Genomic DNA, 72,089 nt, shown 5'->3' with positions numbered 1-72,089 from the left:
GGTTGTCGACAGATTCTCGAAGATGGCCATTATGGTGGCCTGTAAGAAGAATATCATAGCAGAAACCACTTCTAAACTCTTTTTTGAAAGAGTGTGGGTTCACTTTGGGATCCAATAGTCTATCATCTCAGATCGGGAAAGTAGGTTCCTTAGTACATTTTGGTCCAGTCTCTAGTCGATGCTGGACACCAAGCTCACTAAGTCCACAACTTTCCATCCCCAAACTGATGGCCAAACAGAGGTCATCAACAGGATGATCGTACACATTCTGCACATGTACAACTCAAAGCATCCACGCACATGGGATGAGAGCCTCCCCTATATTGAGCACAACAATAACCAGGCTCTTCACAACTCGACTGAACACAACCCTTTTTAGGTGGGCTTGGGATTCTAACCATTATGTCCCATTGATGTGGCCATACCATTTTCAACTACTAAGGCATATTTGGCTCATGTCCAGTTAGAAGCCGATAAGGCAAACAACTTCATTGAGCACATCCAACATATCCGGCAGCAGGTCCATGACATTCTAGAGAAATTGAATTCCAAGTACAAGCAACGACATGATCAACATCGGGTGCCACACAAGTTTAGGTGGGAGACAAAGTCTGGTTGCATTTGCAGAAGGAACGCCTTACCAGAGCCTATCAGAAACTCAGACCACTCTGATATGGTCCTTACACCATTACCAAGGATGTGGGAGTCAATTCATTTGAGCTCAACATTCCTCCATTCCTTGGCCTGCACCCAGTTTTCAATGTGGACCGCCTTCGACCATACTTCCCACCATTGCTAGACACATCAGACGTTGCAGAACAACTCACAACTACAGAGTTAAATCCAGATTGCAGGGAACAAGCCACCATTGATCGGATCATGGAAACACAGATCAAGAACACCTGAAAATAAAGGATCCAACTATATCGAGTTGTCAAAGTGGGCCAACTCCTTCACTAGGGCAAGTGGCTCACCAGGGACCAAGTTCAACATAAGTTTCCTCATCTCATGGAGGAAATCAACGCAATGGGGACCATTGCTTCCTAAGGAGGGAGGAATGATCCAAGTGGATATTGGTGGCCACTTGCCTATTCCACTTGGACCCTCACAACTGTTTCTTTCAGTTTTTCAGTTTCCTTATTTGTAGCACAATTTACTAATTTTGGCAGTTTTTCGGGTCTTGAACTTCCAGAGCCATTTTTAGGCCCTAAATGATGTTTTTGGGAAAAATGGGACCAAAATGGCATGTGGACTGATGTTGGTCATTCAAAAGTTTTATTTCTTGGATATATTTTTCTAACGAGGTATTGTGCGCATCAAATGAAGATCATATGCCAAAGTTACGACCCCGGGAAGTTGATGTACCAATTTACCCAAACGGGGCCCATAATTTGGTGCTTCATCTCATAGGGTTAGGTTTTTGGATGTTTAGGGTTTTCCATTGTTTCTCAATAATAAATAGGCCTTTGAGCCTCATTGTAACACAATTTAGAGGCATGTAGCCTCCACATCTCTTCTTAGAGATAAGCTACCATCGCCCAAGCTAGTCTTATTTCCATTCTGTTTGTAAGCGATTTCAATATTTGATATTAATGAAATGAAGTGTTATTTCTAATGCATCTTTGTATCTATGGTTGTATATGTAATTTGTTGCGTTACTATTTAAATTCGGATCATTCTCTCTATATAATTTCTTATGATGATATGTGGTGAATGGATTGTGAAAAATGTTGAAAAAGTTAAAAAATGCATATATACAACATATAACTATCTAGCCCTAAAATTAACATGGTATCAGAGTTGGGCTGAGGAAAAATCATTGAGATCACACGTGTAGACACCTATGATGGATTTCATGATCAAGCAGAGTGAAAGAGATGAATATGTTGGAGACCTAAAAGAATGTTAGGGTTTGGAGGACACCCTAGGGAGTCCTTATCCTTATAAATAAAGGTTAGGGTTTGAGAGAAAACCCTAGGAGTGGCCTTGTATATTGAAAAGGACTAGGTTCTATAACATTGGAACCCTAGTGTGATTCAAAATTTCTTTATGATATGATATGATCAGTGAGAATCCATTGAGTTATTTAAGTACCAATGAAAAATTCAGAGTAACCCTAGATGGGATGGTCTCCCAATAAGAGATGGTATGATGCAAATCAGATGATCATCATGTACATTGATAGTCAAGCTTGGAAGGATTTGGAATGAGAATGCTGGGGGTGCTCAAGAGGACACATTTCATCTTAAAACGACATCGACATATGGTTGATGAACAATGGTGACGCATGGAGGCTGGATCAAGAGGGAGTTGATAGCTTCCTACAATCCTCATTAAAGATAAGTACTTTCAAGACTTATGTTATTTCTTTGTGACATTGTTATTGCTTAATTATTTCTTCTTCTTAGACTACTATTTATTCTTCTTGCATGAGTAATTGGCTAACCAAATGTTTCTTTCCCTAACTTCTTGATTGAGAATGTGATTAGGGAAAGCAAATCCATCTTGAGTGCCATCAAGATGAGGAGTAATGAAAGAAGATTTATCTGCAAGAGGGAGATGGTGCAGGAAAATGAAGGAACCCCTCTCATATCTAAAGAATAAAGGAAATAGTGTCTTTTGAATGAAGCTTGCAACACGAAGAAGCTCCAAATATAGAGGATTATCTCGATTGGGTTCTTGGACTGTGCAGAGTTCCGCTTCATCATCAGGTACACTTTAATTATGTTTATTTAAGTTTCTATTATTTTTCTTTCTCTTGTTATGGGGTCTAAAGGTACATTAGATGGATGTAAGGACCTATTTCTCAATATGAGGAAGATGTAGAGCCATCCCATGATTAGAGCGGTGCTTGAAAATGGACAAGAGCTCAAACCTTGAAGGAAGGATTCTAGTTTCCGAGGTTGATATCTATGATTGATGAGGTTTCCTATTCAGAGGGAGTAGCCTGTCAAATTAAATACTGTTGGCTTGTGATGCCGTTTGGTTTGTGCAATGCACCTGCAACTTTCATGCGGGTAATGGATGATGTCTTGCATCCTTTTCTTGATGATTTCGTTATTGTCTACTTAGATGACATCTTAATTTTCAGCAAGTCTAGAGAAGATCATGTCATGCATGTTAGAAAAGTACTTGATGTTTTGAAGAAGAATCAATTATTTCTTAAATTGTCAAAGTGTGAATTTGGAAAGACTTCTTTGGTTTATTTGGGACACATAGTAGGAGGAGGTGCTTTGAGAATTGATCCTGCTAAGATTGAGGCTATTGTGAAGTGGCCTACTCCCAAATCCATAATAGAGGTAAGAAATTTTTTGGGTGCAACTCAATATTGGAGGAAGTTTATCTCTAACTTCTCTTCTATAGCAGCTCCTATGCATGCAGTGACAAGTGTGAAGCATGCTTTCCAATGGGGAGGCAAGCAGCAAAAAGCTTTCGAATCTTTGAAAGAGAATATTAGTTCAGCTTCAGTCCTTGCATTACCGGATTTGAGACAGCCATTTGAGATACAAACTGATGCTAGTGATTATGCTATGGGTGCAGTTCTTATACAACATGGTAAGCCTATTGCTTTTCATTCTGAAACTTTTAATGGTGCTGTTGTAAATTATCCTACATATGATAAGGAGTTGTATGCGTTGGTACAAAGCGTCAAAAAGTGGAAACACTACTTGATGGGCAAAGAAACTGTTATACATACCGACCATCAGCCCTTACAGTACTTGCAATCACAAAGCAAGTTACAACAGTCACGACACTTAAGATGGATGGGCTTCTTGCAACAGTTCCATTTGGTAATAAGGTATAAGAAAGGTACTTTGAATAAGGTTGCTGATATGCTTTCAAGGCCTATTATTGGTGCTGTTACTTTACTTAAGAATGATTCCATTGTACATGATAGTTACATAGAACAATATGCATCTGATGATGACTTTAAAGATGTGTATGCTAACTTGAGTAAAGGAAATCATGTAGAGGAAAATGACTATCACATGCATAACAATTTGCTGTTTCATTTAGGCAAGTTGTGTATACTACAGGGGGAGAGGATAAATGCATAAGAGAAGCTCATTCTTCTCTTATTGCTGGCCATTTTGGTGTGAGCAAAACAGTTGCACATCTACAGAGGTATTGCTATTGGCCTCGCATGGTAGATTCTGTTTCAAGGTTCATAAGAGGTTGTTCATTATGTGCTACAAGCAAGCCTAGCAACAAGAAACTTGGTTTGTATACTCCTTTACCGGTACCTTCTAGACCATGGGAGAGCATCTCTATGGATTTTGTAGGAGGTTTGCCAAAATCTCGAAAGCAGCATGATTATTTATATGTAGTAGTTGATCGTTTCAACAAAATGTGTATACTTATGCCTTGTAAGAAAACTATAACTGCTAAACAAACTGCTGAATTATTTTTTCATCATGTATGGATTCACTTTGGTTTGCCTACTTCCATTATTAGTGACAGGGATTCCAGATTTGTGGGGAATTTTTGGTCCAACCTATGGGAGATGATGGACACAAAGTTGAAGAAAAGTACTGCTTTCCATCCGCAAACAGATGGATAAACCGAAGTTGTGAACAGAACCATTGTGCACCTCTTGAGAGGTTATTGCAACAAGCATCCCAAGCTTTGGGATGAACATTTGCACTACATATAACATGCTTACAATCGTGCCAAGCACTCTTCCACAAACACCTCACCGTTTCAAGCTTGTTTTGGTTACTTGCCAAAATCACCTCTTGATTTCATTCTTGAGAAAGATGTTGCCATTGAGGGACATAGTGACATTGACAAAGCTCGTTCATTCATTGAAAGAATTCAGCAAATACATCAGCAAATTCAAGAACAACTTGAGAAGAGTCAAGGCAAGTACAAGGAAAGACACGACAAGCATAGAGTCGATCACAAGTTTCAAGAAGGAGATGAGGTATGGCTGTACATTAGTGAGGAAAGGATGCAAGGAGAAGGTAAAAAGCTGAAGCCTATTCGTTATGGTCCATTCAAAATCCTCAAGAAGGTTGGAAATAATGCTTTTCAATTAGATTTGCCTTCCTACATGCAAATGTATTCTGTTGTCAATGTGGAGAACTTACGTTTGTATGAACCTCCTTTGATTGCTGATCATGAAAATGCTATTCAGCTGCCATCTATAGAAGATTTCTCGCCAGAATTCTTAGATGAGCTGAAAGAAGATACAATCCTTGACAGAAGGACACGCACTTCAAGGAGGGGCAGTGTAGATTATGTTTGGGTTGGTTTCAAAGGCAGCAAACCGAACAAGGAAAAGTGGATGGAGGTGGACAGAGTGAGGGAGTTGTACCCTCACCTTTTTAACAGGTAGTTGAAGGCTTTTGGGGTCCAAAAGCTTCCCAATGGGGAGGCATGATCAGGTGCTCATGTCCTAAGTGTCGTAAAATGCTCAAATTTTAAAGTACTTAGAACTGGTTCAAATTTAAATGAATGGAAAGTTCTCGTCTTTCTGATTCCGGCGCCGCAAACGGTTCGAAAAACGGTCGCCGTATGAGGAAGTTATGGCAAAAAGAAGAATTTGTCCATAACATTAGAAATTTTAATTTTTCAAAAAAAAAATAAAAAAGGAATATTCCGCCGGGCACGAAATCCGAGGCAACCACCAAACATTAAATGTAACTGCAATTAAGTTGGCGGAATTTTTGCAGGAGCGCCAAATTTGGCGGACCTGCCATAATTGGCGGAGCTAACTGGAGTTAACTAAAGTTAGCTGGAGTTTTTCTATTGGCAAACTGGAGAAACTTTAAATGGCCATAACTTTGGCTAGGAAAGTGGGTTTTGGACGAATTTTTTTTTTTATTTTGGGTATTTTCGACCTTATGAAGCCATTGGTGTAGGTATTACAGCCATCTGAGGTCATTTGCAGAGGTTTTGGAGCCGTGAATGTTCTAGGAGCCACCAGGGCCCAGTTTTGTGAAGACTGTATAGGGTTGCAGGTATCCATTGGAGGTGATCCAATAGTCAATCCTGAAGGATTCAAGTGTTCTGAATCCATTTTTACCATCTATTTCTCCTATATATGCTTCTATTCAGCTGCATTTTCAATTTGAGCATTTAATAAAAACAAGGACAAGCACGGTTGGGAGCTTTGGACCCAGCAGACGTAGCCCTGGAGGGGGTGAACTGCTTTATCAACTTCTTTTTCATTTGTGGTTGATTTATTTTGCAGATCAAATTCATTTTAATGTGTTAAACAATAAAAGGAAATAACTCTGCTATGCTTAAATGGGTCATGAACAGCTGCAAATTTCATGTGTTTTCTTTCTGCAAGACATGGAAATCTTTTAAACATGTTTAATTCTGAATTGAATACCTTGCAAACAAATTTCAAGTAGTTTCAAATTCAGATCAATAATAGGGGGCTACACTAACACTAAAAATAAGGGGGATACACTAGTATTATAAGGACCCAACATGCCCCTTTCCTTCAAAAACGTGCTTTCCTCAATGCTTGAGTAGTACCAAATGATTTTATATAAAATTCGCATCCTCCTATGTGGAATATTTAATGGGTAAGTTCTTCCACTTAATGAAAAACTCTGGAATTAATCGATTCTGTAGCTATCAGGTCCTTGTTTCCTTGCCTACTTAAGCTCAAATAGGGTTTTCCTTCTTCGTCAAGTTCTGGAGACATTGTTTGAACTGGGAGATTGTCACCGATAACCTTCTTTAAGCATGAAACATGGAAAAATAGGTGTACTCAGGAAGATGCAAGCAACTCCAATTTGTATGCCATAGTACTAATCTTTTGCAATACCTTGTAAGGACCATAGTACTTGGATGATAATTTATTATCCTTCTTATCTTGCTTGAGGGACATTTGTTTGTATGGTTATATCCATAAAAATACCCATTCACATACATAAAAAATTCTTTCACTATGATGTTGATCTTCCTGTTGTTTCATTCGATTATGTGCCAGAGTGAGGTTAGCCTTTAAGAGTTGGAGAACTTGTTTTTGATATTCGATGTGATCTTCCTTTGCTTGAAACGTATAATTTTCTCTCAAAGATGATGTGATGGATGGTGGATGGTATCCATAAAGTGCCATAAATGGAGTCATTTTTTTCTGCAATATGGAAGGAAGTGTTATACCACCATTCAACTAGAGGTAACCGCTTGACCCATCGTGTTTGTTTATCAGATACAAAGCAAAAGAGATATCCCTCCAAAAATTTATTCACTATATTAGTTTTCCGGTTAGATTGAGGATGATAAGATGAGCTATGAGCTAATTGAGTACCAAGACAAGAAAATAATTCCGTCCAAAAATTTTCAGTGAAAATTGGTTCTCTGTTACTTACAATAATCTTTGGGTTTCTATGTAGATTTTGAATTGTTTCCATAAATGCAGTGTTAACTGTACGGACTTTAAAAGGATGAGATAATGCACAAAAGTGTGCATACTTGGCAAGTCTATCAACTACCACCATGGTAACACTCTTTCCTTTAGACTTGGGTAAATCTGTGATAAAATCCATTGAGACCTCCTCCCAACGCTGACTTGGAATGGTTGAAGGTTGTAACAGACCCAGGGTCTTAATTGTCTCAACTTTATTGTGTTGGAAAACCAAACATTATGTCACAAACTCCTGAATATCAAATTTAAGGCCATCATTGAAAAATACCATGTCCCTTTTTATACCATCTATCTTAACATTCATCATGGCTTCAATTCATTTTTTTTTTTTACTTTTTGCGAGAGCAAAATTTATTGCACTTGGTCTTGTAATTTTGATAGATCATGTTGCATTTCTTTCTCTTCTTCATGCATCATAGAGGAGCTTTATGGTTTCTTAGTAGGTGTGTCCATTTTTTTTGTTTCGAGGCATTTTGGAATCAAACAATGATATATATGCTTCACTATGACATTTGAATCACTTCAAATTGATTTTTCAAACAAAAGTTATGCAAAATTAAAAAAAACACACCTTTTTCTTGATTTTTAGGAGCTCGATATTGAAACTGCTGTAACTCTGTAATTTAGGATCTCCAAGGTCTAAAATTTCGCCCCATGGTAACCCTATTAGTCTTCTTTCCAACTCCACAAGTCATTCCAAAATTGGATTTTTCAAGAAATGTTATGTCCAATCTCCCATGCTGACTGGATTATGGACTGGTTCACTGGAGTGAACTTGCAAGGAATTTCACATGTCACTATTTCAATCTTCAGCCTTGAAAATGATACAAGAAAAACTACATTCCATGCACTTTTATTGAAATTTTATGAAATTCAAATCCGATGAGGAAGTTATGATGATTTTCCCAAGGTCACCTGTTGGAGACTGAACTCTGGAGCATACAAAAGCCCTAACTTCCTTGCACCATATCTCATAAAATATAGTGAAACAAGATTTGGATTTTTTATAAGAAGTTCATCAATATTTTGGCTCCGTGTGGTCGCAATTTCACCTTTTGAACCTTCGTAGAGATTTTTTTATAGCCAAAATTCCAAGATGACCTGTTTGCAGCAGCAAAACTCTAGAATCCAAAGTTTTGATACCAAATGTTATGCAACCAACTCAAAAAGTAGAAGAAAAGATAGATTAACAACTTAAAAATTATCCACTTCTAGGGGGAACCTCACTTACATTACATAAATGAACCATTCTTGTATGATACAAATGATAAGACCTCCTTGGTATATATAGGAGTCTAAGGGGCCACAATATAATCAGAGCCTACATAACAATAACAATGCAAGGGCGCAATGATTATAATAGTGGGCTTCTATGGGGAAAAAAAATAACAACATAGGGGATACACAGGCATAACAATAACACTAGGGGTCTACACTAACAATAACAATAAGGGGCATACACTAGTATTATATGGACCTACCATTATGTATGTGGTCTTTATAGCCTATTCTTATGAGGCCTTAATGATGTTTATTATTGGATACTTGAGAAACCCTTTGATAAGGGTTTATGTTCCCAATATCCTATGCCCTATGGAAGTGACATATGGTAGGGATATCTATGCTCTTGATAATGATTTATAGCAGGGATATCTATGCTCACGATAATAACATATGGTTGTTTTACCTATAATGTATGACAATGATTTGATGTATAGCTGTGATATGACAATGATGTGTTGTATGACAATGTGATATGGCAATGATATATGGTCATGATATACCAATGTAGTATGGTAGTGATGTATGGAAAAAATAATTATGATTGTGATGTCCATAATACTTAACAATGATATGACCTTGACACATTATAGTGACATGTGCTTCTATGGCATCGACATATATGCTACTTATGACAGTAATATGGAGATATCTCTTATCCTTGATAGTCTTCAGGATCTTGTATGATCCAGGGTTGGCCTAAGGAGGCCTAATGTGTTTTATATTGAAATACTTGTGTCTCATAATTATTGTACTTTATATCTCAGTTGAAAATTTGATGAATACATAAGAAGAAGAAGAATTGATTTTTGGGTTTTCCCCCTTGTGGTGTTTTGCCTTGGTCTCTGACCCAAATCATGTTGTCTCTATTTTGTATGTTTTTTCTTCTACTGTTCCTTACTATTCCGCTGCATTGTTTATGTTGATGTTCTCTCTATATAATTGCTTATGATGATATGGGGTGAATGAAATGTGAAAAATGCTGAAATTTAAAAAAATTAAATTATCTACAATAGAGAACTATCTAGCCCTAAAATTAACATGGTATCAGAACTGGGCTGAAGACAAGTCATTGAGATAGCCCTTGTGTAGACAACTATGATGGATTTCATGATCAATAAAAGTTAAAGAGATGAATGTATTGGAGACATAAAAGAAATCTAGGGTTTTAAGGAAACCCTAGGGAGCCCTTATTCTTACAAATAAAAGTTAGGGTTTAAGAGAAAACTCCAGGAGTGGCCTTGGATATTGACAAGGCCTAGGTTCTATAGAATTGGAACCGTAGTGTTATTCATAATATATTTATATATGATATGATCAATGAGAAGCCATTGAGTTATTTAAGTACCTGTGGCAAATTCAGAGTAACCCTAAATGGGTTGGTCTCCCAATAGGAGATGGTATGATTGATATCCAATGTTCATCTTGTACATTGATAGCTAGGCTTGGAAGGATCTGGAATGATAATACAATTCGTGCTCAAGATGATGCATTTCTTTTGAAGACGACGTTGACATATGGTTGATGGAAAATTCAGACTGGGTGATGTTGGAAACTCAGACATTTTTAATCTTATTATCATATTTCCATTACATGATAATTACTTGTGAATTTGATAGAATTATTATTTTTATGTTTTATTTCTTCATCAAGCAATTACCATAAAACATGAATATCACATAAGACAATAGAAAACAAGATATAGGCTCCAAGGCAAGGAAAAATCCTTTAAGGGGAAAACCCAGAAAAATATTTTCTTATATAATTAGATCAAATGAGAAAACCAAGACCCATAACCACAAAAAATCCACCTCTAGATGCCAAGCAAAAATTTCTCCCTTCCAACAAATTCACTAGCAAGAAACCAAAGATAAGAGATGTATCAAGGCATATCTTCTTCCATAATTCGACCTTCTTTATTTTCTCCATCTTCTCTATGATATTTCAAACCAAAACCATGAAGTGCATTTGTCCAAATGATATCCATCCACCCTCTGCTATTTATACAATTCAAAGGGGTGTGAATATACATGTTCATTGGGGCAAGACCAACTTGACATCTAGAGGGGTTTCTATCCCAAAAATTTATATTTAAAATTTCCTTTTCTTTTTCTTTTACAATAGGTCCAACATAGGACTTTGACTCTGACTCAAAAACCTAGAATCATGAAGAACATGCTTATCTAGAAATAAATAATATTAATTTTCTTTTATTTTTAATTTTACATAAAATGGTATAAATTATGAAGACTTAAACTATTTACATTCTCCAACACTCCCTCTTAACTAGGGATGTATTCATAATTGTACACCTAGTACGAGGATATTCTTAAATTGAAATATTCTCATAAGAAGAGTCAGATTGATAAGCCATCTATAAGCATCAACATTATAACCAACAATGTCTTTTGAGGCCTAAATATACAATCTTACTTCATTCAAGAGCATTAATCTTGGAGGCTTTACGTGTAACCCCTCACTACATCTACAAGGCACATACCCCATCCAAATGTTCACAAGGTATGTTCTTTTAGGACTATTCTCATCTTGGATTTCCAAACCTAAATCCTTAAAGAATATCGGTCCTCTTCGACCACTCTTATCCTGGACACTTGTCCCGTCCTCAAAGAGTGTTAGTCCCTTTCCTTTATTGGATACTTTATCCTCAAGGAAAACACAGATGCTTATCGAATCCACCACCATTCTCTCTCCAACGCCTTCACTTACACTTACGACTGTTAGTCCTAGTCAAGTGCATGACACATGAAGAAGATAATGCACGTGATGTTCAACATCACTTCCTCTTAGTCAGAGAGGATATCCCTATTCCCTTTTGATTGGGGAATAGATCCTTTCTCCTATTCAAGGAGACTCTTTTATTCCCTCTCAAATCAAGAGGATATTCTTGACTTCCTTTTCTTCTTGAGAAGTCATAACCACAAGTTGTCTAGTTTGTTTCCATGAGAGTATTAGCTACCAATTCTTCATATCTGCATGGATCCTTATTTCCTTTGCATCTCATTGTATTGAGCCTGATTCCTTTCTGGGTATCATGGAGCCATCTTCTTCCTTCAATACTGGGACAAGGTTCAGGTCATCAATCTTGCACATCACTTTCATATTGTCATCATCAATGAAGGCATTATATGTAGCATTTCCATAGTTTTCTCATGAAAGTGATCTTCTTTGTTGTTGTACGAACTTGACCTTTAGGTTATTTTCTCGCACAGTTTCCTTTTAATCCCAATATGAACATATCTTAACTTCATAATTTCCAAAATCATATATTGATCTCACCTCAAAATTCATTATATATTCCCGCAATATTCTTCCAGGTAGAAAAAAAATATGTTAACTAGATAACCAATAACAATTGTTAATATTAGACGTACCCCATCTTGATGACCTTCTTATAAAAGCATCAACATCTTAATGGTCCATCTCCACACGAATCTTCCTTCATGCATCAAAGTTCCCAAGGATTGAACTTGATTACCAAGTTACAATTTTCTTCGAGAGGATATACTATAATTTTGATCAACGTTGTTGTATTTATGCCATGCAATATTGTGAGAGAGCCTTGATCTCTATACCAAAGCATGTCACATTTCTTCTTTCAAACATCATTCATCCATTGGGAAAAATTTACCGAGCACATTTTTTTATTCAACTCTTTCTACAAGATTCTTATAGATATGAACCTTTTCCCAAAGAGTTACCTAAAATATGCATACCTTTGCTTTTCATACAATCATCTAGCCATCCTTTTTGAATGAGCTTGCTTCTTGTACTAGAACTTTGACCATTTGCATCCCTTCATCCTTCAAGATTATTGTTTCCATACTAGATGGAATATATACCAGTCATTATGCTACTTCCAAGAATCTTTCAAAATGATGATTCTTAAAGGATATTTATGATCCCTTTTTACGAAATGACTCCTTCTAACATGATGTTGGAAAATTCTTGGATATTGAACAATAATGTGAAATATGTTTCCAATTTTTTGATTTTTTAAACTAGATGATCTTTCCCAAAGCAAATCAAATAAGTAGATTCTATTTTTTTTGCTACTATCATGTGCTTATATCTATGATTACATGCTTTATAATAGCAAAGACTCTAAAATAATGCATGCTTAATCATTTAATCATCACTTATCTTGTTAGCACTAATTCCTTCAGGGTCTTTACAATTCCCTCCTTCCATCATGCTCATTATTTTCCAGAAGGCATTAACAAGCACAATAAACGCTTTTAGCGATCTTTTCATCTTGCTTCCTTCATTAATTACCTGCAATATTCATCAACAAGTATAACCAAGCGAAATATACAAAGAAAAGAGCATGATGTCAATTCTGTCAATCTGGGGTTTCCATCTAAAAGGGTGAATTCCTAGGGTTTTTAAATATAAACCCTAAATACCTTATAATACCTAGGGTTTTGATGTAAAATCCAATTCCACCCTTGTTAGGTTTTATTATATACCCTTGATTATCTGTAAACCCTAGATGTTAAGAGCTAGGGTTTTTTCTATAGAGAGAATAACCAAGATAAGGTTAAAGTTTTTCATCTTTTCTAGGGTTTTCTAATCCAAATTCCATCTAGGGTTTACAAACCCTAGTTATAAAAACATAAGATTCATGAACCCTAGAATTCTGTCATATGCTTGCAAGAACCCTAACAACTATTCAAACCCTCAAATACCGCATACTTCTGTCTTTAAAGAATTTTTTCCTTCACTTCTTTACAAGGATTAAATTATTCCTTAATTGTTAAGAGCCACTCAATATTCAACAAAGGTGATATGTCTTTGGGTTCCCCCCTTTTGTCCTAGCATGGTGACTCAAAACTTTTTCCTTGCAACAATCACGTCAATCAAAGTCACTTATGATTTTGTAGATTATCATCATAGACATTACGATAGCCATGAATTTTTTTTTTCTCTTCTAGCAATCTCCAACGTCATAGTGCCATCATTCTGAATGAGCATCAGTCTGTCGAATTTTTATACTATTGTTGTCCATATATATATATATATCTGTATTGTTACTAAGGAATTTCCTTTGTTGTTATAATTTCTGATGGTTAACTATGACCTTCCGGCCAAGGTATATATAGACAATGACAAATAGCTACATGATATTCAACGAAAACTTGTGCCATGCCATATAACCACTATTTCATTGTAAAAATTTGTAGCAAGCTACAAAACCATTGTATAGAATCCTCGAGCCATACATGCCTTAGACCATATAATATTTTAGCGAAGTATAATTACGAACAACATGTCATTAGATTCATGATTCATGAAGCTTTTCAAATATATGATTCATTAAGACCGATTCACCATCAATCTCCACAAAGTGTGATCATAATAGATTGAGCCATCGATTCAGATCCATTGAGCTTGAGATTCCTTTCTCATAATGTGATGTCTTACAAGGCATGTGGCCTTCCAAATTATGGTAATTTCCTCATTATATGATTGTGATGCCCTCAGATTGAGTCAATTCGAACCTCATATTTGAACATGTCGATCACCTATGAATTATTCAAGCTACAGATCTTGAGACTTAGACTCTGTAAAATGGTACCACTCATTAGAGCTCTGAGATCATAATTTAATGCAAGAACAAAGAGTCACAATTACGTGGGCTTTTATAGAGGTTCCTGATAGTGAGAACCAAAGATCCTATGCCCCAGAAGATAGATGTGACAAAGAGTGAAAATAATATGTTATAGAGATAAATGATCCATTGAACCACTATAGTTTTGTGCTACAAATATTGTGATCCGATTCAAACAAGGGTGCAATCCAAATAGGGGTGCGAAGATGGAGAAAACAAAGAAGGTCAAAGTCTATAAGAAGATATGCCTTAATTCATCTCTTGTATCTTGTTTCTTGGATTTCTCATTTGATCTGATTCTATAAGAAGAGATTTTTCTTCGTTTTCCCCTTAGAGGGGTTTTCCCCTAGCTTGGATCCTATATCTTGTGTTTTATTGTCTTATGTGATCATCATGTTTTATGGTAATTACCTGATGAAGAAAAAAAAACAATAATAATTCTATCAAATTCACAGGTAATTATCATTTAATGGAAATATGATAATAAGATAAAAAAACCTTTGAATTTCCAACATGGTATCAGAGAAAGGAGGATGGAGATCACTCTCTCTTGAGGAAGAATTAGAACAATGACATGAATTTTGTGGAAAACATAACATTCTCTATAAAAGAAGTGACACCATGTCTAAACATATCTAAGCTTGAATATAACATCATTTGCTAGAAAAGAAGCTCACATGATCTGGAATCTATGTTTTGAGGCATATTATTATAGATCACATGATTTGGGATCTACGTCATAATCATTTTTTGGTCGTATCTGTGTCCTGTTTTCATAGTTCTTGTGACATTATGGGTTTTTTTCTAGAAACTATTGGCATAAATTCATTATAATGATTTGATTATTCACTGTGATTATGTGGCATATCTCTCTATAAATTATTGTGGGGATCACACCCCTATTTGGATCATATCACAATATTTGTAGCACAAAACTACAGTGGTTCAATGGAACGTTTATTTATAATAACATGTTATTTTCACTCTCTGTCAAATCTATCTTCTGGGGCAACATCCGAATCACATGGAATCTATGGTTCTCACTATTGGGAATCTCTTTAAAATCCCACGTAACTGTGATTCTCTGTGCTTGCATTAAATCCTAACCTCAGAGCTCTAATGAGTGGTATCATTTTTAAAGAGTCTCATTCTCAAGATCTGTGGCTTGGATAAAGTCATATGCAATTGACATGTTAAAATATGAGGTTCTAATTGAATCAATATAAGGGCATCACAATCGTATAATGAGGATATTACCATAATTTGAAATGACCACATGCCATGTAAGACATCGCATTATGAGAAGGGAAGCTCGAGCTCAATGGCTCTGAATCGATGGCTCAACTGATTATGATCACACTTTGTGGAGATTCATGGTGAATGCACCTTAATGAATCAGGTATGGAGTTAAGAAGCACAAGGGAGTTGACTTTGAGCTCAAGGTGAATCACTTCTTGAGAATATAAGTGTAATAATGATATGATTAGGCCTTCCTTGTCAAGGGAAGTATGCTATTAGAGACTTGGCATGATGGATTACACTGAAGTAGATTGAGAGAAACTTGTACCCTGTGCCAGATAGACCTTGGACTTGTATATTGGGATGCCACAAATATGGTATTGATGTACCTTCATCATACAATCGGACATGGATTAAAAAATATTGTGACTGTAGAGATATGTCAATGCCAAGTGAACCAGGAGTGCTGTGAACAAGAAGAACATATTTAGGTGTTGCTTCAGTATGGGACTTGCTTTGAGTTCCTAGATGAGTAGGTAGTAGAGTTCCATTTCACTCAGTCCAAAAATAGTCGATCTTATTGCGTGTGATGTGGCTTCTAATGGAGCATTGAGGCTCCAACATTGAGGGAGTGATGAGGCTCTTGCGCAGAGGGAGCAGTGAGGCTCCAACATTGACTTATTACAAAATTGAAGTAATGAGGCTTCACCAGATGAGAATATTAGAGACATTCTCACCAAGCCTTTGTAGAGAGGGAAGTTCATATTCTTCCAAGAGTAGCTCGGGGTGTAGGAGAATGTATCCCTCCCCAAGAGGGAACACTATTGGTCAAGAACAATAAGCATATGACTTTCCCCATCTTTATTACTAGCCATGGAATTGGTGAGGGTGGAAGAGAAACAACTCCTAGGTGTGAGGGTACTTCTTGAAGCCATGGACTTGGCTAAGTACATGCCCTAGTATGCGTCCTACCCACAAGTAACCTTCATGTATTTATTGTCCAAGGGACACGGTGAGGTGTTTAAGCTTGTCGGGATTAACTCCCATCTTGGTCACATGGGAGAGGAGACTTAGGTGTGTGGGACATTTACCTAATGGTGGATGTTCGTACCATGGACTTGGGTATGGTAATTGATCTCCATAAGTATTGGATGCAGGTGTTCTACCACTTGATTGCTGAGGATCAAGTTGGGCGAGGTTCATTCAATGGACATAGCGTGTGTGTGATCTTTACCAAGTTCATTTATGATTGCGATGGACTTGGTTGTGGTAATTTTATCTCCCCTATTGTCATGTGGATAATTCTTTTTATTCTATGGATTGAGTCATCCTTGTTTAGCTGAGATGAGGTCATGGAACTTGACCCAAAGACCGTAGGGTACGGGTGATCTTTACCAAGGTCATTTGTGACTACCATGGACTTAGTTGTGGTAAATCGATCTACCCTACCATTGGTTGTGGATTATTATTCTTCTATGAGACAAGATGAGATGAGATGAGATTTTATTATGTTGAGACATGTACATTCGAGATGAGACACATGATGCAATCGGAAATTACTCCATAACTGAGAGGGAGTGTTGAAATTTGGGGCAACTTTGGGATGAATTTCCATAATAGAAATCCAATTACCCCAAATGAAGCCCAACTAACATAAGAAGAAACCATCTTTCCCCAAGGAAGAATTCAAATTAGTTAAAGGAAAAATATTATTATTTGATGTGACAAATTTATTTAGGCAAACATTATCAAGGTTTTTGGTAAATACGTTTAAGTATTATTAAGGGAAAATCGAAAAGGGATTTTATTCAAGTTGGCCTCAAAATGTTAAAGGACACCTTGGCACCCCTTGGATCCTCCACCATTTGGTGTATAGAGAAGGCCTTGTGGCTCATTCAAAGATACATCAAGTTCTTTCCTCAAATGAAATCTACTCTGAGGTAGCCGCAGTCTTAAGGTGACCTACCTAAGTTGGATAGAAGGTTAAATTTGATGCCTTTTCTTATGTTTTGGTCCAAGATGTGAAGGGAGCTATAAGCTGAGTTTGCAAGGAGTGCTTCTAGGCATATTTTGTGACAAAAATCTATGTGAACAAGCCACATCCTTTTTGTGTCTTGGAGGTAGGGCCGAGACCCTGTGAAACCTTGTTTGTAGGACCCCATGTCTTCTTTTGAAGGACAAAACAACCTTTCATATAAAGGAAGAGAGGTTGAGTATCCTAATTCATGTATTATGGTGCTAAATTTATGTGATCAGGCTTCAGGGATATGAATCTTATTGGATAGTTGAGGCACCTTGAATATGGATAATTTGATATGACATGAGGTTTACTGAATAATTGATACTAAGCCACATCCTTTGAGGAACCAAAACAACAAATTCATAGACTAGAAGAAGTTTAATGCATGGTGTAGAAAGTCTGGTGTTTGACAGCGGAAACCTTAGCTGCAATGACTATAACTTGTTGGAAAATGGATAGTGGTAGATATTATACTTATTTTCCTTAACCTTGATATTTTCTTGTGAATATTTTTTACCTTCTTTATGTTCTTTAGTTAGATATTTTCATCAAACAATATTAAGAACAATAATAGAAACAATAGAGGACACAAATATTAGGCTCTCAGCTAGGGAAAAACCCCTCCAAGGGAAAACCTGGAAACTCTTCTCTTCTTAGAATTTGCTTCAAATGAGATATAAAGACCCAAACTCTAGACCAAGTCCTTATCCTATTGCCAAGTCAACCCTACCTCAAGCCCTTATCCTAGTACCAAGTCAGCCCTTCCTCAAGTCCTTCCTTGATCTTGCACCAATCAACTTCAATACTATAACCTTGACCTGCCAAATTCAATGCTGGAACTCGTCCTACAACTTTGATCCTGCAATTGCTGCCTTGCAGCTTTTATGGAAACCTTAGTCATTCTTCCTTTTGAGACCTTCCTAGAGAAAGATAGCTCTCCCAATGTTGATGAGGTCAATATAGGGTTTTCTCCCTTCCAAATAAAATATTCTGCACTTCATCCTACTGCAACTCAGACTTGCAATTTTTGCCTCCTTCTGCAACACCAAAAACCCTAGATCTTCACACGTGTGAGAGAGATAGAGCAAAAAAAAAAAAAGAAACTTCGTCCTTCTTCCTTCTCCAAGACCTCCACTCTTCTTTTCTTCTTCTCCTAGCTTTAGATCGAACCTTTTCTTGATAGATCAAACTTTTGTGAGTGAGTGAGTACATATGAGGTCAAACTGCTTCTTTACATAGCTTTCTCAAGGGGCCAAATTCCATCCTTTAGGCTGACTTGATGATCCCAGGGACGACTTGTACTTTTGGAGCTTCCAGGACTTACTAGACTAAAAAAGTACTTTTTTACAAAAATATTTTTCCCGAAAGGGTCTTATAAACATGGTGTTGACTCCTTTGACTCATGACAATAAACCCTAAGGTCTAACAAATCCTAGAAGCATGAAGACCACCTTTTACCTAGAAGACCATCAATAATGAGCATGAAACCCATGCTTTAATTAATTATATATATATATATATTTTGTTACATAGGATACATATTGAAATGAGTACAACAATTATGAAGACTGAAACTAGTTACATTTCCGACATAACCTAGGCCAAAGTTTAGAGATGCTCAAAAGGTGACGTCTTGTTGAGGTTGAAATAAGTCCTTTTATGTTGGGTTTTTATGTTTACTGTGTGTTGTATATGTGGCCTTTATAGCCGCAGTCTTAAGGTGACCTACCTAAGTTGGATAGAAGGTTAAATTGATGCCTTTTCTTATGTTTTGGTCCAAGATGTGAAGGGAGCTATAAGCTGAGTTTGCAAGGAGTGCTTCTAGGCATATTTTGTGACAAAAATCTATGTGAACAAGCCACATCCTTTTTGTGTCTTGGAGGTAGGGCCGAGACCCTGTGAAACCTTGTTTGTAGACCCCATGTCTTCTTTTGAAGGACAAAACAACCTTTCATATAAAGGAAGAGAGGTTGAGTATCCTAATTCATGTATTATGGTGCTAAATTTATGTGATCAGGCTTCAGGGATATGAATCTTATTGATAGTTGAGGCACCTTGAATATGGATAATTTGATATGACATGAGGTTTACTGAATAATTGATACTAAGCCACATCCTTTGAGGAACCAAAACAACAAATTCATAGACTAGAAGAAGTTTAATGCATGGTGTAGAAAGTCTGGTGTTTGACAGCGGAAACCTTAGCCGCAATGACTATAACTTGTTGGAAAATGGATAGTGGTAGATATTATACTTATTTTCCTTAACCTTGATATTTTCTTGTGAATATTTTTTACCTTCTTTATGTTCTTTAGTTAGATATTTTCATCAAACAATATTAAGAACAATAATAGAAACAATAGAGGACACAAATATTAGGCTCTCAGCTAGGGAAAAACCCTTCCAAGGGGAAAACCTGGAAACTCTTCTCTTCTTAGAATTTGCTTCAAATGAGATATAAAGACCCAAACTCTAGACCAAGTCCTTATCCTATTGCCAAGTCAACCCTACCTCAAGCCCTTATCCTAGTACCAAGTCAGCCCTTCCTCAAGTCCTTCCTTGATCTTGCACCAATCAACTTCAATACTATAACCTTGACCTGCCAAATTCAATGCTGGAACTCGTCCTACAACTTTGATCCTGCAATTGCTGCCTTGCAGCTTTTATGGAAACCTTAGTCATTCTTCCTTTTGAGACCTTCCTAGAGAAAGATAGCTCTCCCAATGTTGATGAGGTCAATATAGGGTTTTCTCCCTTCCAAATAAAATATTCTGCACTTCATCCTACTGCAACTCAGACTTGCAATTTTTGCCTCCTTCTGCAACACCAAAAACCCTAGATCTTCACACGTGTGAGAGAGATAGAGCAAAAAAAAAAAAGAAACTTCGTCCTTCTTCCTTCTCCAAGACCTCCACTCTTCTTTTCTTCTTCTCCTAGCTTTAGATCGAACCTTTTCTTGATAGATCAAACTTTTGTGAGTGAGTGAGTACATATGAGGTCAAACTGCTTCTTTACATAGCTTTCTCAAGGGGCCAAATTCCATCCTTTAGGCTGACTTGATGATCCCAGGGACGACTTGTACTTTTGGAGCTTCCAGGACTTACTAGACTAAAAAAGTACTTTTTTACAAAAATATTTTTCCCGAAAGGGTCTTATAAACATGGTGTTGACTCCTTTGACTCATGACAATAAACCCTAAGGTCTAACAAATCCTAGAAGCATGAAGACCACCTTTTACCTAGAAGACCATCAATAATGAGCATGAAACCCATGCTTTAATTAATTATATATATATATATATTTTGTTACATAGGATACATATTGAAATGAGTACAACAATTATGAAGACTGAAACTAGTTACATTTCCGACATAACCTAGGCCAAAGTTTAGAGATGCTCAAAAGGTGACGTCTTGTTGAGGTTGAAATAAGTCCTTTTATGTTGGGTTTTTTATGTTTACTGTGTGTTGTATATGTGGCCTTTATAGCCGCAGTCTTAAGGTGACCTACCTAAGTTGGATAGAAGGTTAAATTTGATGCCTTTTCTTATGTTTTGGTCCAAGATGTGAAGGGAGCTATAAGCTGAGTTTGCAAGGAGTGCTTCTAGGCATATTTTGTGACAAAAATCTATGTGAACAAGCCACATCCTTTTTGTGTCTTGGAGGTAGGGCCGAGACCCTGTGAAACCTTGTTTGTAGGACCCCATGTCTTCTTTTGAAGGACAAAACAACCTTTCATATAAAGGAAGAGAGGTTGAGTATCCTAATTCATGTATTATGGTGCTAAATTTATGTGATCAGGCTTCAGGGATATGAATCTTATTGGATAGTTGAGGCACCTTGAATATGGATAATTTGATATGACATGAGGTTTACTGAATAATTGATACTAAGCCACATCCTTTGAGGAACCAAAACAACAAATTCATAGACTAGAAGAAGTTTAATGCATGGTGTAGAAAGTCTGGTGTTTGACAGCGGAAACCTTAGCCGCAATGACTATAACTTGTTGGAAAATGGATAGTGGTAGATATTATACTTATTTTCCTTAACCTTGATATTTTCTTGTGAATATTTTTTACCTTCTTTATGTTCTTTAGTTAGATATTTTCATCAAACAATATCAAGAACAATAATAGAAACAATAGAGGACACAAATATTAGGCTCTTAGCTAGGAAAAACCCCTCCAAGGGGAAAACCTGGAAACTCTTCTCTTCTTAGAATTTGCTTCAAATGAGATATAAAGACCCAAACCCTAGACCAAGTCCTTCTCCTAGTACCAAGTCAACCCTACCTCAAGCCCTTATCCTAGTACCAAGTCAGCCCTTCCTCAAGTCCTTCCTTGATCTTGCACCAATCAACTTCAATACTATAACCTTGACCTGCCAAATTCAATGCTGGAACTCGTCCTACAACTTTGATCCTGCAATTGCTGCCTTGCAGCTTTTATGGAAACCTTAGTCATTCTTCCTTTTGAGACCTTCCTAGAGAAAGATAGCTCTCCCAATGTTGATGAGGTCAATATAGGGTTTTCTCCCTTCCAATTACAATATTCTGCACTTCATCCTACTGCAACTCAGACTTGCAATTTTAGCCTCCTTCTGCAACACCAAAAACCCTAGATCTTCACACGTGTGAGAGAGATAGAGCAAAAAAAAAAAAAGAAACTTCGTCCTTCTTCCTTCTCCAAGACCTCCACTCTTCTTTTCTTCTTCTCCTAGCTTTAGATCGAACCTTTTCTTGATAGATCAAACTTTTGTGAGTGAGTGAGTACATATGAGGTCAAACTGCTTCTTTACATAGCTTTCTCAAGGGGCCAAATTCCATCCTTTAGGCTGACTTGATGATCCCAGGGACGACTTGTACTTTTGGAGCTTCCAGGACTTACTAGACTAAAAAAGTACTTTTTTACAAAAATATTTTTCCCGAAAGGGTCTTATAAACATGGTGTTGACTCCTTTGACTCATGACAATAAACCCTAAGGTCTAACAAATCCTAGAAGCATGAAGACCACCTTTTACCTAGAAGACCATCAATAATGAGCATGAAACCCATGCTTTAATTAATTATATATATATATATATTTTGTTACATAGGATACATATTGAAATGAGTACAACAATTATGAAGACTGAAACTAGTTACATTTCCGACATAACCTAGGCCAAAGTTTAGAGATGCTCAAAAGGTGACGTCTTGTTGAGGTTGAAATAAGTCCTTTTATGTTGGGTTTTTTATGTTTACTGTGTGTTGTATATGTGGCCTTTATAACCTATTATTATGAGGCCTTAATGAGGTCTGTTGTTGGATACTTGAGTAGCCCTTTGATAAGGGTTTATGTGCCCAATCTCCTATGCTCTATGGTAGTGATATATGGTAGGGATATCTATGCTCTTGACAATGATTTATATTGGGGATATCTAGGCTCATGATAGTGACATATGGTTGTGTTACCTATAATGTATGACAATGATGTGATGTATGGAAGTGATATGATAGTGATGTGTTGTATGGCAGTGTGATATGACAATGATATATGGTCATGATACAACAATGTAGTATGGTAGTGATGTATGGAAAAAATACTTATGATTTTGATTACCATAATACTTAACAATGATATGACCTTGACACATTACAATGACATGTGCTTCTATGGTAGTGACATATATGCTACTTGTGGAAGTAGTATGGAGACAACCCTTATAATTGATAGCCTTGAGGATCATGTATAATCTAGGGTTGGCTCAAGGAGGTCTAATGTGTTTAATATTGAAAGACATGTGTCTCATAATTATTTTACTTTGTATCTCAGCTAAACATATGATGAATACATAAGAAGAAGAAGAATTGATTTTTGGGTTTTCCCCCTTGTGGAGTTTTTCCTTGGTATTTTACCTAAACCTAGATGTCTCTATTGTGTATGATTTTATTCTAATATTCCCTACTATTCCATTACATTGTTTATTTTGATGTTCTCTTTATAGAATTTCTTATGATGATATGAGGTGAATGAGATGTGAAAAAAGTTGAAAAACTAAAAAAATGCAATTATCTATAGTAGAGAACCATCTAGCCCTAAAATTAACAAAGCTTCTATCCCAAGATGAAGTCTATATAATTCAAGGAAAAGCTTGCAGTGTTTGAGGATGTCTCTCTCATCAAGAGTGGATGGTGAAATTATAGCATCAAGGATAGTCATTCTCCCTGGGTTAGGTTGACTAGGATTAGGGAAAATGATCTCGAGTGTTGATGATATAGCATCAATGAAAAAAATTATCCTTGTGTCAAGAACGTTGAATGAAATTAGGGAGAATGGCCTGAAAAAGGAAAAGCATTCTTCCTGACTCATGTATATTGACCATGATTAGGAAGAATGGTTCTAGAGGCCCATAATTACTCAACCATAGAGTTGACTAGTTTCTTTTCAACATCAGGATTAGTGTACTTTCTTGATAGGTTGTGTGAGACTATTTAGCATCATTGAATAGAGTGAGACCTTTGGATTTGGGACTAGAGAACTGAAATGGATTGAGCGTGTACCTAGGGTTTCACCACGAGTCAAAGAGATTGACCAGGATGATGGTGAACCGAGACTAGTCCATATACCATGGGTTAGAGGGGTCGAGCAGAATCATGGTGACTAGTTGATGCTAATGATGTACCATGTGTCACAAGTACAAACCAATATTATGGTGATGATGCACCATAGGTTAGAGGTATCGACAAAAATTATGGTAACTTGATGATGCTGATGATTTACCATGTGTCACAATCGTTGACCAGGACTAAGTAATCTTAGAGAATTTTTTAAACATGAGAACATCTAGATAGTCATTATGAATACCTCCCTAGCTAAGAGGGAGTGTTGAATTTTGTAGCTATGGTAGATATTCATAATTAATATTTTTATCCCTTGATGTATTTTTAATGATAAATATAAAGCATGTTCTTGATGCTATTGTCAAAAGAGAAATTTTATGGCATGTTCTTCATGTCCTTTTCAAAAGAGAAAATTTGAATTTTGAAAATTGAATTCTTGCCTCCAAACAAACCAAGTCGACCCTCCTAGTTAGGTTGGCCTAGTCAAAGAGTCACCTATTCAACCAACCAAAAGACTATATACAAACACTCGTCCTCCATCATTTGGACACACTATTCAGATCACACAAGCAAGTATATTTATATTTGTCAAGCAAAGTAGACAAAGATAAGGAAGGTTAAAGTTGATCAACAGAAGGTCGAGCTTTATCTCTCTCCATTAGCCCTTGGGTGGATCTGATCTCCTTTTGTGAACTTGCACGTGTGACAGAAAGGAAAAAATATCTGAGGCATAACAAAGTTTCAGGTTTGATATTTTTGTGTTTAGAAGAAGGCTGAAATTCATCACTAATAGAGAAAACCATACTGAGTCTCTTGGGCATATATTTGATTTGACTAGGAGAGAGTTAGACCAAGTTAGACCAAATATAATTTTCTGGTCATGACCTTATGATTGACTAAAAGATCTGGGTATGTCTCTTTTTGAGATGAAGAATTTCTCTAAGGGAAAGGTTATTGGATTTCCCCCCATGTGGGTCTTCCTAGGGTGAATTCTTGTGTTCTTGTTTGATTATCTCTTTATTAGTTTATATTGTTGAGATCTTCTATGTAATTTCTTTATGATAAATATGAATGCAAAGAAAATGGGTAACTAATGAAATCATGAGAAGTAATTATAATTTTATAAGATCTTATGAAAAATCAACATCATACACCCTAAATCCTATAGTTTTCGGACCAAAATGTTCTTCTTAGGCCCATAGTCTTTCAATAGTTTCTCATAATAAGAGTTTGGGGATTGTAGAGCAACAAAAAATACCCATTGCATAGGGGTTGATGTTGCAAAGTTCATATATGAATGCACTTTCTTCTCTCCTCACAATAGGTGATAAAATGCGATAGCATAACCAATATTCCAACTTGTTAAAGAATGTATTTCCTTATGAATTGATTGTGGTAGTTTTCTCATACATCCCCAAAAGGGAAGACATGGAAATGTGCTCTTCCTCAAGATATACTCCTCTTTAATTTCAACCTTTAATGAACCATGTCATATGATTGTTAGTACATCTGACATAACAATTCCCCTCCTTGAAATATAACTAAAACAAATTAATGCCCAAATTAGTCTCAAAATAATTTGGACCCTTGAAAAAAAATTGTGCCGAGGACATGAAAGAATAAGTTTTTCATTGTAAGCATGAATACACTTCTTCTTAGCAACACTCAAATGAAGATCTTCTGAATTTACCACTCGACCTATAAGTTTGAATCTTTCTCTAAAATGCACTAGAAAATATAGGGAAAACCCTTTTTTTTTCAACTTCATCATTAATAAATCGTTGGATGTTATCGTGGAAATGAGAAGTGGTCTATTTAGCATAGATTTTAGAGAGCTTATGATATAATACAACACTCATACTTTCCCCATCACTTTCTCCCATGAAAATTGCAACTGTATATAATGGAATTTGAATATTTACAATCAATATAGGTGGAAATTTGTCATTTGAGTCAAAAGTAGGAAGTTCCACGTATTGAGAAATATGATTTTTTTTTGAAATACAAAAAAATGTACACCAAATGGGGAAAATGAAACATGATTAGGTGTGAAATACTTTTTCTTGTCCCTAAAATAAGTTTCACTGCAAATATTGAACGTAGAAGTTTCAATAAAATACCAACATCCTTCCATTGATTCTTTAGATGGACAATATTGTACCCGAGGCGTTGCTTTAGGTCTCTCTAGAAATTGTGTCGAAGAAAAGGAATTAGCATTCTCATGTCCATCTGTTGATTTGTGCTTGAAAGATACTTGAGAAATGCTGTCTTTTTTTCTTAAGGATGTTGAACCATGACTTGTTGGTCTTTTATTTCCAATGAAGCTGACATTGGGAATCATTAATCAAGGTAAACAAGATTTGTTCAAATTCTTCCCACAATGGTCAAATACCCTTTCTTCCTCACATTATGAATCACTTGTTTCTTTTGCCAAAACATTGGAGTTGCTTTGAGGGGCTTCTGACACCTTTGTTTTCCCATTTTTGTTTTCATTTGATGAAACAAGGACATTATTAGTCCTTCTTGTTTCATGAATATTCCTTTCTCATGAAGTCCATTTTCTTCACAGCCAACATTATTGCCTTGATTTTGAAACTTTCACACAAAAGCTCACCCAATTCACTTGTTTTTTTTTTCACTAGGTGGGTTTTAATCCAACAACACATAATATCCTAGATAATATGCAATGGAGCATCCGTCTATAGAACAAGTGGATTTACATGAGTTCCTAAAATATTGTATCATGCATGTGTAATTAATGATTGAAACACAACTACCACTGGAGAAGTACACTTTAACGTTACACATAAAGTATGGGGACTTACTTAAAGAGGATCATCATGTAACCCCTCAGATATCAACATCAAGAAAACATATATTTTTATATGTTGGATATTGATATTTGAGGGCAACAACATTTGCTAATATGGATGAAACTCGGTTAGGATCATGAATCAAGGTAGTCCATATGGGCCCAACCATATTGAATTTCTTGCCACGATCACTGCATTCTTAAGCAACAAATGGGCTATAACCAAGTGCATATCATACACTATTATTCTTGATGACAACTCGTGTTGGAGGTTGCAAATGAAATGAATCACATCTAACACATTGGTACACATAAGAGTATTTCAGAGGCGTGCTTTCCATTGCATTTGCATATGTGAATATCCATAAAAATATAGTGAAGTAGACATAACTAGAACAATGTAGCCTTTATGATGGTTGGCATGACTCTCAATACAAGTGAAGAATACTTGAAGCCATACCATGACAATACTTTGCATGACTAGAGTATGAACCATATTTTGAATAACAAACCTCCCCATTATTCCACAAAGCATTGCCATATCAGTTATTGTGCATATTAACATCCCCTCATTCTCAACTCACGGTATTTCAAGTCCATAAAAATAGAAGGTGATCAATCATTTGGGGAATTTTGAGGTCTAAAATAGGCCTCCTAAGGAAAACAATAAAACAATAGTTTTTTTTTTAATGTGATTTTTTAAAGAAAAACAAAAACTACTTTTTTAATTGTATTTTCGGCTTATCTCCTTATATTTTTACTCAAATTTCAAGTGTATACACCTTTTGGATGCATAATTCAATTCCACATCCAACAAGTACTCATTCTTCATACTTCTGAGTAGACTCGCATCGAAAACAAATGAAAATCCATGAAAAAAGTGTGTTGAAGTATTTTCAAGTATTTTCGACGTGGGCCTACTCAGAAGTGTGTAGAGAGGATACTCGTTGGATGTGGAATTGAATTCTACATCCAACATGTGTCTACACTTGACATTTGAGTAAACCTATAAAGAGATAATTCAAAAATACAATAAAAAACAATTTTATTCTTTTCTCTCCAAAATATTTTCCCTTGGGGATGACATCATCAACTTGAATACTATTGGTTCTTTTAAAGTTAATTTGGTTAGTACATTTTTTTGTTTTTAGGCCCATTTCTTACCTCAAATTTCTCTAATGAATGATAAAGGTCAACCACATCAAATTCTTTCTCATGCATAAACATATAAGCTTGAGTATCAACAAGTTGGGTTTCAACCTTTGAAGAGACAACATAGCCATTTAATTTAATATTCCGCTTCCAAGCCTCCACATGAACTATATCATTGTCAAGATATACATATAAACCTATAGGTCATCACATGATTGGACATTCCCTCTCTTAGGGGCTAGCCTTCCTGACCCAAAAATATTCTCCCTTATGGAATGGATGGGGGTCACCATACTTTGAACCATCAATGAAGTTGATAATTGGGGAATCCTCACCCCTAGTGGAAAATAGGTTGGATTCTGTGGAGGTAACACCATATATGTCATCATTATAGGCCTTTGGCCACCAAATGACCTCTCCTCCATCACTAACACCATTAATGAAAGCTTGCAATAGAATCCTCTGAAACTCCATTTTTCCGACTCAAAAAAAAAACTTGGACATTTAAATCTCAATTGGCTGAAATTAACATGAAACAAACCAAAGAGAATGCAACAAATGGCCATATTTTTCTAGGTCATCACTTGGATAACATGGAAGAAGAAAATGTTGATTAAATCGTTCTAAGATATTGCATAAATTCATTGGACCATATCTCATAATGTATGATGTTGTTGTTGTACCTGATTTATTGGTAATAATGAGATAATGATGAAGAAATTGAAAATGAAGATGATGCCTTAAGAGGAATTAATTTCCATAATTCACCAATTGAAACTTCATCAGGGAATTCTAGAGATGAGGAATTTGGGGTATAAGTTAAATAGAGTGATAGGTAGGAAGCAATTGAAATTATAGGCATGGTATTAGCATAATGATGGGAAATAAATGAAATTAGGTAGAAAAAGTGAAATAACAAGCATAAACTTCCTTTATCCCTAATAAACCAAAGGAATTAAAAATGTTTTACATTGATATTTTTTAGTTTCCAACACTTAATAAGATGATTGTCGAATCTAAGCTTGTTGAGGATCAAATCTGAACTGTTTAAGGCAAAAAAAGTTGACAACTAGGCTGCGATCAAAGAGGGTTGAAGCTGATGGAATAAATGCTAATGTTGATAAATATTTGCTGAAGTTTAACATAGAAAGAAATCACTGGATTACTGACCAATGGTGGATGTCGTTAACTAGTGCGAGACAACTCACCATTAATGTCAATGAGTGTAAAGGTGCAAGAGTGCATTCCAATAGGCATGAATGGATGTGATGAAGTCGAGTCACCTATAAGATCTTAAATAAAGAGACAATGAGGTATTCCCTTGTTGTCAATAAGAAAGTCTTCCATTGATGTATGCAGTTCCAAGGTACCCAAAAATACCTTTTATCTTGGTCCTAGATAAAGTGCTGAAGTCAATGGGACAAGATCTATTGGAAGGTGGGCCTTAAGAAGTCCCACATCAACCAACTCGAGCATAAAAACAAGAATATTTTGAAGAACCATTGGAACTAATATGAACTGATAGAGTTTATTGTGAACCTTTCCTACCAGGAGGTCTGGTTTTCAAGCAAGATCCATGTCTAGTTAGGCCAATTGCCTGGTTTTCACCACTAGACTTATTTTTATATTTACTGTTTTATTCATTTATTTATTGTACTATCCTACTCTAATTTGAGAAAGAACATTCTCCTTCGAGTATAAGAGTAGTTCTACTGAAGCCATGTTCATAACAAGATAACAAATATACTCATACTTAGGTTTGAAAAGTGGGCTTCAATGCATACCGGAGCATGAGAGACTAGTTGCTTTGGATAATACGATGATAGTCGTTATTGAAGAAAAAAGTGGTGCTTGTATTTGATGGTCATCTGGAACCAAAAATCAATATAATCATGATTTTCTTGACTCTTTTTCTCATTTGGTCCACTCTCTATGTCCTCCTCTATCATTCCATGCAAATCTTCCATTGTGGAATTGTTTATCTCTTGGATGCATGATGGATCCGACGATAAGCATGTCAAGAACTTTTCAATTCCAATGGTTGCTCTCCATCATGATGGCCTCCTTGACAGATTAGAAAGGATTTCCAGAGAAGGCTTCTTAATCATCTTGTGGAGGTGGCTCATGGATATTTTGTTCTCTTATTTATTCTTGGATTATAGGTATATTCTTGATTGTTGCGAAGATATACTCTTCCTGTGATCCAGAGAGTCTTCCAGTTGTTTCTAGAATTTGTAAAAATTATTGGAGTAACATTATTCAAACTCTCAATAAATTATGAGTTCTTATCGATGGTTATTGATCCCCATCTAGCACATGGATCAACACGTGGGGTGGGGGAGGTGTTCTTACAACACCTAAATAAAAAATTATTAAATAAATAAATGAAATATACTGAAAGAAAATATTTTCAAAGCAAATTTTTTTCATGTAATTGGATACTGTCATGCTACTTAGACTTACTGTCACTAGTTATCTGTTCATCATGATTTGGCTTCTTCCTTTCCATGAATCAAACTAAAAAGAAAACATACTTGCATAAAAAACACCAAACCAACATGACGAGGTGTTGGAGAAACCTACTAAAGTCAATGTGGCAGGCTAACACCTTTTTCAGATATTTTGAAACAAGGGCATCTTTCCTTAGATCAACTCTGATTTTACAAGTGGGAAGAACACATGCTGCTGCCACAAAATGAAACTCCTATCAGCTACCTATGCCAAGCCTATTACAAAGAACGAATGAAAAAAACCTAAATTTGTTCTATTCCTGAATATTTGTACAAGAGGAATAATGGGGTGGATCAAAGCCAATCTGCTAATCTCAAATTTATATAACTGTAGAATACATTGAGGATAAAAAAATAATTATAATATTCAAGATAAGATTGGGTTATTTTCTCCCCAAAATACAAATACATCTCAACAAATAATTTATATACACTATAAATATATAAGATTTGTTCCCTGTTCCATTTAGATGGCTAGTATGATATCTTATTCATATTTGTGTAGTTGTATTTGTGGAGGTGGCTCATGGATATTGTGTTCTCTTATTTATTCTTGGATTATAGGTATATTCTTGATTGTTGCCAAGATATACTCTTCCTGAGATGCAGAGAGTTTTCTAGTTGTTTCTAGAATTTCTAAAAATTCTTGGAGTAACATTCTTCAAACTCTCGATAAATTATGAGTTCTTATCACTGGTTATTGATCCTCGTCTAGCACATGGATCAACACATGGGGTGGGGGAGGTGTTCTTACAACACCTAAATAAAAAATTATTAAATAAATAAATGAAATATACTGAAAGAAAATATTTTCAAAGAATTTTTTTCATGTAATTGGATACTCTCACGCTACTTAGACTTACTATCACTAGTTATCTGTTCATCGTGAGTTGGATTCTTCCTTTCCATGAATCAAACTAAAAAGAAAACATACTTCCATAAAAAACACCAAACCAACATGACGAGGTGTTGGAGAAACCCACTAAAGTCAATGTGGCAGGCTAGCACCCTTTTCAAATATTTTGAAACAAGGGCATCTTTGTGTCCTACAATTTCTCCTCCCCAAGTCACAAGTGTTGGAAAAACAAGAACACTACCAATAATTTAATCCCTTTTAGCACCTTCCCGACAACAATGCCAAAAATGTTGGAGAAAATATATGTATTATATTTACCAACATTTAGTGACCGAATCAGAATCATAATACTTGGAGATGATAGAAAAATATATACAGGATCAAAGCCCTAATCTATCTAATGCCGAAAACTACTAAGCAATCAAGTTCAACAACTAGATAACAATGTTGATAACCACATTGAACTAAAATCCATATGGCCATTCCTTGTCTCAAACCCAATGGCAAAGCCCCAAAATGCAATATTTCACTCTATAAAGCAACATTGATTCATTCAATAGCAGGTTGGGTTCGAAAGGAAAAGGATTCTAGTTTTGGTTTCTAGTCTCTCAAAACCAAATGCAAATAATTACATGTATAAAGAAATGTAAAGGAAACAGATCAGACTTAACTAAAATATCAAAGTAGCACGAAGTAAATGATGAAAATTAAAGGAAAGTGAAGTAACTTAATACATGATAAGATTCTAGCTAAGAAAATTGATATACTAAAAACATAGATTTAAGACATTGCAAATCAAACACTCTTGCAATATAAGCTAACAAAATAAAAGGGAAGGATGTTACTTAGGGTTGTGGACACCTTCCCAACATAACTAATGTTGCCAAAAAATTCAGATAAAAATGGAGTGAAGCATTGAATCTTGAGAACAAGAAAAATTCATTAGATCAACTCTGATTTTACAAGAGGGAAGCATACAAGCCACTGCCACAAAATGAAACTCCTATCAGCTACCTATCACAAACCTATTACAAAGAACGAATGAAAAAGACCCAAATTTTCTCTAATCTTGAATATTTGTACAAGAGAAATAATGGGGTGGATCAAAGCCAATCCCCTAATCTCAAATTTATATAACTGTAGAATACATTGAAGATAGCAAAATAATTATAATATTCAAGATAAGATTGGGTTATTTTCTCCCCAAAATACAAACATGTCTCAACCAATAATTTAATTTACACTAGAAATATATAAGATTTGTTCCCCGTTCCGTTTAGATGGCTAATATGATATCTTATTCAAATTTGTGTAGCTATATTTGTCTCTGAAACCTAATTGCCTAGCTTCTTTCGATTTTCAAATTGGATAAATAATGCTCACAGAAATAAAAAATACCTATAGTAAACCATGTAGAAATTAATGTTCTACATATTGCATATTTCCGAGTGCCTTGAAAGTGTCTCACCAAACTTTGGCACCAATCACCGGATAATGTTAATCTCTCAACAAATTTACAGTTTTACAGAAAATAAAAATACAATTAACATTTACCCGCTGGACAATCGAACATGTAACCATACACATACCATACATCTACCTCACCAACCCGCTATGAACTATTGATTGTCATAGTATCCTTTCAAGTTACTCTTATAATGTGAACTAACCTAAATTCGATGATGAGTCACTTATTTGTACATGGCTAAGCCAACCTTTTGATGTGTCTGAATTCTATCCTCAGTTCAATGTGTAGATAATACACATTCAACGTAGTTATCACACTGCACCTACATGGCTTGGTCCACGGGTTAGCCAGGTCATCATTATGTCAATTCATGACCTTCCAACATTTGACTACACATATGACTTTCCATGTAAAAATACACTTCAATCCAGATCTCGGCTCATGTAATGAAGGACATCAAAGCCAATGATACTATGATTATTTTCGTCGCTGAAAGACCACCATGTCAATTAATCAAACCTTATAGGAGCCAACAAAGTTATTCGTCAGACTCTACCTAACCAATCAAGGGACCTGTTCTACTACCTTGCTATTGTGACACGGTTGATGTAGCCACCACATTGTATCCACATGCCTCAATCCACGAATTATAAAACCTCCATTTGTTGTGTGTCTATGTGGGGTTTATTAGTTATATACAACATCATTTCACTATAATAATAATAATAATAATAATAATAATAATAATAATAATAATAATAATAATACACTTCAATCCAGATCTCGGCTCATGTAATGAAGGACATCAAAGCCAATGATACTATGATTATTTTCGTCGCTGAAAGACCACCATGTCAATTAATCAAACCTTATAGGAGCCAACAAAGTTATTCGTCAGACTCTACCTAACCAATCAAGGGACCTGTTCTACTACCTTGCTATTGTGACACGGTTGATGTAGCCACCACATTGTATCCACATGCCTCAATCCACGAATTATAAAACCTCCATTTGTTGTGTGTCTATGTGGGGTTTATTAGTTATATACAACATCATTTCACTATGTATTATAATAATAATAATAATAATAATAATAATAATATAAGACCAAAATCAACCATAATTCTTCCACCAAATGAACTTCAGACAAAACTAGATCAAAACAGACTTCATCACATCAGGACTGCACAAGGAAATGAAACTAGATGTAACTAGGACTGCTAATAGGAACCATAGGAGAGAAACCAACTAGAACCAAAATAGGTTGTTATGAAATGCACCTTTGCTCACAATTAAACACAGAACCTTTGTTTGCATCCAGTCTCAACATTTTTGTAACATAAAAAAGTCTCTGAACAAAGGCTAGATAGATTTCTTTGTTTTGAACCAAAACATATTGTAGTCACTGTCGCAGAACATTCATTTCGGTGCTTCAGACTTCCAGATATTGGTTACGACCTTTTAATTGAGCATATAAAAGCTATGTTATTCGAACCTTCGACCAATTCTTCCACTGCAACTGAGCATCAAACAATTGTTATGGCAAGATTGCAGAATTAACTAATAGAGAGACCTCATAGCTATGCCACCGACATCCTTCCATTTAACTATCCTTCATAATGAATTCAAGAACATGATGTTCATATGTCTATTCATGGAAAATTCAATGCATATTGAGTGGAGACATGCCCTGGTATTTATATTGACAATGTGGTCCTTGGGATGACCATATAGCCTGCTTCAAGGATGGATCATGCCTTCAAACAAGGTTTTCACTTTTTATTTTGTTTAAAAAATTAATCAAATGCATATGACCTTTGTCCACACCCAATGGGATTTCCATTTTTTATTTTTATTTTATTTAAAGAATAACTGACTGCACATATTGATATGACCAATTCATTAAGAATTTGTGTCTTTATTGTTTTATTGATTTTGGGTGAATTGGTCCATATACTATCTTCAAATGAGCATATCTTCTCAACCGAGAGGACCCACGTGGCATGCCACCTACCATTGGAAATGTTGTGACGAATATTATAAAATGGTGATGGTATAACATACAATTTCATAATCAACTACATCAACAAGTGTGGGAAGTGCGAGGTTTCTTGATTGGTACTTCCCATTATTGCAATCTAACATATATTGAAAGTGTTCATCTCAAAGCTTATTCAAGGCATTGTCAAGACTTTCCTTCTCTTCTTTGTTGCTCCCAAAAAGGATGCACTCTTCATGTTGCTTACCAAAAACTAAATTTGAAATCAATGAAAACACCATTCAACAATATCCCCCTTTGTTATTGATGTCAACACTCATACTCCCAATGCGATTACTGCTTCCCCTATCTCCATGCTTCTAATCTTTCTCTCTTGATTTCTCTCCCCCTTTGACATCGATGTAAAAGGGTAACTCCCGTTAACAATATAACCCCCCTGACAACTTATCTACCCCTGCCTTGTAGTGCCTCTCACAACTTTCCTTTTTGTGACTAGTTGGTACCTCATGTTACTAAGATTTACTTGAACATTCATCTTGACAATAATGAAAACTAGTCTTTCTGAAATTTTCCCTGATCTCAATCTTCAGATGTCTCATAAATTCAACTATGTCCATCTTTTCTTTTCAGGTATACTATTCAACTATACAAAATGTCGACTAAGCCACCCATAATGTTGATCATTGTTCTGATGACTTCTTCACGTATAATACAATTCATCACCACATACACCTGCTTGAATACATGTAATCCTATGTAAAAACATGAACCATTGAATTGCACCTCCCATATGGCAGGAGACATTCCACAGGTTTGCCTTCCCAAATATGACTACTAAAAGCACAACCCTTCAATTATGTAATCGTTGTCTTAGGAGGGAAACTTCTTCTTTGAGTATATTATTTTTTTCCCTGTTCTTAAGGCACTACTTAATTCTCCCTCCATTTCCACTTCTACTTATTCTTCATCATCATCATTAGGTTCTTTGTTTTGAGTATTTGATCCCATGAATAGCTCTCTATCTGAATCATGATCATTATCATCATCTTCATATTAATATACATTCTTCCTTAAGTAATTTTTTTTAAGTTTCTCCCAAATCGTTTTGGCTGATGAGCATTGACCCACTTTCGTTGTCACATAATTTGACAAGGAACTTAGAATGCCATTATTTTCTTTTGTATTTTACCTTCTTGATTCATCTATAGATTTGTTTCAAAAAATAACTAAATCCCATACATCATATCCAAGAGCTCCCAAATATGCTTCCATCCCATAATTCATAGTTTGTTCCATTAAACAAAGGAAATGGAACAACTTGTTTCTTTTCATCAGTTGTAACATATAATGAAATTAGTGCAATGCCTGAAGACTTCCTTTGATTATTTGGAGGTGTTATTCCTTGAATTTCCCATATGTGTCCTTGAGATCTACCTTCCAGCTATTAAGCTGTGACTAAAGGAACCTACTCTATTACCAATTGTTGGAATACTCACCAATATTGAGAGGGGGTTGAATCAATATTGGGAACTTTTTACCATTTCAATTATCTCGTGCAAATATTAAAATTTAACAATACCATCCAACAATACTCAATATCACACACAATACACACAATTTTTTTTATGTGGAAACCTAAACGGGAGAAAACCACATAACACTTTAATATATATCTTAAGGATTACATAAATAAGAAACACTAACTTCCAAGATTATCCAACACCAACTAGAAGGAGGAACCATCCCCCTGATTTACAGGAACTAACCTAAAGGAAGCTCCAACTCCCTGATTTACCAGCATGGATTGGAAGGAGGCACTGACCCCCTGATTTTATTACCTTTCACTGAAAGGATGAACCAACACCCTACAAGCACCAACTTGTTGCATAGGAACCTGTCCTAGTACCACCCTGCCGCCCTGAAGTGTTCTCAGGCACCAACTTGAAGGATACTTCAATATTTTCCTTGCACCACCCTGCCACCTTGAAGTGTTCTCAAGCACCAACTTGAAAGATGCTTCAATATTTGCCTTGCACCACCCTGCCACATTTAAGAAAAAAAGATAAATGAATAAATTAGATCACACTAGTCACCCTGCTCAGTCACTACACCTGATCACTACCCTTCATAACCACTTCTCTGATCACTATCCAACCATTTTTTTCAATAGTCTTGATGCCACTGAACTGCCTCTACTTTTGTCCAATAACCAATTATGTTACACATGCACACTGCTGTCCCAAAAACTCTGTTCTAATCAGATCTACAATATGGTCATTCAAACCCTTCCTTGGAACCAGTTTACATCATGTGTTTGATACACCTACAATAATCTCATACACAATAGCAAAAACATTATCAAACATGTCTAGTTGCATCCATCTCTAAAACCTGATCGCCTAACATCTTTCAGTTTTCAAATTGGATAAATAATGCTCCCAAAAATAAAAAATAACTATAATAAAGCATGTACCAAATGAAATGTTCTACATATTGAACGTTTCCGGGCACCTTAAAAGTGACTTGCCAGATTCTAGCATTGGTCACCGGATAATGTTAATAATTTGAAAAATTTGTAGTTTGAATGGAAATAGAAATACAATTAACCTTTGCCCATCGAAGAATCAAACTTGTAACCATGCATATACAATACACCTACCTCACCAATATGCTATGCACTATCGCTTGTCACAATATCCTTCCAAGTTACTCTTATAATGTGAACTAAATAAAACTCAACATCAAGTCACTTCTTTCTATGTGGCTAAGTTAACCTTCCGACGTGTTTCAATTTTGTCCTCAATTCAACATGCATACAATGCATTTTGATGTAGGTATCACAGTACACCTACATGGATTTGTCCACAAGTTAGCCATGTCGTCATTGTGTCAATTCATGAGCCTCCAATGTTTAAGTATGTATATGATTTGCCACGTAAAAATATGCTTCAGTCCAGAGCTTGGGTCATGTAATCAAGGCCAACATATCTAGTGCTACTCAGATTATTTCCCTGGCCGAAAGATCACCATGTCGATCAATAAAACATTGTATGAGCCAACGAATTTATGCATAAAAATATGCGTAGCCAATCAAGGCACGAGTTCTATTGCCTTTATATTGGGACATTGTCGACGTAGCCACCACACTATATCCACGTGGCTCGGTCAACCAATTATAAAACCCTCCATATCCTGTGTGTCTACATGGTGTTCATTAGTTATATACAACATTGTTACTCTTTATATATATCACCGGAACGAACCATAGTCCTTCCACCAAATGAACTTCGGCCAAAATAGATCAAACCAGACTTCATCACATCAGGACTGCATAAGCAAATGAAACCATATGTAACCAAGACTGCTAACCGGAACCATAGGAGCGAAACCAACCATAACCAAAACAGGTTGTTACGAACTGCATCTATGCTCGTAATTAAACACGAAACCTCCATTCGCAATCAGGCTCAACATCTTCGTAACAAAAACAAAAGTAAGAGCAAAACATATTGTAATCACCTTGGCAAATCATTCATTTTGGTGCTTTAGACTTCTAGTTATCGGTTACGACCTTTAATTGAGCATATAAAAGCTACGTTATTCGAACCCTCTACCGGTGCTTCCACTGCAACCAAGTTTTATACTATTGTTATGATGAGTTTGTAGACTTAACCAAAAGAGATACCTTGTAGCTATGCTGCAACCATCCTTCATAGTGAATTTGAGAACAGGAGCTTCATATGTCTATTCGTGGAAGTTTGAGTGCATATTGGGTGGAGACATGCCATGGTATTTATATTGATTATGTGGTCCTTCGGCCGACCATATAGCTTGTTTCATGGATGGATCATGCCGTTGAACAAGGTTTTCACCTTTCATTTTATTTAAAAATTTAACCGACCGCATATCGCCTTTGTCCACACCCAATGGGGTTTTCAATTTATTTTTACTTTATTTAAACAATAACCGACCACACATATTGATATGAAGAAGTCATTAAGATTTTGTGTCTTCATGTTTTAGTGGATTTGGGTGAATTGGTCCATATACTATCTTCAAATGAGCATATTTCCTCAACCAAGAGGACCCATGTTGTGTGCCACTTAATGATGAATATTATCAATGGTGATGGTCTAACATGCAATTTCATATTCAACTACCTCAATAATTTTTGGTTTGGGAAGTGCACGGTTGATTGGATAATACTTCCCATTATTATAATCTGACGTATATTAAAAGTGTTCATGTCAAAGCTTCTTCAAGGCATCATCAAGACTTGTCTTCTCTTCTTTGCTACTTCCAAAGAGGATGTGCTCTTGATGCTACTTACCAACAATTGACTTTGACATCAATGAAAACACCATTCAAAAAACAGTTTGAGACTTAACCAATTTTCCATATTGGGAAAAAGATCCACGTTTCATAATTTTCAGATTCACCTTCATTGCCTCGATAATTATGCCCAAAGTTGCATGTCTGGAAAATTTGACCTATAACGTTCTTTTGGAGCTGGAGCTTCACATGTGCGACCTCAGTGCAATCTGATCGGTCTGGAATTATTTTAATACATTTGCTTTTAAAACCCATGTGTTAAAATTTCTTCAAGAAGGGTGCAAATATGCTAACCACGTTCGGGTATTGAAACTGAACAATTGGTACAAAAACTAGACTAAATAATTTGTCATGAGAAAAATAAACTTAAAATTCATTTAATCTATTGAAGACTTAGGAATTAAGGATTATAAACAACTTTCACCTCGAAACATGTGCCAAAGGGTTTTTTGGTCAAAGGGATAAAAAAGTATGGCTAATATGTAGTTATGAGGGTAGGTTATAAATGGTAAAAGGACAAACAAATCGGTTGAAAAAGGTGACCAAATGGGAGCACAACATTAATTACAATGTTGGGCATGATTATATAGAGTGTTGTGATATAGTAGCTGCGAGATAGAGTAGCTTGCGCTTTTGTGGGTGTTGTTTTAGTTTCCACAAGCAAGAAAACCAAGTAATAGTAAGATACACCATTTATTCTAGTTAAAGAGCAATGAACCACATTTCATGACATAGAATCAATTTTTATTTTAGTAGAAGATCAATGTTGATGAAACTTATGGGATAATCCCTCATTTACAGATCAACGCCGGCATCCAATGCACACCAAAAAATATGGGTTAGAAAGCCTTTGGGCTTCTTGAACACTTCTTTATACGCTTGCAAAAGTTCCTCTAATTAATGTTGATTATTTCTTAAGAAGAAGAATACAAATTTTCTACTTGAATTGAACAATTTCTTGGTTTGATTAGCACTTACTAGACATATTTTGGATTTACCTTTTTGTGCATTCATGATGAAGGACTTTCCATATCTTCACATGAAAATCACATCCTTCATATCAATGTAAGGGCTTATAGAAACTACAAACACATTTATTGGAAAATTTGTTCTTACACTACTTAGTAATCCTAAGCAAGTTTTTTGCTATAATGTTGGTCTATGAACTAGAATTAGATACATCATCAACCTTTGTCTTCTTGACTTGGATCTTAATGTGGAAGAGTTTAGTCATTTCCTTTTCTTCCTTGGGATGGAGAATATTTAGATTCATCTCCTTATGCATTGTAGTGTAGACAATCTTTTCATTTACATCTTAGCTAATATTTATAAAAAATTACCAACTTAATGAGAACTTTAACGAGTTTCATTTTTTTGGAGGTTGCATCAAATCATGATTTCCATGCCGATTTTGAAAGTTGTGATATAACATTACCATTTTTTATTTCAGAGTTAAAATTCCAACATTTTTTAATCGGTGCATTAAAAACTGAATATCATGATTAAGAAAGACATGAAAAACCATGTTGAAATACAAGAGTGGTGATGCAATATCATCCTTTTTTTATTGCAGGGTTGAAATTCAAACATTTTTCAATCATGACATTAAAGACCAAATATCACGACTATGTAATATATGAAAAAACACGTTGAAACGTAAAATTGGTGATGCAACGTCACTCCATGTTTTCAGGGTTAAAATTGAAACATTTTTCAACCGTGGCAATTAAAACTAAATACCATGACTCGAAAACGCTAAAACTCATCACTTAAAATTTTTCTACCTTTTTTTCTTCTAAATGCTTTGTTTTTAAGTGTTTTTCAAATGTTTATAACTTTTATTTTATTTTTGGGGTGATAATTACAAATTAATTGACATTACAACCTTGACTATTAGTACTATAAAAAATAAAAAAACATAAAGTCGATTATGAATCTAAAAGTAGCGTTACATAATTTTTGTTTAATTATTATTATTTTTAATAATTTACATTAAAAAATCAAGAAAAAAATTATATATATATATTATTAAAAACAATTAGTCAACTATTTGGGTTAGTTGAATCAATCATAAGTGCAGCGAAGGAAAAGGTGGGGGGGACTCTGCTGCATTATATATATATATATGTGGAAAAATAGTTAGTCCACTATTTGGGTTAGTTGAATCAATCATAAGTGCAGCAAAGGAAAAGGGGGGGGGGACTCTACTGCATCACATTCTCTTTTACCCTAATCTATTCAGCGCATAGCCGAGACCTTATCACATCTTTATGATGAAGGAATTTCCATCTCTCCACATGAAATCACATCCTTCATATCAATGTAAGGGCTTATAGAAACCACACACACATCTATTGGAAAATTTGATCTCACTACTTAGTAACCCTAAGAAAGTCTTTTGCTATAAGGTTGGTTTATGAACTTGAATTAGATACATCATCGCCCTTTGTCTTCTTGACTTGGATCTTAATGTGGAAGAGTTTACTCATTTCCTTTTCTTCCTTGGGATGGAGACTATTTAGATTCACCTCCTTATGCATTGTAGTGTAGACAATCTTTTCATCTACATCTTAGCTAATATTTATAAAAAATTTACCAAATTAATGAGAACTTTAACGAGTTTCCTTTTTTTGGAGGTTGCATCAAATCATGATTTCCATGCCGATTTTGAAAGTTGTGATATAACATTACCATTTTTTTATTTCAGAGTTAAAATTCCAACATTTTTTAACCAGTGCATTAAAAACCAAATATCATGATTAAGAAAGACATGAAAAACCATTTTGAAATATAAAAGTGGTGATGGAATATCATCCTTTTTTTATTGCAGGGTTGAAATACAAACATTTTTCAATCATGACATTAAAGACTAAATATCATGACTACGTAAGATATGAAAAAACAAGTTGAAATGCAAAATTGGTGATGCAACATCACTCCAATTTTTCAGGGTTAAAATTGATAGTGGCAATTAAAACTAAATACCATGACTCGAAAATTCTAAAACTCATTACTTAAAATTTGTCTACCTTTTTATTTATTTATTATTATCTAAATTCTTTGTTTTTAAGTGTTTTTCAAATGTTTATAACTTTTATTTTATTTTTGGGGTGATAATTACCAATTAATTGACATTACAACCTCGACCATTGGTACAAAAAAAAAACATAAATTGGACTATGAATCTAAAAGTAACATTACATAATTTTTGTTTAATCGTTACAATTTTTAATAATATACATTAAAAAATCAAGAAAAAATTGTATATATATATGTATATATATATGTATATATATATATATATCTATATCTATATATAGGCCACAATTTGTCCACAATTTGGCTAGTTGAATCAATCTTAAGTGTAGCAAAGGAAAAAGGACGGGGAGACACTACTGCATCAGGTTCTCTTTTACCCTAATCTATTCGACGCATAACCGAGACCTTATCACATGGATTAACTGTTATATATATATATATATATATATATATAGGGAAACAATTACAAAAAAAATAAATATTGAAAAGTGCTATTATAAATAAAAAGGGAAAAAAAAATTCTTTTAAAAAGTACTTTAAAATTCAAAAAATAAAATAAAATAGAAAACTAATAAAACATTTAAAAAAAACAGTTTAAAAAAAAATTTATTACCATAGTTTAAAAAAAATATGAAATAAATCCTCGATGGGGGCGCGGTTTGAGATAGGTAAAGGTGTGGGTAATTGTGTTTGCGACCTCACATTTGATTGAATGAGGCAAATTAAAGGTAGGGGGTGGTGTGGCAAACCTCGAGCATGTAAACACATGCATGTATTTAATTTGAAATATCTGAGGACTGATAATGTTAACTTGGAAGGGGTGCAGAGATATCGACATAGCCTTTGTTTGAGGGAGCTTTTGAGCCTCACCATCCCTAGAAGGTCTGAGCTGGGAGCTTGGAAAGTAGGCAATTTCATAAGGAAGGTGTATTGTAGTTGCTTCAGAGGGCATTCGTTCTCTCATTTTGAAGCTTCGAGATTTATCGCCATGGGGATGTGAAGGAAATATGGAGTGTAAGCCTGTTAAGAAGGGAAGAGAGTTTCTATCGACCATCATGCCTACAACTTCTTGGATAGTTGACACACCCTACATGTGGAAATTAAGGTATGTATCTCTCTGAGTAACTCTGAACTCACCCAGATATTATTACATTGTAGTTGCTTTGTGGCTTAAAGTCTGGCTTGTAGATAGTTAGTCGTTTCCAGTGATGACAACATCAATTGACTTATTGCATGGGTTTATTGTTCTTATTGTGGCAATTGGGGTAAATTAGTGCTCTCATTTAGGTTTGGGGGATGGCTTACAACTTTATTAATTGGACCTTGGGAGAACTTATGTCTCTATGGTTCAAGCCTCTATTTTACTTGTGGTCTCAATAGGGACAATTTTCCTGAGGCGTCAGGGCTCATAGATTTTCCGTGGGGCCATTTCATTATGTGGGCTCATTGGATTTTCCATGGCAATTGTTGTCATTTAGTGTTTCATTCTGGGTATGGGGGAGGGCTCTTGATTGCTTTAAATTGACTCTAGGAGAGTTTCTTTCTATCTATTGCACGCTTCTACTTTATTTTTGGTCTCGGCTATGTTGATTTTCCTATGGTTATAGTGCTCAGAGCCTTGATATGGATTGCTCTTTGGTGTTTCTTAAATCGTATCTTGTGTTTTGTTATAAGTTAGGTTATACCTCGATGGCTTGACACCATGAAATGACAACACATGAGAAGTTGGAGAGGTGGGGGGGAGGGGTGGCCAAGGCCCTCAAGGCCGTAATCTCAATCAACAAGCCCATGAGGCTATTGAAGCCTTCCACGTGACCATCCCGAATGATATTTGTAGTGAAATGCAAACTCTTAAAAACAGGGTTGCCAAAGATTGTCATGTTGTTTCAGACTCAGATTTATCAAGGAGTTTGGGCAGTTGATTTCAGACCCTGGTCACACCAGGGGCTGAAGGAAGTAGTATATACATGATATTTTTCTTTACTGGAAAATGAAGACTTTGATGGGTAGGATCCTAACGGAAAGGAATGTGGACCAGTGCAATATATTTTCCCACCTTGCGGACATGAAAAGAGAGCAATACAACATGAAATTCTATATGGAGGGGATGGATGCTCATCTGGCTTAAATTGAGCGTCACATCCCATGCAACACCACTTCATTAGCCCCTCTAGGATTGAGTGCAAGAGACCTTGCACAAATGAATTCATCTCACTCACAATTGATAAATGTTTTTTGTTGGACTTTTATGGTATGGAGTCCTTATAGACTATTTAGTGATGCTGCAAATGTTACTTCTTTTGCAGTTCTGGACTTACTTCTCAATCAACAAGCGGTAAAAAATACCCAGTTTCCTATTGGGCAAGTTGAAACCATCTACCATAAAGTTTGATGGAAATGATTAACTGAAACCTGTAATGTATTTTTCATTCATGTGAGGAAATAGAATGCCCATCTGCCATGGGATGACCAAGTAGCCAACCGCATCACCCGCCCCCACACACAAGGAAAAATAACCATTTTATTTTATTATTTTATGTTTTTTTCTTAAAATTTTCTAATTAGTATATATATATATGTGTGTGTGTTAAAATTTTAATTTTTAATTCTGGTTGTTTATATATATATATATTTTCCTTATTTTAATTTTTAAAAATAATATATATTTTGTAAAGAACATAGGTATATTTTTAGGTTTTTATTTTTTCTCCTGTACATATTTTTTAATTATTTTTTAAATAATTTTTTACATTTTGTTTTTTTAATTATGTTAAATTTTTTGTTTTAGTCCATGGGGCATAAAATAGACGATGATGTGGTGTATTGTTATGTTACTCCATGATGTGAATGTCGCTAGTTCGAAACTCTGTGGGCCAAATTCTTGTCATGTTAAGGGTTGGTGTGACCCAGATATAATGCAATCTCTGAGTGATTTTGATGGTTTAGATGCCCCTGGGTTGTGGTCATTCAAGGCAAAGGTTAATCCTGTAGTCATATTTGGAGAAAATGACAACTTGACAAACAAAAAAATAATGTTTTTTTTAATTATTTTTTTTTCATAATTTTAGTTTAAAAAATAAAAAAGTTGCATTACATCATTTTTTTAAGGGTATTTTTCATGATTTTATGTACACTAATGATAATTTTATAAACCATACTTAAAAATATTGCAATTTTAATGTCACATTGAAAATAGATCATGTTGTCTTAGGCTAAAATATCAAAAGAGCTATATTTTTAGTCTTTAAATTTTTTTCTCTTGGTAGAGTTACTCATTAATTTAAATGTTGATTTTAAAGATTTTTCTAGTAATTATATTTGGTTTATAATGCCATGGTTGAAAAATATTGAAATTTTAAGGTTTATAATTCCATTGTTGAAAAATGTCAGAATGATCTAGGTGGATATTGGTGGCCACCCACCTATTCCACTTGGACCCCAACCATTGTTTTTTTTAGTTTCCTTAATTGTAGCACATTTTACTATTATTGGCAGTTTTTTGGGTCCTAAACTTTGGGGTTGTTTTGAGGCCCTAAATGACATTTTTTTTGGAAAACAGGAAAACCGATGGTTTGTGGTAGGAATTTGCAGTCAAAAGGTGTAGTCCTCAGATATATCTTTCTAATGAGGTATCGTACACATCAAATGAAGATTGCATGCCAAAGTTACGACCCCAGGAAGTTGATGTACCAATTTACCCCAACGAGGCCCACAAACTTTTGGCACTTCATCTCTTAGGGTTAGGTTTTTGGATGTTTAGGATTTTCTAATGTTTCTCAATAATAAATAGACCTTCGAGCCTCATTGTAACATAATTCAGCAAACATGTAGCCACACATCTCTTCTTATAGGTAAGCTACCATTGCTCGAGCTAGTCTATTTCCATTCTACATTTAAACAATTTTCAGTACTTTGTTAATCAATGAATTGAAGTTCTATTTTCGTTGTAACTCTATGTTTATGTTTATATCTGTATTTCATTTCGTTCCTTCATAAATTTGGATTGCATAATTTTAAGTTTTTTCATAGTCATACTTTTTGATCTTTAATGAAATTGTTGGAATTTTAAGGTTTTCCATGATCATGATTTGGTTTCTAATGCCATGGCTGAAATGTGTTGGAATTTTAATCCTAAAAAAATGGGGCGATGCAACATCACCACTTTTTTTATTTCAGAGTGTTTTTCATGTTTTTTGGGCTAGTGTTCTTGTTAAGTTGGTAACATTTTTCTACTTGGTTATGTGAATCTACAATGAGCATGATCTTCTTCTTGGCAATTTTCTTGCAATTATTTTGATTCAGGTTTGGATTTACCTTATAACACTGAATTTTGGTGTGTCATCTATACCACAATGGTTAAAATGGTTGTTAAGACCCTTGCAATGATGTGTAGTGGCTATTTTTTTCTTTTCCTTTCCTTTCCACTTCTTTTTTTTTCCCTCTTGGAAAGCATCTGGATGATTTTTTTTTCTTAGAACCATTCAATTGTCCTCTCTTCTTTCCCACATCCTCCAAATTCTATGCTTACACACAAGCTTGATCAACTATTCTTGGTTTAAAGAGCGCCACTTGCCTCCGTAAATGACTACGTAGACCACCCAAATACTTGAGGAGTACATCTAAGTTCTTGGGAGATATACCTAACATAATGGCCATTTTTTGGACTTTGTGATACAAACTTACATATTCCAGCCATGCAAATAAAATATTTTTCTCCTCTTCTATATTGTGAACATTGAAATGAAATTCAAACTATTGCAACCATTGATTCAACTTAACAACACAATCTCACCTTGATAGGGCTCAATGTCCACTTTCACGTCCACTTTAAACATAGATTGAGAAGAAGTGATGGCATTGGAACTTGGTCTCTCCTTTTTAGCTAATTTTTAGGGCTTTGTTATGTCTAGATTTTCGATCTATGCCAACTTCTAAATTAGAGCTACAAAACTCCCCAAAAGGTCGAAACTTGTTCTCTAAAGTTTCCATGAGGATAGTCATGTTGCAAATAATGTCAACAACTTGTACTTCCAACTTTGAAAAAATCTCCTGTAATTTATCTCATGGATTTTTATTACTATATACTCATTCGTCATGACTAGTATTTTAATACTTATTTTTTACACCACTTCCTAGATTCTACAACTTCCCACAAAAATCCCAAAGCCTAAATACCATTATGCTCTATAAGCTACTATGGATATTTCATTGGAATAGTTTGTGACAACATATCTATAAGTTTATGCAATCTATTGTTATGTAGTGCTTTACTTAAGATTCATATTTTAAAATTTTACTAACTTAATGCATCAAAATACTAAAATAATTGAAATTGAAATGGAAAAAAATTAAGCAAATAACACACCATCCACACAATGAACACATTAGATACCCTAGGAACATCTAATATGAGAAAAGCCCAACGCATAGGTGATATCTATGCTCTACTCTTTTATTCTTAGTTATGAAATTCAAATACGAAGAAATTGGCAATCATTATGGAGTTGCCAAAAACATTGTGGCTTGTATGGCTACTGATGAGCCCCAATTTTGGTACAATTTGGGCTCATTTTGGCCTATTCTACTTGCTCAAACCATTCATATTTTATTGCTTATGCATGCATTTCTTAGTTTGTTCGTGTTGTTTGTAGGAAGAAGGGTAGACATATTATCTACGTGACTAATGCATGATGCTTTCAGGTTTTTTGCATTTAAAGGGAGAAAAGACACGAAAAAGGAGATAAGGAGACAATGAGGTGGCACTGCTGGTTGTAAGGAGAGGATGTCCACAGTCTTGGGGACCTTCCTCGTGATTCCCACCGTAGCTTCGAGCTCCAACCAATCTCCCCAACGAGCAGAGAGCACCGAGCATAGAGGCAGCCAACTGTTCTACAGGAACAACAGTCATAACTGTTCTATAGGATCACCAAGTTAAACTTCAGTTGGACAGTCGAGTTCCTAAAATCAAGGAGACCTCTTGGATGATCGTTTTTGCATAAGTATAGAGGCCGTAGCCTTTGATAGGTTGTTGAAACTTTCGCATTACTATTGTAATTTTTGAGCACAGCTTGGTGTTAGTTCTTGTTGTAAGCCAGTTTTGGCATAACATCAGATTATGAATAAAGAAGACAGATTTTGATCTAGCTCTGAGTTTTCTTAAGGAGACTATAGCTCTCAGGTTAGGGCCCAACCTGAGAGCCATAGATCCCCTCTGCTGTAGTGTTGTTTGCATCTCGTTTCAGCACTCTGAGTTTTCATTTTCACATGCAATTTGAATTACAGGTTGTTGAATTAGTCTTTTTCATGAGCATAGATAAGACTAGTTTATGGTTGAATTGCTTTCGATTGTTTAGTTAGATTAGCAGGTTGATAATACATTGGAGCTCCAGCAAAAAAAAAGGTTGAGAAAGTCTCCACTGCCATCTCCGTTTGGAGATTGGAGTGCAGCCTATACCAGCCACAAAAACACGCAGATCTTCACTTCATACATGCTGCAACATAGTCTCGTTTACGATAGATCTTTCCACATGATTCACACCTGCCCACACACCTTCATCACAGCTTCATGCACATTCTCCTTCGCGTTTTGGATTGCTGTTCATTGAGTTTATAGGCACAGGTAGTTTAGGTTGATGCATTTTCGGTTTGGTGACAGTCATAAGCATTTGTTTCACTTACAATGCTCTCTCTCGTTCCATCACCTCATTTTCCATCTTGATCACGCATGCAAACACATCTTTGACCCCTGCTCCGCTCTGTTATCTCCCAAAGTCTTTCAGTCCTCACATAGCTTCATTCTCTAGCCCTTTTTGTTGACCCAGTCCTTTATCTTCCAACCTACTCCCTACACTCACTCCCTATCCTATTCCTCCACTTCTGAGCCATCACCAGCCCTATTCCTACCTTACACATCTCCCCCTACCATTCCATCACTCCTCCATCACTTCAAACACTCACGGTAGGTCATCCTGTAGCAATTTGTAGACATCCTGTAGAAATCTCTGCGTATCCTGTAGGATCCCCTGCAGACATCCTGTAGGAAGCCACTCACTCGGTTGCTGAGCTTCTGAATGCGAGGAACCTCTGTGGATGGATGCTAAGGATCCCTAGGGACCTCTCCTAGCCTCCCCAACCTGTCCCACGCTTTCCTTCCTTCTCCATCCCATCTGCACAACCAAACCCTAGTTAGCACAAAATCACAATCATTCCATCCACTTAAAGGAAAAATACAAAAACATGTCTTTTATGATGCAAGTAGCTTAGATCCATGCATTTCCACTTATTAGAGGTAACAGCAACATTGGTAGAGGTTTCATTCACATTCTTTGCATTATAGAGGTTAGACTAGTTAAATTAGGGTTTCCTAGGTTTTCATGTTTTGATTTGCTTTCAGTTCATTTTTGCCAAGTAGATTAGTCTTCTTTGAGCTAGCTTTCGTCCATCATTGATAAAGCTTCTTCTGTGAGCCTATAGAAGTTGGCTTGAGCCCTAGCGCACTTGTGCCAGCTGGCCAAGTGACAGCTGCGACAAGAGCTAGTACTTGTGCATATAGCACCGTCGCTTCCAAGTTTGTACGAACTACCGGGTTGATAAAATGAGAGACAGGAAGCCCCAGGAGTTGTAGCATTATTGCTACAATACTGGAGCTCACCATCTTTTTGGCGCCGTTGCCGGGGAAGCGTCAGAGTATTAGTAATTGTTGCTTTTCTTCTACTTTCGTACTCTTACTTCTGCTCAGTAGTTTACTTCATTTCCATTCTGCAAAAGTAGCATAGACATTTCCTGCTTTCATAGATTAGCATTTCCTGCTTTCATAGATTAGTATTTCCTGCTTTCATAGATTAGTATTTCCTGCTTTCATAGCTTAGTATTTCCTGCTTTCATAGATTAGCATTTCCTGCTTTCCTAGATTAATATTCCTTGCTTTCCTAGATTAATATTTCTTGCTTTCCTAGATTAGCTTTCCAATTCCGCAATTTCATTTGAGCAATATAGTTAGTTGTAGATCACTCTGTTTCAGTTTTGCAGGTACCAAAGAAAAAGAAAAAGCACTCAAAAAAGAAAAGTCCTTTCCATTTCATGCCTCGTAGGAACCGAGATAAATCAGGCAAATTCCTACCCAACACCCCCACCACATCACTAAGTCACCCTTCTCTCTTCTTTGGTGACAGTGACCCAGAGGAACCTATAGGTGAACATCCTGAGATATACCAAGACCCTATAGAAGAAGAAGAGTTAGAGACCACTCCATCTGAAGCCATGGCTGATAACAGAAGGGAATATGAGAGAATAGAAGGAGCTTTCCCCATCCGAGAGACCAATGGAGAGATGAAAATGAAGAACATTAGCCCCTCCGCCTTGCCTCACTTCCATGGACTGACCACTGAGGATCCTGATACCTTCCTGTTTGAGTTTGCTGTCCTTTGTAGAACCTATGACTATGCTGAAGATGAGCAAAAGTTGAAACTTTTCCCTTCCACTCTCAAGGATGCAGCACTACGCTGGTTCATGGGTTTACCTGGGAATAGTATCACTACTTGGGCTCAGATGCAGCAAGCTTTCAACACCAAGTACCGGGATTACTGTAGGTCTAAGGAAACCAAGGGAGAGATCTTTCGGATGACCATGGGGAATGATGAGTCTTTAGAGGATTATGAGGAGAGGTTCCAACTTAGCTATAAGCGGGCCAGGTGCACACTTGACCCTGAATCCCTCAAGTTGGTTCTACTCCGAGGAGTCCCTGAAGATCTCTTAGACACCCTTCACATGTTAGCTGGGGGGGACATTTACCAACTGCCTTATGAGGACATCAAGACTGTGTTTAGAAATCATTCCAGGGCAGCTAGGAAACGAGGTAGAGGAAATCTCCTCTCCACTGGTGTCCCTTTCTCCAAACATGAGTTTACAAACCAATTAGAAGATCTTAAGAGTGAGGTGAGACAGACCATTGCCATGCAGCTGGACACATTTAGGATCCAGCAGAAGAAAGAAGAAGCTGAGAGAGCCTTGGCTGTCTTCTGTCCTAGGTGCACCAGAAGACACCCTAAGAACGAATGCCCATTGCATTCGGTTGAAGTGTGTTTCGTTTGTGAGGAGGACCACCCAACAAATCAGTGTCCAACCTTACCTGGGTTTAAAGCCATGTACCAAGGGACCGAAGCTCCCACAGAGCCTCTCTATTACCTCAACCAAAGGAGGCCACAAGGATCTAGACCTTATCAGCAGGGGATGCAAGGGGCATCTCAAGCTTATTACAACCCCAACCAGTCAACTCCTATGCCTTCCTGGGGTCCCCCTGCTCATCCTTCATGGTCCATGCCTCCTCCATGGTCTTATCCACCTCATTACCCCACTCAACCTACTTCTCATCCATATCACTCGCATACCCAGCCACAGCCTCAATGGAATGCACCTCAGTCGGGGTGGAGGCCTCAGTACAACACTCCACCTGCCATTCTGCCTCCACCTCCAGTTCAACCACAACCATTACCTCCTGCTCCTCCAAGGCAACCCCAAATGCCTGCTCAACCGAACCCGAACCCCAACAATAGACAGGCCCAACAGGTATACACTGGGGAAACCTCATGCCCTACCTATGCTGTGGAGATCCAGGAGATCAATCTTAGATCTGGAAAGACTCTTCCAGATCGCCAGCCTCCTCCCCCAGAGGATGAGGAAGACCATCAGGAGAGTGAACCAAAGCCTATTCCACCCTTTCCTGAGAGACTAACAGCCACCACACAACCTAACCCAGAAGAAGATGAGCTTTTGGGTGAGCTCAAGCAGTTGTGTGTAAAAATCCCACTTCTCCAAGCCATCAAGGATGTGCCCATATATAACAAGCTGGTTAAGGAGAAGTGTTTCAAACACCCAGGCAGACGGAAGAAAGATGCCTCAACTATCAATGTCATAGGACAACTGTCTGACCTTATGCTAGGACAAGTCATCTGCCCAAAGTACCTAGATCCTGGAAGTCCTGTAGTAGATGTTCACATCAATGGCACCATTATCCCCCACACCTTGATTGATCTGGGGGCGGCCATCAATGTGATGACCAGAGATACCATGCTTAAACTCAATCTTCAGGGTTCCTTGAGGAAGACCTCGACAGTACTGCAATTAGCAGATCGCTCCACCGTGACTCCTGAAGGGATTGTGGAGGATGTCATGGTCTCCATTGATTCCTGGGAATACCCTGCAGACTTCCTGGTTCTGCAACCAAAGGCCAAGCTTACTGGATATCCTCTCATTTTGGGAAGGCCTTGGTTAGCTACTGCAGATGCTTACATAAGTTGTCGGGCAGGAAACATGACCATCAAAAATGGTCCCATGTCCAAGCAGCTAGTCCTATACCCTCCTGCCCAACCCTCTTTAGAGCATGATTTACCACTCTGGTTGGAGGAAGGAGAAGAAGACGAGGTGTATTCAGCACCTCTATGTACCCTAGATACCACTAGAAGAAACCCCCCAACCGAGGATGACTTGATCGAGAACTTGATCCAAAACCCACCTACCAGTGCACTACCCTTAGAAAAATTGGTGGAGGATGCCCAAGCTAGCACCTTAGTGGATCTTTGTACAGCCAACCCTGTCACTCCCAGAATTAAGAATGTGGAGTTCAGCCCTGAGAGAGCATTGAAAATCAGCTCCTCCCTATCTCCTTCCCAGGAAAAGGAGCTGTGTAGTCTGTTGGCCAACCACCTAGATGCTTTTGCTTGGAGCTATAAGGAAATGAAAGGAGTCCATCCTTCGGTCTGCACCCATCATATATACATCAAAGAGGATTGTAAACCGGTTAGGCAACCTCAGAGGAGAATGAATCCAGCCCTTAAGGACATTGTCAAGGAAGAATTGCAGAAACTGTTGGATGCCGGATTCATCTACCCCATCTCAGATAGTGAATGGGTATCCCCTCTAGTGTTGGTTCCCAAGAAGAATGGGAAGTGGAGGATCTGTGTGGATTACCGGGAGCTGAACAAAGCTACCAAGAAAGACCATTTCCCTCTACCTTTCATAGATCAAGTGTTGGATGGACTGGCAGGAAAGAAGTTCTTCTCTTTCCTGGATGGGTTTAGCAGGTACAATCAAATCCAAATCAGCCCGGAAGACCAAGATAAGACCACCTTCACTTGTCCTTGGGGTACCTTTGCCTACCGAGTCCTTCCCTTTGGGCTATGCAATGCTCCTGCTACTTTTCAGAGAGCTGTCTTGAGCATCTTCTCGGAGTTGGTCCATGATGCAGTGGAAATATACATGGATGACTTTACTCCTTATGGGGCCAACTTCCAGGAAGCATTGTCCAACCTGGGGAAAGTCCTAACCAAATGCACCGAGATGAACTTGCCCCTTAGTCCTGAAAAATGTGAATTCCTAATGACTGAGGGGACCGTGCTAGGCCATACCATTTCTTCCCAAGGATTGTAGGTGGATCCTAACAAAATTGCTCTCATCAAGAGGGTTCCACCTCCTAAAAAAGTAAGGGATGTCCGGAGTTTCTTGGGATTAGCAGGATACTACCAGAGATTCATTAAAGATTTCAGCAAGCTAGCCTTGCCATTGTTTGGTCTGTTGGCAAAAGATGTGGAGTTTAAGTGGACTGACGATTGTCAGAAGAGTTTGAATGAGTTAAAGGACAAGTTGGTGTCAGCACCAATCTTGAGAGGTCCAAACTGGGCCCTACCTTTCCACATCCACACTGATGCCTCGAACAAAGCCATAGGTGCAGCTTTAGGACAAGTTGAGCAGAAACTTCCATATGCCATTTACTTTGTTAGCAAAAACTTGTCCAAAGATGAGCTGAATTACACTGTAACCGAGAAGGAATTCTTGGCTGTGGTCCATGCATTGAACAAGTTCCGACATTATATTACTGGTTACCAGACCTTTGTACATACTGACCATGCTGCTATTAGATATTTGATGAATAAACCAGATGTGAATGCTCGTATCATTAGATGGTTACTTTTATTGCAGCAGTTTGATTTAACCATTGTTGATAAACCAGGTAGAGAAAATGTTGTTGCTGATTTTTTGTCTAGATTGGATTTGTCTGCAGATGAAGATGGGACGGTGGATGACCAGATGCTTGATGAGCATCTGTTTGCTATCTCAGTACTCTCTCCATGGTTTGCTGATATAGCAAACTACCTTGTTTCAGCTCAGTTCCCTCCGCACCTATCTTCAAAAGAGAAGAGCAGAATCATCAGAAAAAGTGCCTCATTCACTTGGATCGGGGGCAATCTGTTCAAGCTTGGCCCCGATCAGATCTTAAGGCGTTGTGTAAGGGAAGAGGAAGTCTTTGACATCCTCCTCACCTGTCATGATGGGCCTTGTGGAGGACATTTTGCAGCAAAGAGAACTGCCTTCAAGATCTTGCAGGCAGGCTACTATTGGCCCACACTTCATCAAGATGTCAGAAGATATGTCAGTCATTGTGACCAATGCCAAAGAATGGGGAAACCGACCCAAAGGGATGAGATGCCTCTCCAACCTCAAGTGACTCTTGAGCCATTTGAGAAGTGGGGCATGGACTTTGTGGGTCCAATCAATCCCTCTTCGAGGCAAAGATCCTACATCATTGTGTGTACTGACTACTTGACAAAGTGGGCAGAGACTAAAGCAATCAAAGCAGCAACAGAAGAGAAAGTGGCCGAGTTCCTAAGAGAGAACATCTTCTACAAGTTTGGCTACCCAAGAGAGCTGGTGACCGATCAAGGGAGCCAGTTCACATCCAACTTGGTTGAAGATCTCCTAGTTCATCACAAGATCAAGCATAGGACTTCCACCCCCTATCATCCTCAAGCAAATGGGCAGGTGGAAGTCACCAATAGAGCATTAGAGGGGATCTTGACCAAAGTGGTGAGCAACAGCAAAAAAGATTGGGCAGATCGCCTGGTTGAGGCCACATGGGCTTACAACACCACTTGGAAGACCACCACCGGCTTCACACCTTATGAGCTGGTCTATGGGAAGAAAGCTTTGCTGTCCATTGAGTTTGAGTATAACACTTTGAGGATGGCAGCTCAACTGGACCTAGATCTCAGCCATGCACAACAAGAAAGGCTGCTGCAGCTGAATGGCCTGGACAAGCGCCGCATGCAGGCCCTCCTTCACTCGGAAGTGGTTCAACTTCAGAGGAAGGTGTGGCATGACCAACATCTCCATGACAAGAAATTTCAGCCGGGAGATTGGGCTTTGTTGTATGATTCCAGATACAAAGATTTCAAGGGGAAGCTGAGAACCAGATGGCTAGGGCCATATTTAGTGGAAAAATGTCATGACAATGGATCTGTTCTCATTCGGACCATTGATGAGGAAGCCATCCCCATGCTTGTCAACGGGCATCGATTGAAGATCTACAGGAAGCCTCCCTCCAGACAAGAGTTCATCAAAACTATGGAGAAGGCAGTATTGGTCATAGAGAAGGGTTCTGCCCCTGCTTTGGGCACACCCTGAAGAATCTAAAAAAAAAAATAAAATAAAAATAATAATAATAATAATAAAGATCCTTGGGTGAAAACCTTTCTGAGGCGCCCAAGGCAGGTGGTAGGGGTGAAAACCTCATTTGAGGCGCCCCTGCTATCTTTCAAAAAAAAATAAAAAAAAAAATAATAAAGATCCTTGGGTGAAAACCTTTCTGAGGCGCCCAAGGCAGGTGGTAGGGGTGAAAACCTCATTTGAGGCGCCCCTGCTATCTTTCCAAAAAAAAAAAGAAGAAAAAGAGATAAAGATCCTTGAGTGAAAACCTCTCTGAGGCGCTTAAGGCAGGTGGTAGGGGTGAAAACCTCATTGAGGCGCCCCTGCTATCTTTCAAAAAGAAAAAAGAAAAAAAAAACAAAAAGAAAAAAACAAGATCCATAAGTTATTTGCATGCAGATTGCAGGTGTTCTATGGAGAAGAGGAAGCCTCTCAACTCAAGGTCAAAGGTCCTTAGCATGCAGCCAGGACACCTCACCAGCTCCTCCTCCAAGAATGCTTATGTTCTTCAAGGTATGTGCACTTTCATTATAGATTGAGTCTTCTACAGGAAGACACAGATTTTCTACAGGAAGGTGCGAGTTTCTACAGGAAGGTGCCAGTTTCTACAGGAAGAGCTGCCTGTCTACAGGAAGCTCTGTATTTCTACAGGAAACTTCCTGTAGAAGCTCAGAACGGGCCAGAATGCATTTCATGAGCAGATCTGATGACTACGGGTTGGTGTGGACACATGCAAGCCTCTTTTGGGCCCATGCACGACGCTGTTACCTTGCTCCACCATCCTCGTCAACATGCATCCAAGTCCCCTGCACCAGCAAAACAGATCAATGAGTTCTCGCGGAAAAAGGCATTTTCAAAGATAAACAAGCACGGAGATCTTATACCACAGGCATCAGAAGCTCCGGAAGCGGGATTGAAAGACCAGATCCTCCGCCGTGCAGCATACACCCAAGGAAGAAGAACTGGTACGAGACACCCGCGGGAATCCTGTAACAGTTCAACCTGCTGGAGTGGATACCGTTCACAACACCGCCATCTCCAAGGTAATGCGAGCGCATGCAACCACAGCATTCCCTCCATCGTCAGCAACCTGTAACCATGAGCCTCCGGGTCTGTGTGAGTGCGCATGCAGCAGGTAGATCCGCTCACCATCATCGAAAAACTGGAAAAATCGTGTGCAGCCACGCAGGTAAGCGTCTAACCCCTTCCTTCCATCAAATCGCATGAATATTACTTTGATTTGTTTGCATGGCGTAAAGGTGAATGGTTGAGCAGCCGCATGGCCAAGTAGACTGGCCACGTCGGCTAGTTATGGTATAGTTGAATGTTCGGGTGGCGGCCACGAAAAAATTAGCAGCACGCACGTGAGAATCCATGGGAATGAGTTCAGCAGAAAAAGGCGGCGGCAGATCTGTGGGAATGAATGCGGCAGCAAGTGAATACGCCGGTGAGTGGTTGATGACGTCGCTCAACGGTCCGGCGAGGGTTTGAGCTGTCCCCCGTGCCACGGATCGCGCCGATTCAAAATCTAATCGGCTAGATTTTGACATGCATTCAATCAACCACCACTTCGAACTCGAGTGGCTATTTCGATCGTCTCTGCACCTTGATACGCCGAGCTGTTGGCTACCAGAACACCAGTGAAGCGCACCTCAACCGCGGTCCAATTGCAGTCCTCTCGGAAATTTGCGCACTGCTCCTACAGGAACACAGTTCTACAGGAACGCAGTCTTCTACAGGAACGCGGGTGTTCACGTAAAAAAGGTGGCTGAGTAACGAGGTAACCCTGGACTTCTCATGCAAATAGTCATGTAAGGTGGTAGAATTGTCAGTTACTGTCTGGGTATAGAGAAAGTGGTGAAATTGTTGTCTGTAGGCCTATACTGTCATTCTACAGGATTGTTGAAGTAGTTAGACTGTGTTGTAAAATTTTGTGGATTATACGCATTGTTCTGCACCCTGTCACCGAAACTTCACACTCCTCCACCATCACCACCTCCGGTTAAGAAAATTGTGCATCATGCCGGGTGGATTTATCAGGCGAGAACCCACAGATTCAGAAAAATTGAGGAGAAGTCAGGCAGTGGTAGAGCTTTTTACACAAGCACAGTGGATGTCTTTTTGTGATAAGTTGCAGGGGTACGATGAGGAAGTGGCCGAGGAATTCTTGCAGGCCCTGAGGCCAAAATCCAAGGTGCTGGCCACAGTTAATTTCAGAGGCCTAAGCCTCATGATCACTCCGCAGTCTATCAGCAGAATCACTGAGCTTCCTATGGGTCTTCCGTGGGATAAAGAAGAACGAAAGCTAAGCCAGCAAGCCAAGAAAGAGTTCTTCCCACCTGAAGAAGAATTCGCAGAGGATAAAAATGGGGTGAGAAGGACAAGCCTGTTGCCACCATGGAATGAAGTCAGTTTGCAAATCATGAAATATATCACCTATGAGGGTCGTTACAACATCGTGTATGCATATCACTTCAGGCTACTCACCGAATTAAGACACCGGATCAATCTTCCTGTAGAACAGAAATTAAGCATTCCTTATTTCCTGTTACAATCCTTGATTGAGTGCGCTACAAAGCTCAGAGAGGGCATACCAGATCAAGTCGCACACCATGGGCTGATCAAGATTCTTGTAGAAGACGCGCTCCACTCACAAAAGGTTCCCCTCTCATGGGAATCCTTCCGGAATTTAACACGAGAAGGAGACATAAAAATGTTGATGGAAGAAACAGAGTCATCTAGCAGTGAAGAACAAGAAGCAGAGGCCGAAGAAAAGAAGGAAACTAGCCCAAGTACCCTGACTACCATGCAGGTGAAGCAGCACAAAGAAAAAGATGCTGAAGAAAAAGCTGACTCCCCCATCCTGTCAGCAAGGGAAATAAGGTCAAAGAGCAGAAGGGACAAAGTTGGGGCGGGCCATGTCAGCCCAATTACCTCTCCAACACTCACAAGCAAACAAAAAGGTAAAACCCCTGCCGCAAAGCAAGTGAGAGTGAAGACACCTGTCACTACAGAAAAGGAGAAGCGAGCTTCTACAGGAAGCCCGAAAACAGCTTCTATAGGAAGCACGAAAGCGCAGAAACAGGCTTCTACAGGAAGCCATGCAAAATCAAAATCAAAGGAGCAGAAGGTGGATGTTTTGGCCAGGGAAGCAGCGGCTGTATTAGCTGGCCTCAGTACGCCGCCTAAGCCAAAAGGCAAAAGGAAGAGGGACCCTCCTCTCTACTTCAAAGCCCAGAGAAGTGTTCGGATAAAAACAGGGAAACCGCAGACGCAGTCCAGCAGCCCAATTGTCATCGAAGACACCCCTGCTTCTCCCAAAGAAAAATCCCCCTCAAAGATTACAGTTACCTACGAAAAGGGAAGTCCAAAGAAGAGCACATGGCGAGAAAGGTTAGACCTGTTAGATGAAAAAACAGGCTACAGGAAGCTGAAAATATCCTACAGGACACCTTGGCTCAGCTACAGGAAACCGAACAAAGAGAAGAGGAAGGACCCTCGTCACCAAAGGAGGGTGAGCTAGAACCTCCTGGAGAGGAAGAAAGAGAACATATCCCTGAACCTAGCCCTTCACCTAATCTGAACTCCTACTACACCTTCTTGGAGGCGGGAAAGATCATACCGCAAAAATTTACTGTACCTCTATTTTTCGCATTAGAAGAGGAGAGGGTCCGTTCCCACACATGGATGCAAATCGCCAAATCCAAAGGTGTGGCGGACATAGGTCCCCTGCAAGAACAACTTAAAGAAGTCAGGAGTGAGTTTGCATTGGCTAAGCATGTGGCTAATTGTCAATGTGTGCTTCTACAGGAAGAAAACCAGAAGTTGAAATTGCAGCTACAGGAGCTAAGGGTAGGGGTAGGAACATCCTCCAAAGACACCACAAATGAGCAGCAAGGAAAACAAAAGCTGACCACCCATCTTGAGGAGCCAATTACACTTCTACAGGAAACAAGACAGCAGGGCCAAATTGAAACACAAGCTCTAAAAGAGCAGCTGAAACAAAAGGAAACCCAATTGGCCTGCATGGCCAGTTGGGCCATGGAAGCCCCGCAGTGCAGACATCCTGCAAAGTCTTATGGGTTGTACTTAAAGGATCAGTGGCTACAGTTCCAGATAAACACATTAGCACAAAGAGGTATTGCACAAATCCATAACCCCCAGCAATTTTCCGAATTATGCAATACTAGCTCAGCAGAAGACAAAGCCAAGCTAGCAGAATTCTACATCCACAATCTGGTTTTGCCTAATGAAGTCTCTTGGGATCCCAATATCGCCTTGGGTGATATGCAGTTGATGGCCTTCGCTTCATGGTTAAATCATGAGGATCAGAGAGCAACCGAAGAAAAATTGGTTATGAGCCGAGAAGTGAGGGAGCCACTGTACATTCGAGCAGAACCAGAGAATCCGGTTGCCCTCATCTCAGCCCGCCAACAGTTGTCTAATGATCCCACAGCTTCCTTGAGATTTATGGACCATCAGGCCCAAGCAATAGCCCACTTTGAAGACATGGACAGATTATTGGGAGAAACTGCTGCCCAGGCATGTGCACGCAGGTGGCATACCTTGGCACATAGTTTAAAGATCCGGGAATACCATACCCCGACCTGGATGAGGGAAGCATTGGAAAGAGTGGAACTTTACAAGAAGTCCATGCAAAGACTTCAGGCCAGCTGGATTGGCCTTAAACTCAGCCCCCCATTGCTGCTAGGATTGGCTGAAGGAAGTACAGAGAAAGATGACAATGCACAATGGGAAAAGGTGGACAAAACAGCCGAGTTTCATATCAACAAAGAGGACATCACCACAGAAGCTTGGGATGTAAGGGGAGTAGTGAAAGCCATGAAGGATGAGGATCTTGACTGAGTTGCTCAAGGATGAGCAAATGGTTCAGCTGGGGGGTGATGATGAGCCCCAATTGTGGTACAATTTGGGCTCATTTTGGCCTATTCTACTTGCTCAAACCATTCATATTTTATTGCTTATGCATGCATTTTTTAGTTTGTTCGTGTTGTTTGTAGGAAGAAGGGTAGACATATTATCTACGTGACTAATGCATGATGCTTTCAGGTTTTTTGCATTTAAAGGGAGAAAAGACACGAAAAAGGAGACAAGGAGACAATGAGGTGGCACTGCTGGTTGTAAGGAGAGGATGTCCACAGTCTTGGGGACCTTCCTCATGATTCCCACTGTAGCTCCGAGCTCCAACCAATCTCCCCACCGAGCATAGAGCACCGAGCATAGAGGCAGCCAACTGTTCTACAGGAACAACAGTCATAACTGTTCTACAGGATCACCAAGTTAAACTTCAGTTGGACAGCCGAGTTCCTAAAATCAAGGAGACCTGTTGGATGATCGTTTTTGCATAAGTATAGAGGCCGTAGCCTTTGATAGGTTGTTGAAACTTTCACATTACTATTGTAATTTTTGAGCACAGCTCGGTGTTAGTTCTTGTTGTAAGCCAGTTTTGGCATAACATCAGATTATGAATAAAGAAGGCAGATTTTGATCTAGCTCTGAGTTTTCTTAAGGAGACTATAGCTCTCAGGTTAGGGCCCAACCTGAGAGCCATAGATCCCCTCTGCTGTAGTGTTGTTTGCATCTCGTTTCAGCACTCTGAGTTTTCATTTTCACATGCAATTTGAATTACAGGTTGTTGAATTAGTCTTTTTCATGAGCATAGATAGGACTATTTTATGGTTGAATTGCTTTCGGTTGTTTAGTTATATTAGCAGGTTGATAATACATTGGAGCTCCAACAAAAAAAAAGGTTGAGAAAGTCTCCACTGCCATCTCCGTTTGGAGATTGGAGTGCAGCCTATACCAGCCACAAAAACACGCAGATCTTCACTTCATACATGCTGCAACATAGTCTCGTTTACGATAGATCTTTCCACATGATTCACACCTGCCCACACACCTTCATCACAGCTTCATGCACATTCTCCTTCGCGTTTTGGATTGCTGTTCATTGAGTTTATACGCACAGGTATTTTAGGTTGATGCATTTTCGGTTTGGTGACAGTCATAAGCATTTGTTTCACTTACACTGCTCTCTCTCGTTCCATCACCTCATTTTCCATCTTGATCATGCATGCAAACACATCTTTGACCCCTGCTCCGCTCTGTTATCTCCCAAAGTCTTTCACTCCTCACATAGCTTCATTCTCTAGCCCTTTTTGTTGACCTAGTCCTCTATCTTCCAACCTACTCCCTACACTCACTCCCTATCCTATTCCTCCACTTCTGAGCCATCACCAGCCCTATTACTACCTTACACATCTCCCCCTACCATTCCATCACTCCTCCATCACTTCAAACACTCACGGTAGGTCATCCTGTAACAATTTGTAGACATCCTGTAGAAATCTCTGCGTATCCTGTAGGATCCCCTGCAGACATCCTGTAGGAGGCCACTCACTCGGTTGCTGAGCTTCTGAATGTGAGGAACCTCTGTGGATGGATGCTAAGGATCCCTAGGGACCTCTCCTAGCCTCCCCAACCTGTCCCACGCTTTCCTTCCTTCTCCATCCCATCTGCACAACCAAACCCTAGTTAGCACAAAATCACAATCATTCCATCCACTTAAAGGAAAAATACAAAAACATGTCTTTTATGATGCAAGTAGCTTAGATCCATGCATTTCCACTTATTAGAGGTAACAGCAGCATTGGTAGAGGTTTCATTCACATTCTTTGCATTATAGAGGTTAGACTAGTTAAATTAGGGTTTCCTAGGTTTTCATGTTTTGATTTGCTTTCAGTTCATTTTTTCCAAGTAGATTAGTCTTCTTTGAGCTAGCTTTCGTCCATCATTGATAAAGCTTCTTCTGTGAGCCTATAGAAGTTGGCTTGAGCCCTAGCGGACTTGTGCCAGCTGACCAAGTGACAGCTGCGACAAGAGCTAGTACTTGTGCATATAGCACCGTCGCTTCCAAGTTTGTACGAACTACCGGGTTGATAAAATGAGAGACAGGAAGCCCCAGGAGTTGTAGCATTATTGCTACAATACTGGAGCTCACCAACTACTATAGGATCTTACACTTCCTTTTTTATGTTTTAATGTCCCACTTCTAAATGCTTTGCTCAGCTATGAAATTCTAAGTGATACACTAAGAATGAAACCTCTTCCTTTCATAGTGACATAATATTTAACATAGCTTGAGAGGAGTCTAGGGTTAGGGTCAAGGTTTTCACATGCCTCAAATTCTAAGAATGTTAGGTCTTTGGACTCTTTAGAATCCTCTTGAAACTCCACAAGTGACTAGCTCCACATGTGTGAATAATGTAAACATATGTGGCATCCACTTTCTACCATGCTAGTTGACATGATAGGTCAACTTACTAGAAGCATAACTTTTGAATATGAACTTTGATTAACGTGGCTTTGATACCATGGGAAAGCTTTCCAAATGTAAAACAACATCAAAAAGTTAAGAAATTTGTTGGAAAATTGTACCTAAAAAATAACTATGAAAAACTTCAAACAATTTCCAAAAATAATTAGAATTAAAATATATCCTATCAACCAATAATTTAAAAAAATAGTAAAATAAATAACAAATTACGTAATAATTCAATCCGAATCGATTCTTCCCAGCTTTTTGCGTCAATTTTGATAAACCTTTTTACCTGTAATGGAAAAGTGATCTCCCCAAAGCATGTTGACTTAAATGTGGATTTTTTCACATGCAAATGTTTTAACATGCTTGACATGTGATTTGAACGTAAGGAAGGGGATCTACTAGTTAGAATTTATACCCTTGGAAGGGGATCTACTGGTTGGAATTTATACCCATGGAAAGGGATCTACTAGTTAGCTTTATGGCCCCAAATAAGTTTAGAGGAACTACATAACTGATCTTCAGATAACCCGATTCCAACTTTCATAAGGATGATGGCTGAGGTCTTAAGCCACATGTGCTTTCCATCATTCAATATTTAACAAGTTTAGTTATTTCCCTAGCCACATTTTTATATTGAATTGAACCTATCTTAAGGTGGGATAAGGTGGTACAACGAGGTGAAAAGTATAGGCTCAATATCAGTAAGGCAGAGCAGGTCACAAAGAAATCCTACCTGCTCAAACCTGTAAATTGTACGCGTCACCTACAACTTACTCTCCCAAAAAAACTCGCTTCAATCCCTTCGTCATCGTCAGAAACACCAATGGACTTACGCAATTGCGAGCAGGTTACTCAAGGATCATTTGTGACTATTAGCTTAAGGGGGCCTGACCCAGGTTCCGATTTGTTTGCACCAACCAACAAAACCCTCAACTGCTGGCCCTTTCGGCAACAACCTGCATATCGCAGGTTGCAGTCTCACTCGAAGCAGTATTGGGGGATGCTAGAACCAAGTTTTTGCATCCATGGATATGTGATAAGTGATTTCTAAGTCTGCACAACTTCAAATCTTCCTTCGCACAGATTGGTATCCTTCTAGGGCTCGTCACTATAACTAACTTAAAATGGCTTCTAGACCTTCGTGAAGGTCTACGATCAATCTTTGTGGACCTTAACCAGATGATTTATCTATTTTTGTGCATCAATAAACAACCCTAGATCTGAGTTCGCGCAGATATATTCAATTTGTCAGCGAACATAGCTTAATTAACTATTATCTTCATGGAATAAGATAACTACTTAAATCATGCATTAATAAGACAGGTCCAGTGAATTTGCGCAAAATTCATTCATTATTTCATAAAAACATATCATTAAGCGACAGAATATAACATAAACAGATTCGATAACATTGCACAGTAATTCTCCAAAATCAGTCTTTTTTGATCTTCAGTGTTGAGATTACAGACTCTTCTACCCTGTGCACTTAGCTATAGGGGTCCATGTACTCAGTTGCACACTTACCAAGGCCTCCTACACACTCAGCTGAAGGAGCCTTCCCCTTCTTGCCCAAGTATAGGAAGCAGAGCCTTCCTACATTAGCACTTGCCCAAATAATTCCTATCTTGATTCTTCGCTATCTACTACTCTCTCCTAAACTTTCTATGAATTGAATATATAGACTTTTCAATACAATACCATGGTCCGCGGATCATGGGTGAGTCTCAAAACTGACTTGACTATCTATCTTAACAACGGGCTAAGACCCCTTTGACACCTATCTATTTGCGTGCTCTGCATCCACATATCGCGGAGAATTTACACCCTTTACAACAACATATAAAAAAATTGGGTTAATTAACCCCAAAATTGACCCTAAGGACCCTATCCCAACAGGCCCACAACAAAAATGTCGTGACTCGCCCTTAAGTCACTCAGCTGGCACCGCAATCTTGCTGCGAAGACCAACCAGCTCAACCTACATCACTACAACTTCTACAACGCTCTGTGCCACTGCCTGCTGTACCTCTTCGACCAATTTCTCTATTGTTGGCCATTCCACTGCTAGGTGCATTATCCTCTGCATTTGCTGTAGCCCCTTGAGATTCTCCTGAAGTGACAAAGTAAGTTGACAAGCTTCCTCTAGCCACGACTGCAATCTAGCCTTCAACAAGGCCTCTTTCCTATGCAAGTCCTCCACCTGTGTTAGCAGCTGCTTGCCCTCCTGTAACTTCACTAGGCGCTACGCTGGTGCCAAAGTGCTCACAGTCGCTCAGACCTCATCATACTGCCGCTGCATCTCTCAGACATCTGTGTTCAGCTTCTGCAGGTTTGGGTCCTCCTACAAATTCATCCATAATTCCATCGCTGCATCAAACATCGAGGAGCAGTCATTGACTGCGGTATCTAATGTATTCATTCCCTCCTTGATTGTTGCTTCGCGATGCTCCTGAACCTCTGGCGGAGTCGTTGGCTGCAAATTCAACTGCAACTCTGCTATTTTCATCTGGAAATTGAAAGTCAACCTACCAACTTCCTCCGTTGATGCATGTACTACAACAACCGATTTCCTCATTTTGGCTGAGGCCTCTATATCCTCTGGTATGTTCATTTTAGGTACTGATTTGTAGGCCTGCTTAATCGTTTTTTCTAGGCTCTGATGTCATGTCTGCAACTCCTCCTTTTCCTTCAGCGCTTGAGTTTTCTCCGTGGAAAACTATTCGTTGTTGACCTTAAATTCAATGACGATGGTGAGGGCGCACTGTTCTATGATCCTAAACTCATATGACACCTCCTGATGCAGCGCATGGAGGGTCTGGAGCCATAACACAGACAAATTCAGGCCCATATCCTTCACTGTGCTGATGACAACACGATCCTCATCCGATTCTATGTGGACTGACCCCTCTGGCAATGGAATGACTCTGAGGTCTAGATTCTGTTCTAGCTCTGGCATTGTGTTACTTCCCTGTGTTAGGCTCGCTTATGCTTCGCTCGCTTTCCTGACACCCACCTCGATCCTGTTAGCCTGGATCTGCAGCTCGCGTAGATCCTTTTGGATGCTCCCCAACGTCTACATATATTGTTGCTCAAACTTCTGAACACTTCCGTTGTCGTATCTAGAACTTTATCGCCGATCTCATCGAGATCGCTTTCCGTTAGCACCATTGGGTCAAGATGCGTCTGCTTGTCTGACTTGTGCTTTTTGCACTATCCAACAGTCTGCTCCTGACTGCACCTCTTTAGGATGAAAGGAATTCTCTGCTCCTCACCATCGCCTCCTCCCTGCTCTGACAACTATTTCCCATCATGTGAAGCTGATTTTCCACCTTCCACTATATCCTGTCATTCCTTTTCTTCCGACTCTTTGGCAGCGCACTCTTTTTCCATTTGTTCCTTCTCCGTAGATGCCTTAACAACTTCCTTCTTCTTTTGCTCAGCCAAGGTGCGCATGACCTTCTGAGCTGCATCCTTTCGCTTCTGCGTAGCAGATCTCTCTGTGCCTTTGCTTGTTCCCACATCAAGCGTCGTGGGTTCGCACCACTCTGTTGGCCAATACCCCACAACTTCTTTCACATCTATCTCAAATACCAAATAAGGAAACATATGCCATGTGTGCTCTGGGTCCTTCCGTGCTCTGATAGACACATTGTGGAAGTCGGCCTTAAACTCCACGTAGGCCGTCAATTGTTTGAACAAGGTTGGGGACAACCTTGGCCTCTAATTAATCACCATGCGAAGGTCCATCTCCATCAAGATCCAGAAAATCTTCGACTCCTTGATTTGTGTCGGATCCTTTGCAGACCACATCGAGGCAAATCGCACTGCCTTGGGTAAATCTTCCTTGTGCGGGGGAAACTGACTGTCCTCTGGCAACTTCCACGGAACTAACATAATAGAAAATAAAAGCTAAGCATAATGAAATGGCTTGCTTTCTTCTTGGGCTTCTTGGTAGTTCGCGAGGAACTCCTGGCATAGATATTTGGCCCAATTCTACCGAACGCCCTTCGCGCATTGTGCTGCAAGTGACACTACTGGTGCCAAAACTTCGTTCATGCGACACTTCCTCATTATCTTGTCCATGAGAATATGGGCAACAAACTGTACTTCCTATTCTTGAATTGAAAGGATGGAGTATCCGCGCGACTTTTTCACAATACCATACTCTTTCTTCATTTTTTCAGCCAATTCTTTCCCCCTAGTTTTCCCTCCAAATTCCTTGGCAGGGTCCGCACCTTTGCGAGGCAGCTTTGTTATCCTATGGATCGAAATGTTGGTTGTTGGAATGGGCTATCCAAGGCATAGAGACCCATCGTGCACCAGCGGGAGGAGCTGGTGCACATACCATATTGATAGTGGAGCGATGATAATGCGACACTAAGAGCATGTTCAACAACCCCACCTGCTCAACACCGCAGAACCACTTCATGGGCTGCAACTGCATAACCCCCGTTTCTTCATAATATATCTTTGTCATATATTTATGGGTTGCTAAATGTGGTAACTTCTCATGGTCCGCGAGGTCCCACTTCTCCATTTTCAATACCGGAATGTACGCTAACCTAGGACCTTCAAATTTGACCTGCTCGGGAAACAGGGGCGTAGACACCATGAAATTCCCGAAATCTAGGTCCTTGGTCACTTTGGTTTTTCCCTTTCGTAGAGGGATATACTCAGGAAGCTATGAGATAGGCTCGATCTCTTCGGCATCTACTTCTTCTACACCTTGGTATTCCTCCTCTTCTAAATCCACCACTTGCTCCAACTATTTTTCTTTTTTCTCCTTTCGTTGCACCTCCAGATTCTTCCTCGACGACATTCTTACCGAAACCAGCTTCTTTTGCTTCTCCTTTGTGGCTGGTTGCTTCTCTCTTGCAGATGATTTCTTCTCTTTTGCAGATGGTTGCTGCTGTGTTGTGCTAGATTGTTGTGGCCTTGGTGACCTCAGCACGGTAGGCACAGGGGTTGAAGCTTCCATACTCGAAATCTCAGGGCTCAGCACGTTAGACAGAGAAGCTTCAGAACTCACGGCTTCGGCGAGGTTGGTGGTATTCATCTGCGGTAGAATGGCCTTCTGGTTCCCCGTAGGTAAGCAACAAATGCTCGGATTGCCACAAAATCCTCCAAGAATTGACGACTCATAAAATTTAGATAGCAAATCACCCTGTTACACAGTAATTTATCACTGTCTTCCTACCAATATTCCTACTGTGACATGAGTCCAAATCATCCATGCTCATGCTCTTTAACGTTGCCAAATGACCCACTTTACCAAAGTTTTTCTATCATCGCGACTGTTGTAAAAATAAACGTGTTGATGAGCGCTCCAAAACATACCTAACGCGCTGCCAGCACGGAAGTACATGTGATTCCCGCGCTGGTCAAATTTCATGAGACAGTGCGACTGTTGATTATATTTTATCACGTTGATGTGACTTTCTTGGTTATTCAGTAGCAATGTCAGCGCTCCAGTGCAGTTAGGCACCTGCGATGATCCAGTCTGGGCGAGTTTGTTCTAACAGCCGGCCTTCCAGATGACTCCAGCCCTGGTTGTTGGCCTTGTAAATGTCGCCTTCCCTTCCCTGGCATGTCTGTTTCGTCATTTGAGCCACCTTCCTTGGAGATAAGCTCATCCTCCCACCATTCATGGAGACTCCTTCTCCTATTTAAGCCTCCACCATTGCCATGAGCTGCTAGTTTGGAATTCATAGTGTTTGGAGTGTTGCTGATAGTGTGTGAGCTTGATAGGTAGCTGGTGTGACAAGTGTGGGATTGTTAGAGAGCTTAAGGAAGGTTGTGAAGTGTTTTGATCTTGTGTAAACTTGTGTGAGAGAGAGTTTTGTCTTGGGAGATCTACCTTCAAGGGTGAATGCTTGAGGGACTTGCTGGTTGGACCCTCTTGAGAAGGATTTGACGTCAGAACTATGGTTATATTCTTCTTTGTTTATCAATAATAGACGACTATCATTATGGTTCCACTCTTATTGTCTTTATGATGGTGTTTGAGTTATATCCTTTCTGACTGATATATAGCTGCATCTATTGGATTTTATGCTTGTGTTTGTATCGTTCTTTGCATGTGCAGGTGCCCGTGCACGAGGATCGTGAGGATTGTGACCAACCGGGGCAAAGGAACGGGAGCATCAACTCTTCTACAAGTACTAGTGTTGGAATCCAGGTAGGCCTTCATCATCGGTCTTTAATTGGCAATTAGGAACCTGCGTGTTAGCGTTGTTTGATTGTTGCTAGACCCTATTTGGACTAGTAGGGATCGCCTCTGTCCACAGAGGGGATTTACCTCCACAAAAATTTCGCGACTCCACTGGGGACTGTCTACCTTGTTGTTTGATTTGTGAACTTTAGACGGAGCCTGAAGCACGGCTAGATAGCCTTCGAAACGCTATTGCTCTGCATTAGCGAAGTAGATCAATGCCTCTTCAGTCAATCTCCGGTTTGGTTTACGAACTGAACAGCTTGGAGCTGGCTTTTTTCCTTTTTGTTCATTTTTTCCTTGAGTTTGATTTTTACTCCCTTTTCAAAGTTTGGGGATTAATTCTCCGTTTTTTGGTTTCCTGGTTCGGTCTGGGAGGTGCCTTGTTTGTTTAAAGACTGATCGCCTTGGTTTGGGAGTTTTTGGCTTGATTGTGGCCGTTTTTTAGCATCATCGCGATTTATAATTAAACAGTCGCGCTGTCATCGCGCAACCCTTTCTGTGATTTCCTGATCATCGTGTTAATACACCAAACAGTCGTGACGGTTCTGGAAATCGGACCATCACGGGTAAGGCTTGTACTTCCGCGCTGACATCGCATTGTTGCTACGCGTAGTTTCTTATCAGCGCATTGTTGTTGTGTACCACCCGAGCTGATTCCTGTAGAATTGAATTTCTTCAATTCTGCCTCCTGAGCCTGTTGATCTTGCTATCCCCTGCTGTTTTCACTTGGTTTATGACTTGATTTTCATTGTCTGAAGTTTGAAGCACTATCTTGTGAGTCTTCTTGAGAAAATCTTGCTTTTTTTCTTGTGACCTAGTTTTATTATTCCAAGTTTGTTGGAGCAGCTTTGCTTGGTTACTCGTTTGCAAAGGTTCGTTTACTGCTTGCTTGTGGTTTGGTGAAACCTTCCTCTTTTCTGGCTTTTGCTAGGTTGTTTAAGTGATTGTTATTGAACCAGTCTTCACATTGTTTCGATTTCTTTTCACTACCTGGACACGGATCACAGTTGTTTGGGGTCAACCGGTTCTTTTCACATTTGTTTGTTACTATTTCTCAATAGTTTGTTTAATGCACTTTGCCATCAACAAAAAAAAAAATCTCTTTTGCTTTGTATTAGTTAATGAGAACTAGAAGCTTTTCGTTTTGATTAATGATTAGTGATCTCGAAGAAAAGTTTGTGAATTTACATTAGCTGCATTAGGGAAGCTATTTGTTGTTTTGTGATCATTTCGTTTGCGTGAAAGCCCTCTAACCCTCTCGTATTTAGCATTCATCGAATGGAATGACATATTTTGGCATATAGTTTGCATTTAGGCAATTTTGAGAGATTTCATACGGTAAGGCCTGAAAACCGAAACCTAATACAAGATCAACCTTAAAATGAACTAAATGAACTTAAAAACGCATTGGAACATAACGCTCACTGTTTAGAGGTTTAGGCTAGAGACGCGCTCCTGCGTCGTTAAACCTAGTCACTTTTGTTTCACTTAAGGTTGGGTGATTCCTCCTTCCGTGACGCAACAAGTGGTCTAGCACAGAATTGAGCTCCCACCTACCGTCGAGTATATGGGGACACCCCACTAGGTTATCATACTTTATCCATAGGAAGCCGTGTCTGCCGCCTTACAAGCTGTAACACACCGAACACAACATTCGGGAAGATTGACTGCCGTATGGGAAGTCCTTGGTTTTCATATGACTGCCAAGGTGTATATGCAGTTTTACGGATTTGCTTGGTAAACCTTTTTGCCTAGCTCTCTAGAGTAGTCACTTTTGATCCTTTTCAGACTCCTTAAAAAAAAAGGCTCGTCTGAGCATTTGTCACTTTGGGCTCATTAAACATTCGAAGGCGACTAGAGTCATCTTTTTGCCCTTTTCTCGACTCTTAAAAAATGAAAAGGTCAAGTTGTGTCCTTGGTCTTAAAATTTATTCGGCCGCGATTAACATTTTCCCGGTTAGATATTGTTTGCGTTAGTTCGAGTAGGGTCCTTTCTCGTTAGTTTCCCTAGGTTTTGTTTTGAAGTTTGTCATCCTGGCTGAATCATCGATCCCGTCTCCCGTTCCAAGTGATCAAGGGTCTCCGTCTTCTGTTGCTCCTGAGGTACCGGTTGTGAGTGATACTCTCCCTGTTATCCCGAGTATCCAACCGATTAACTCTCGTGCTCCAGACGACGAGGATTACGAAATTCATTGGAACCCCATTTGGGAGCCTGAAGACGATATTCCTTTTACCCCTCCTGGTGTTTCGACCCCAATGTCTACCTCTGACATGGATGATACATCTCCTAGAGTGAGTGAGACACCTGTTTTGTCGAGTATCGAAACTCCTATCCCGGCCACATCTCCGGTACCCTCACGCTATAAGTCGTTGAGGGATAATGTGGGTACTAGGATCCCCTCTTCAAGTACCATGTGGGATATCCACATTACTCCCACTACGAGATGTTTTGTTTCAAAAGTTCACAATACACATGTCACTTCAGTTCCAACTGTTCCGACTGTTTGTGTAGCACATTCAACACCAGTTGTTAGTGCCATTACGACATCTTTAGTTTTGACTACTAGTGCTGGTCTGCCTCACGGCCAAGTGAGTAGTGGCCAGCCGGCACATACACCCAGAGTTTTTCATCCTGCACAAAGTGCACCGCCCTCTTCTGGTCCCATTCCAGGAGGAGGGCCATCTGATCAATATATGCAAGCTATCCAGGATCCGAGTGCGCAAGG

The 72,089-nt window shown here is 38.5% G+C and overlaps 1 pseudogene; it reads right to left on the bottom strand.

Annotated features, from left to right (window-relative positions):
- Nucleotides 1–26,688: 26,688 nt before the first annotated feature.
- Nucleotides 26,689–56,884, bottom strand: LOC149152193 (tRNA (guanine(26)-N(2))-dimethyltransferase 2-like; annotated as a pseudogene).
- Between the last annotated feature and the right edge of the window lie 15,205 nt (nt 56,885–72,089).

This window comes from Pinus tabuliformis, chromosome 9, assembly GCF_031772625.1.
Source record: "Pinus tabuliformis cultivar Carrire ecotype Pingquan chromosome 9, CPIR1, whole genome shotgun sequence".
Classification (NCBI taxonomy): domain Eukaryota; kingdom Viridiplantae; phylum Streptophyta; class Pinopsida; order Pinales; family Pinaceae; genus Pinus; species Pinus tabuliformis.
Note: the sequence above shows the minus strand (reverse complement) of the source record. Positions and strands in the feature narration are given on the sequence as shown.